We start from the raw sequence: 70,016 nt of genomic DNA on the forward strand, positions 1-70,016 counted from the left end.
GGGATAATGGGGAGAGGAAAAGACGAAGAGAGAAGGGGAAGAAAGGAAGGGAGAGGAGGTAAAAGAAGAGGAGGCAGAGGGGTTAGGGAAGTGGGAGGAGCAAGGAGGGGGAGGGGAGGAGAGGTCTACGGAAGGAATAAAGAGGGGGAGACACAAGTAAGGGGAGGGGGAGGAGGGAGAGGGAGTAGAGAAGGGTGAGGGAAAGGAGAAAGAGGGGTTGGGGAGGAGGAAATGCGGGGAGTAAGAGGGGGGAGTGGGAGACCGGGAAGGGGGCTGGGAGGAGCACAAAGCCCCTCCTCCAGCCCCCGCCACGGAGTTGCGCAACCCGCCCGGACTGGGATTGGTCGCAGGCCAGTCAAGACGCCCCGCCCCCGCGGCCAGGCAGCCAATGGCCAGAGGGGGGCGTGGCGGAGCCGCCTGGGTCCCGGCGCGCGCTCGGTGCGCACTCGGAGCCTCCGCCGCGCTCGCCGCTCGCCGCTCGCGCCCCGCGTCGCTGTCGCCGCCGCCGCTGCCGCCCGTCCTCCGCGCGTCCCCGCCGCGCTCCGATCCCTGCGGCCGGCCCGGGGGGCGCTTGGTCGCTCGGGGCAGAGTGTTCCCGCTGCGGCCCTGCGGCCATGGCCACCAAGATCGACAAGGAGGCTTGCCGGACGGCGTACAACCTGGTGCGCGACGACGGCTCGGCAGTCATCTGGTGAGGAACTTTCCATTGCTCTCCAAGCCCCGCTCCCCGAGCTCGCGAGGGGCCTGGTGCACTGAGCCGTCTTCCAGACGGGACGGATTAAGGGTCATCCCGAGCTGTCTCCCGCAGCCTTAACTCAGGACAGCGTGGAAGGCCAGCGCTGGCTTCCCCCTAGCCAGAGCATCTTTTACGTTGCCCTGCTGGAAGCTCGGCGCCGTGCAGCCACTACCGTCGCTCATGTGTGTGTGTGTTTTTCTTCTCCCAATCCAAAGGGTGACTTTTAAGTACGACGGCTCCACCATCGTCCCCGGCGAGCAGGGAGCGGAATATCAGGACTTCATCCAAGAGTGCACAGGTAGGGAAGCGCGCCTTCTGGGGGAATTCCTGATCTTTTGGGCAACTGTCAACGCGGGGGGGGGGGGGGGGGAGGAGCTGCAGAGGCCAAACTGGGAGGCGCCTGGCCACCCCGGGTGCCTCTGGCGCTGGAGGAACCAGATTTGAGGTTTTTAAAGCCTCATAAAGCGTACTCCCCTCTGGACATCCAGAGCCACAGAGGTGGCCGCCTGGCTCGTTGCTCCCCGCAGTACCCGGTCCAGAAGAGAGAGCTCCTTTGCCCATGCGGGTCACTGGTTTTTCAAGGGTCAACTCAGTGTGGTTCCAACCTCGCGTTTCGCTCTCCGCACCATCCCCTTTCATTGGTCAGTGAGCCAAAATAAAAACACAATCCTGGAGCTTATTGCCGGAGAAGGAAACTGTCAGCTATATCCTCCCTTCTCCCAGGCTCATTGTCAGTGTGCTGGTGACATGTGTGTGCTTTATTTGTAGAATATAGAGCAAGATATGACAGAGTACACTCCCTATGATGCCATTTACATGAAACTGTAGAAAAGGCAAAGCGAATCTGTGGTGTGAAGAGTCAGAATAGTGGTCACATTTTGGAGTAGATAGCCACTGACTGGCGTGGGAGGCACACAGAAGGCTCTGGGGTGTTGGAGATGTCTCATATTTCCATCTGGGAGGTGGGTACACAGGTGTGTACGTAGGTAAGAAATCATCAAGCAAAATATTGACGATTTGTAAACTTCTTGCCCTTCCCTGGGGTGTTTAAACCATTGAAAGAAAGGAACGCATGGTGTATGGAACCACAGACCCCTCAGTAGTGGCAAAAGGCTCAGCCTCCTTGGTAATAGGACCCTTCGGAGCGGAGAGTGGAGAATGAGCTCTTTCCGGGTCTCTGGTCCTTGGCTTTGAAACAGAGGCGCAGACAGAGGCAGTGCAGCTTGGAGGTTAGGCAGGAACCCTGAGCTAGCAAGTTGGGCTTGAATCTCTGTGTGGCCACTTCCTAGCTGTGTGGTTTTGGGTAAGTTATTTAACCCCTCAGGCCTTGGTTTCCTTACCTGTAATCTTGGAAGGCTGTTGTGAGGATCCGTGAGTGGAAAATGCTCAGGACAGTGCCTATACAAAACTACATGGTCATTTGTGAAATAAAGAACAAGTACGAAATTGTGCCATGGATCACGTGACGGGTCCTTTCCTTAACTGTTTCCTTAACCAAGTGATAGTTTGCATTTAGTCTAATTGAAAGAATATTTATGAAATGTCTGCTCTGGGCTGGGTGGTACGAAGGTTTTGTTTTGTTTTTTAATGTTCTTCCAATTCAAATGTCTTCCTGAGAGCTTCCTCTAAATCATCAGTCGTTGCTTTTGTAAAGGGTTGGTTTAAAATACCAGATGTGTAAAGTACTGTAACAACTCACGTTTAATAAGGCATCTAGGGCCTCTTGTGGAGAGTCAGTGGGTCAGGATTTGAACTCAGCCCCCTGACTCAGGAGCCCTGTCTCTCTACCACCTCTACACTTCCTCCCCGGTGGTGGTGGTGAATGCTTTTGCAAGTAGACTAAGTGCAAACTCTTGGCTTTCCCCCAATTGGGTGCACATCTAGGAGATTCAGCAGTATTTTTTGCCTTGTCGGATCTGAAGCTTTGTCTCCCAGGCCAGCTTCCCTCCTCGCTGACCTCAAGAACAGAAAACTAGCAGTTTCTTTCCTCCTGCTGACCATCCATCACCCCCCCCCCATCAGACTGGGTTTTGCTCCTGAAGCTATTGTTCTCCCCACCAAGTAGGAGAAGGTGACCCAGAGATGAAAGAGCATCCTGTCAATAGAATAGATTTTGAACAGATGCTCTGGGCCATTGGGCAAAGCTGGAAAGGCTTGGTGCAGTCAGAGAACACTTCCTTCCTCCCTTGGGCTTTGCAGGGGGTGGGGAGGGGGGTGTTACCCTGACCCTTCCCCCAACCAGCAGGGAGGCAGGGCTGGGAGTGCCTTGCCAGGGACTAAAAATGCTTCCCCTGCTGCTTGTTGATCTTGTGAATGGGCTGTGGGATCTGAAGGCTCCGTCTGCTTTGGCTGGAAATCTGCCTGTCTTCCCCGGCCATCTGTTGGACAAATATATAGGCGAGTTAGGGTGGCTGTGTCTGCTCCGGTTCGTCTTGGAAAAACGCGTTCCTTCCCCCAGCCGTGTCCTCATAACCCACGACAGAGGACTCAGAACGCAGACTAGTAACTTTATCCATGCAAGTCGCTGCACTCGACGTGCCTTGTCTCCATGACTGAGATTGTCCCCCTTCCACAGATGAGTACAGCAAGACCCATAGAAGTTAGGTGACTTGCCTGCAATCACAGTTAGGACTTGGCAGAGCTGGGACTCGAACCCCGGCAGACTGGCTCAAAGGCCCATAGTCTTGGCCTCATCTCTCTAAGGAAGTGGGTTTAGATTTTCTTTTTTTTTTTAAGTTTTAAGTATTGAGGTAATCTCTATACCCCATGTGGGGCTCAAACTCTTGACCCTGGGATCAAGCGTTGCTCGCACTTCTGACCGAGCCAGCCAGGCGCCCCGGAAGTGGTTTACGGTCTCACTTCCCTGCCGTGAGGCTTCTTCAGTATGGTAGGTTCTGGTCAGGCCCCTTGAAATTGTTTGTTTGCAGGTTACAGGAGACATGCTTGCCCACTTTTGTGAGGCAGAGAGGGCTCTCTGGGGCCCTAATTCCCAAGCAGGTGTCCCAACAAGCCCGAGGGGCCCATGCGATGAGGACAGGCTCCCCTTCTGGCCCAGCCTTCCTGTTTCCAAACCTCTAACAAGGTGCTCGGAGGACTTGGAAGCCAGAACCAGCACCTGGTCTCTCCCTCCGTCTGCACCTGGGGGTCGGGGGTGGGCAGGGAGTTTCCTTCTGGGCTTTCTCTCCTCCCTGACAGCCCCTCTTCCGGCATCCTCTCTGACGCACCCTTCTTTCCCACGCCTGTGCCCTGCCTGTTCCGCTTCTCATCTCTCCTCGTCCCCGGGCCTGGCCTCTCCTTGTCCACTGCAGCTGTTTTCTGGAAAGGTCGCTCGTCTTTGTGTTTCTGCTGGCAGGGTTTGGAGCTCCCTGTGCTCTGCTCAGGCTCCCCTGGCCCTGGATGCCCCTGGCCCCCTCCTTCGGCACTAGCCGTCCATCAGCGTCTGCGCTCTTGGCTTCTTGGCCCGCACCTCAGTCCCCTGAGAGCTTGCAGGTGCAGAGAGAGAAACCTCACACAGATGAGCTTAAGCCAAACGTCAGTCTGTAGCTTCCATTCTTAGGAAGCCCTGGGGAAGTGCTTGCTGCAGGTAAGGCTGCCCAGACTCAGAACCCCCTCCCTGCTCCATCCCCCAGCTCTGCGTTTCTCCTTTATTACTCTTCTTGGGGACAGGAGGGCCTGTTCTCCCGGGGTGGTGATATAGATGGCCACCAGCCGGCCGGGCTTCGAGGCCTTGGGCAGAGCCGTCCCTGTGAGGAGAGGGACACCCTCGGCCAATGACTTCAGTGGAAGCTTCCAGACTGACGCACACTCCTTGCCCTGGCTGGGTTCATGTGCCCATCCTGGGCCAGTCAGTGGGACTCTGGCTGGCTAGGCCTGAGTCAGTGCCCACCCCTGGAGTGGGGGAGGGGCAGCCCCACCCAAACCAGGAAACCAAGTCTCGGGGAGGGTGGCTTCTTAAGGGAAGAGTGGCAGTGTGTGTGTCGGGAGGCAGGCTGTTTCCAGAAGGGGGGCAAACCAAACACAGGTCCATTGCTCCTCACCTCCTGGCCCTTATTGCAACAATCTCTTAGCCCTGATCTTTCTTGTCTTATCCATTCTAGTCCCATTGCTGGAGTAATTCTTCCTAAAGCCCGTCTCTACCCAAGTGACTCGGCTGCTCCTTAACCTTCTCTGGCTCCCTTCTGCCCATGGAATTTGGCACAGGCTCTCTGCTTGAAGGTCCAGTCAGTTTGTCCCCACCCACCTCTCCTGCCCACACCTTTCTTTGTGCACCTGCAGCCCGATACCTTCGGACCTTTGATTTTGGAAGGTCCCTCCAGGCAGAATTCCTCTTCCCCATCTCTGCCCCCAACCAAGCCAGTGTGATGTCTTCTTTATTTCAACAGCCCAGAGTTAGAAAGGCTCTTGAGTTACATCCCAACTGTGTCCCTTGCTTGCTGTGTAACCTTGGGCAAGGACATCCCTTTCTCTGTGCCTCAGTGTTCTAGTCTGTAAAATGGGGATCCTGGCAGTGCTTACCTCTGACAGTGACTGGGAATGTGAGCTGAAATAACACATTTAAAACGGGAGCATAGGCCCCTGGTGCACGTGGCTGTGGTTACTGTTACTTTTTATTATTTTTGCTCTTGTAGCTCTTAGGATGACGCTGTGCTTTCTGTGCATGCCCCAGCTCAGTGCTCAGTAGGCACACAGCTCCTGATTAGCCCTAGTAGGCGCTCAACCCCAGGCTGGCAAGCAGTAGACATTCGGCCCCATGTGGGCGTGGGTTAGACCTTTGGCCTGGGTCTGCATGCAGTAGGTGCTCGGTACAAAGCACCTACTGTCCGGTGGTTAAAGGTTTAGGCTGCGTTGGATGGCCTGGGTTCCAAGTCTGGTCAGTCGTGTGACTTGGGGTAGGTGAGTGACCCACCTGCTCATCCTTTGCTATAACGTGGTCATTAGGAGGATTAAGGAAGCAGTTCCACAGTGGTGAGGATATAGTAAGTGCTCCTTAAGTGTTAGTTACAGTGATTGTCCTCTTGTTGGTGGAATTTAATTGATGTGGAAGTGGACTGTGTTGGTCTGAGAGCACCAGAAAGGTGGGAGGGTAAAGAGATGATGGGGAGGAAACGGGCATGGAGCTGCATCCGAGGGCCAGTGGTACCCCCGACAGAGCCTTCGGGAGCCAGGAGGAGCCAGGAGGAGCCATTTGCCAGGCTGCCTGGACCCGTGATCTCTCGGATTGCGGCCGAAAGGGCTCACAGATCATGTATATGTGACCAGCAGTGGCTTGCGCTGTCTCTGAAATCACTGTTTTGTTTTTGCACCTTACAAATAACACGTGTTCCTAGTAGAATATTGAAAAAGTATGACTAAGTGAAAAGAAGAGAAGAGAAACTAGGAAACTGGTTTCTGAAACTAGTTCAGATAACAGTTTTACCACTCAGAAATGGGTTCATTAATTCATTTGCTCAGTCTTTCATTCATCCTCCTTCCCTCCCTCCTTCCCTCTTTCCTCTCATGTATATGAGTGGCTCCTCTGCAGGGTACTTTTCTAAGCACTGAGGATAAATAGAGAAACAGAGAAAGTCCCTGTCCTCAGGGAGCTGATGTTTTATTGTCATTGCTGGGTCTTTCCAATGGCTACATAATGTTCTCTCATATGAATGTAACATTGTTTAGTCAATTCTTTGTTGATGGACCTCAAAGTTCTCTGTTGCAAGCAGTTTTATTTTGGAACGAATCCAAGCACCTGGGAATGGATCCAGTTTTCTGTTGGTATATATTGCAGAGTCGATCGGTTATGAGCATCCCTGGTCGAGCCAGGGTGTCTTGCCTTGACTTGGAGCCTTGACGCGCTGTGTGACCTTGGGCAAGTCTCCCAGATTTTGTTTCCTCCTCTGTAAGATGGGGATAATGATGGCGCGTCACGCACGGCGTTGTTGTGAGGATAAGTTGACACGATATGTATAAAGCTCGTGGGGCAGCTTCTGGTATAGAGTCAGTGCTCAAAACTATGGTTATTGTTAACAGAGTGCCTTCTTGAGGTGTTGCCCATCAGTGGGTAGGTTGAAATAAACTGGTTACCAAAAATCTGCGTTCATGGAGGGCAGTGTCAGCATGAAGCTTGATGGGGATAGATGCCCTGGTATGTTGGCTAGATGATGCTCTGGGTGCGGATGATATTCCCATGATGCTTTCTCGAGCCTGGGGTCTTCCACTCAAAATATCACTCACAGAGAAAAATGGGGTTTGATATTTTTGTCTGTCCAACATCCCATCCTTGGGGTGGAGGTGGGGGGCTTTTCCTATTTCATTATAATCCTGCACAGCCAATGTAGTTCCAAGGAAGTTGACTTGACTCTGCAGGGCCTACAGGGAAGGCATGTGACCCAGGCCTGGCCAATCAGAGTAAGCCATGCCTTCTGTTGACTGATTGGCTCGGGGTTGGGCCCTTGTGACTCAAGTCAAGCCAATCAGCTCCATCCCTGATACTTTGTTTTTTAAGATTTTATTTATTTATTTGACAGAGAGATAGAGAGCACAAGTAGGCAGAGTGGCAGGCAGAGGGAGAGGGAGAAGCAGGCTCTCTGCCAAGCAGGGACCCCGATGCGGGGCTCGATCCCAAGACTCTGGGATCATGACCTGAGCCGAAGGCAGATGCTTAACCGAATGAGCCACCCAGGCACCCCAATCCCTGACACTTTGGACAGAGTTGCCTGGAGAACCCTTTTTCTCTGGGATTAAGACCTGTGAGCATAAGGAAGGCCTGGAGCTTGCAGGACCCATGTACCATGTGGAGAGAGGACCTGTGTGAGGACTCAGGAACAGAGCCAGAGATGGGGAGTGGGGCCCGGATGGTATGGCTTAACCTCTCGGGTCCAGCCATGCCTAGAGCTCTCTCCTGAGGCCATTTGCTTTTAGGAGCCAGTTAAAATTTCTTTTTCTCAGGCCAGTTTGAGTAGGTTCTTTATCATTTCCATCTAAAATGGAAATGGCCTGCAGACCCCCAAGGTAGATGGCTGGGACAGGCTAAGGGAGGGGTATCCAGGTTGGGCAAGGAGTTCAAAAGCTCTCATAAGAGAATTGGCTCAGGAATCTGGACATATTTAACTTGGAGAGGTGCCTGAGGGGACATGACTGTTGTCTTCTGCGATTAAGAGGCTGCCATGTGAGAAGTGTGCATTTCTTCAGTGTTCCTGTGCCCCCCCAATCCCATGTGGTAGAATAAGACCAGACAGTAGAAGTTTCAGGGATAGATTTTGGGTCCACTTGAGAAAGAACTGTTTTCAAATTAGAATGAGCTCAGTGAAGGTAGTGAGACCCTCATCATGGGAAGTATGTCAGGAGAGGCTGCCCGACCATGTGGCATAGATGTTTAAGAAAGGGTTTGAAAGGGACCGTCCTTGACCATGCACTCTCCTCCTCTCTCACAGCTTCCTTCTCTGGTCTGTTCTACTCCCAGGAAGAGAAACAGAAGGTATTAGTGTAGGCGGGGGCAGGGCCCCTGTGGGATGAGGTCAGCCCTACCAGGGACTGAGAGTAGCAATAGGATGGTCCCTAAGGAAAATGGAGGTGTGTTTACTGTTAAAGAAAATACGATTTGGGGCACCTGGGTGGCTCATTTGGTTGAGTGGCCGACTCTTGATTTCAGCTCAGGTCATGATCTCAGGGTCCTGGGATTGAGACCTGTTTCGGGCTCCCTGCTCAGCAGGGACTCTGCTTGAGGATTTTCTCCCTCTCCCTCTGCCCCTCATACCCATCTTGTGCCCATGTGTGCTCTATCTCCTTCAAAAAATAAATACATCTTAAAAAAAAAAGGAAGAAAATATGATTTATTTTAACACTTGTTCAAGAATAGTAAGGCAGACTTTATTCAGGGGCACTGGGTGACAGGTGTAGGGACCAATACAGTGGAGGTTTGCAATAGGGGAGAGAGGTCAGTCTCAATTCTGAATACATACAAGAAAAAGTACAAATTTATTGTCAAGGAGCCAGGGAGCAAGGTGGAGGTTGGTGGATGGGGAGTTACCAAGAGGAAACTTCAGGGCTGAGGGGGGGATTCTGGCTGAACGGACCTAACAGGATTCTTGCTGCCGGTGGGTCTGGTGATCACACATCACCTGGTAGGTGATGGAGGATGAGGAACCTGATGAGATATAAGGGATGATCAGACATGGAGGATGGGGGATCTGGTTGAACTGACTTAGTGGGATTCTTGCTGAGATTGGGTAATGCACAGATGAACACAGAAGTCCAAAAGTTGAGACCTAGTTGAAAAAGAGCTCAGAAGACCAGATTCAAATTTGGTCAAGGGCAGACTCTTTGCCGTCACCAAAAGAACAGGGATGGGATGCAAATTGAGAAGTCCACTTGTCGGTGGCTCCTGCATGTGGGGCCATACGATACAATACAGTTGGAGGTCGGTTTCTTATGCTCTTCTGCCCGTGGGTTTTCTTCACCCTAGCGGCCCACACACATAGAAATTTCAGAAATTTGAGAGAGAAGGTGAGGAGAGATATTGTCTAGTAGAGTCGAAGGGAATATGAGGTCAAAAGGAAGCTTGAAATCTGTGACCGTGCTTTGAACTTTGTAAAGTCCTAAGCAGTCTATCAGTCTGTGCATTCAACACACATTGATAGAGCATCTCTTTTGTTCCAGGGACAGTGCTGGGTTATGATTTTTAAGTGGCACCCTAAGGCTACTGAGCCATTACCTTCATAGTTTTCTGCAATAGTCAGTGTCTCCTTGCCTTCTTTTCCCACACATCTGTTGCTGGGAGGTTTCGAGCCACATTGCATTGTTTCTGTGTCATAAGATGCGTGGGCTTTGTGATAGCTTGTTTGGATTTGCTCCTGGGTGATATTGGGGCTTGCTTTTGAATTTGGGGTCTTCTCCTTCCCTAGGGAAGGCTGTTACATGTCCATCTTCCTGATCAGTAGGGTGTCCCTTATTCAGAAAGCATGTTCACTTCATTGAATTCAATTGAGTTGTTTTTTTTTTAATTTATTCATGACAGTCAGAGAGAGAGAGAGAGAGAGGCAGAGGCAGAGGGAGAAGCAGGCTCCCCGCCCAGCAGGGAGCCTGATACGGGACTCGATCCCAGGACCCCGGGATCATGGCCTGAGCCGAAGGCAGATGCTTAACCATCTGAGCCACCCAGGCGCCCTCAATTGAGTTTTTGCTCCGTGCAAATCCTTGGGAGTTACTGCAAACTTTTTGGAAGTATTGCTTGGGGATCGAATCCAGGTGTTCCGTCCACCCCCTCATCTCCCCTCGCTTTTTCACCTTGTTACATTCTGGTGCCCCCCCAACACCTAGAGCATGGAAACCTGCCCACCCCCTCACCCCCCGCCTGCATAGGTCTTTGGTAATCCGGTTACCAAAATTAGTGGTCATTTCTTCGTCTTTATTCCACTTTATGTCCCCCCAGCATTTGTCGGTGAGCACAACTTACTGAAAACACACTTTCCCCTCCCTGTGGTTCCCCTGCAAACTCAACACTTCTCCTTTTACGCCCCTCATCTCTCTTGTTCTCACTTCCTACTGCTGCTTCTCCTTTCCCTTCCTGCCCTCTAAGTGTGGGTGTTTCCCATGGCTCCACCATTGATCATGGCTTTTCCTTCGGGAGATGTGGTGAGTACCTACTGTGTGCCGAGCCTGTAGCCCAGGCCAGAGGCAGCTTTCTAAACCTCACATCAGATGGCATCAACTGTTCTCCCTTTGGAACATTTGGTGGGTTTTGCCCATAAGGTCCAAATGCTTAGAGATGACACGGAGTGCCCCTTGTGAGCCCTCCAGTGCACGTCCCCAACACGCAGGGTTCTGACCTCATGGATGCCCAGATGCCCATGTAGGCACTTTGCATGTAATATTAGCACAGCTCACGTCTCTTATCTTTGACGGATGTGTATGAAAGGAGTAAGGAGGAGTTATCCCATTTTACTGATGAGGAATCTGACCGTTTCCTTGGAGAGTCAAAAGTTGCTTGCTCAAGATGGCATAATAAGTGGACAAACTGGGCTTTGACCCCAGATCTGTGTCCAAGCCCCCCAGCTTTCCCCCTGCCCTACCCTCCCCCTTCCCTGTGGCTTGTGGGCAGTCCTCCCTGCTCCTGCACTGTCCTCATCTGTTTTGCCTTCCTGGAGGACTTCTATACATCCTTCAAGGCCCAGTGTAAGTGTCCCCTCCGTTTAGATGCCCTCCTTGCCTTTGTGATGCTCACCACATTGTGCGGTGGTTCTGTGTGTCTGTTTCTTCAGTTCCATGGCGAGGCCCTGGAGAGAGGGACTCTGGCTCTGGTGGTGGCCTCCTTGGTGGTGAACCCCCCCCACCCATCGTGGTTAGCCAGCCCCAATCCCTTTTTCTCCAGGGGTGTGTCGCTCCCTTATGTGGGCCCATGAGGGGCTACCGTGCTTAGCACTTCCTCGAGTCACGTCTGTCGTCTGACTCTCCTGCTGGAGTCTGAGCTCCTTGGCCGCAGTCCTGGTCTGTCGGGTTCTGGGCCGTACCTTCAGCATCTGGAACAGCACCTGACATTCTCCCCAGATGCTGGGTGAATAGATGAATGGATGACCGTCCCCTGAGAGGTTTGAGAGCTGAGCTCACCCCTGGAAGGCATGCCATCCCCTGTCGACGGAGCAGCCCAGTGACCCATACAGACGTCTGCAGGTGCTAAGGCTTCCTGGCGGCTGCCTCTGCCCGAGCTGGCCTCTGGCCAGGGTTTCCTGCCCCAGGGCCCCTGCAGGGCTGCATTCCTCGCCCACCTAACTTTATGGGTTTGGCTTTTCAGATTCAGCTCCTTGGCCTCAGCAGGGGCAGGTCCCCAGAGGCCTGTGTCTGACCTGATGGACAGGCAGGGCTATTCCCTCAGCATTTTATCAGTGCATTTTGAAATCAACTTGCCTTCCATCCTGATTTGGTTCTGGACTTAGTTTATGGTCACCTATCTCATTTTTCCTGTGCCTTCTGTAACAGATTCCCACAAACTTAGTGGCTTGAGATGATGTAATTTTATCATCTCACAGTCCCGGAGGCCAGAAGTCCAAAATCTGTCTCATAGGGCTAAAGTCAAGGTGTCAGTGGGGCCGTGTTCTTTCTGGAGGCTCCGGGGGGAGAATCCATTTTCTGGCCTTCTCCAGCTTCTAGAGGCACCTGTGGCCCTTGGCTCATGGCCCCTCTTCCACCTTCAAGGCCACCGAGAGTGGGTCAAGTCCTTCTCATGATGCCATCTCTCTGGTTCTGATTCTCCTGTCCCCCTCTTCCTGATATGAGGATGCTTGTGATTACTGCAGGCCCACCTGGATCACCCAGGGTGATCTCCCCACATCCAGATGCTTAACAATCGCATCCGCAAAGGCCCTTTTGCCCTATCAGCTCACACCGTCACAGGTTCTAGAGATTAGGACGCGGACATCTTCGGGGGCCGCTGTTTTGCCAGCCACGTGATCTAATGATTTCATTTAATCTACACTGTGACCCAGTTTGATAGGCCCTGTTGTAATTTCCGCTCCATAGATGGGACAACGGAGGCTCAGAGATGTGCAGACACTGGCCCAGGGTTGCACAGAGGCCCAGCTCTGCTCCTGTCCTAGTGCCTGCCTCCCTGGCCACCACTCCCGATGCCCGGCTGCTTCCCTACACTTGCCACTGAAATTCTTTTAAGACAAGGAGGGAAGGGGTGCTTGGGTGGCTCAGTCGGTTCAGCATCCGACTTGATTTCAGCTCAGGTCATGATCTCAGGGTCCTGGGATGGAACCCGGCACTGGGTTCCCAGCTCAGCAGGGAGTCTGCTTCTCCCTCTCCCTCTGCCCCACCCCCCTCTAAAATAAATACATAAATCTTAAAAAAAAAAAAAAAACAAGGAGGGAAGACCACAGGCAAGCTCTTTTCTTTCCCCACCCCCAGCTTTATCGAGAAATAACTGACATACATCACTATCCGTGTGAGGCGTACAGCATGATGGTTTGATTTATATGTACCACGAAATGATTGCCACGGTAGGTTTCCCACGCATCCATCATCTGATGTAGATACAATAAAGAGAAAGAAAAGAAATTTCTCCTTGTGATGAGGACCCTTAGGATCCACGCTCATAAATAGCTTTCCACGAGCTCTTTTCTTGAATGCTAAGGGACAGGCCTGAGGCCCGTGTCTCTGGCTGGTGGCACATTTGTGGGAATACGCAGCTCGGAGGTAATTTTTCTGCCTTCCTTGAAGTGGCAAACCTGGGGTGGCCTCTGAGGAGCAGCTCGGTGATTCAAATGCCTCTATCCTTCCCAGGGTAAAATTCTGACTTGACGACTTTTGTCTGAAAGGATGTGCCTGGGAGGTCATCTGATCTGACCCAGAAGTAGTTTCATCCCTTTTTGGGCTATAGTTCTACCCTGACTATAGACTGGAGTGTATTATTCACGGTTGGCAAGTAAAGGAAGGTGCCGCCTCAGGCAGGCCAGGGTCCCCTCTGGGTCACGCTGGGCTTGTGGGGAGGAGGGAGCAGAGCCGGGCTCCGGGCAGCCCCCATGTGAGCCCCCTGCCCAAAAGAGGTGGGCCTGTGTTCACCCCCACGAGCCACGCAGCCCTGGAAGGGATGCCACTTGCCCTGTTTTCAATTTAGCGAAACCCACTGGCATGTGTCCAACTCTGAGAAAGTAGCTTACTCTCTTCTTCGACGACTTGTCATTACTCACCCACCCAACAAATATACGTCGAGGACCTGCTAAGTGTGGCCACTCTGGGTGCTGGGGAAATTGAGGGATCTAAATCACAGGGCTAGCATTTGTTTGGGGAGTGCAGGGGCAGATAATAGACAGGCTGGCAAATTGGACCACTCAGAATGGAACGAGTGCCATAAAGAAAATAAAACGAAGCCACAGCCTGGAGACAGACCACAGTGGGGCCTGAAGAGGAGGGGAGACTGAGGCAAGACCTGAATGAGAAGGAGGTGGACTCTCGGGTACCTGGGTGAGGAGTGGGCCCAGCAAAAGGGAAGGCCCTCAAATCATACATTATCTGATCATAGCCTCATGTCCAGAATATATAAAGAACTCTTATAACTCAACAAGAACAAGATAAACAACCCAATTAAAAAATGGGCAAGGGATCTGAACAGATATTTCCCCCAAGAAGACCTACAGATGGCTAATAAATGAAAAGACGCTCACCATCATTAGTTATTAGGGAGATGCACATCAAACCATTATGAGATATCACTACCCACGCACTAGGAGGCCGTGGTGAGGGTGCAGAGAATCGGAACCCTCATGCGCTGCTGGTGGGGAAGGAAAATGGTGGCAACACTGTGAAGGACAGTTTGGCAGTTCCTAAAAAGTTTAAGCCTAGCAAGTCCACTCCTTAGTATTTACCCAAGAGAAATGAAAAGACACGTCCCCACGAAAACCTGTATATGAACGTTCCCAGCGACATTATTGGAAACCCACCCAAACGACCATCATCTGATGAAGGACAGACAAAGTGTGTCTCTCCATATGGTGGACTATTATTCAGCCATAAAAGGGATGGAGTACCTTTTGAGATGTGAATTACCATGCTATTACCTGGACGAACCTTGGAGACGTTATGCCAAGACCCAAGAGGCTCATATTGTAAGAGTCCATGTGTTCGAAGTTTCCAGAACAAGTAAGCCTGTGGAGATAGAAAGCAGATGAGTGGTTGCCAGGGTGGGGACAGGGCAGGAAGAGTGACCACTAGTGGGCATGAAATCTCTTTTTGGGGATGATGAAATGTTTTGGGATTAGACCTTGTGATCATACTAAAAACCAGTGAACCATACACTTAAAAGGGCGTGTACCTTTTTATGGTATGTAAGTGATATCTCAGTCTTTACAATGTGTAGAAGAAAGGGGGTGAGCGGGAGGACAGAAATCCAGGAGGGCTGTGGCAGCGAGCCTGGAGGGAGGTGGGGGGCAGGGCGAGCAGAGTCCGGAGCGTGGCGGGCCTTGTGGGTTACGGTGACAACTCTGGGTTTTACTTGAGCATTTTATTCCTATGGCTTCAGTTCTACAACCTTCTAGCATTTAGCCTTGGTCCTTTTTGTGGCAAACTCCCTGGTCAGTATGTTTAGCTCTGTTTCAGACCTGTTCTGTTTTAGACCTGCCCGTCCCCTTGGCGACCCTCCACCCCAAGAGCCCCTCAGATGCACTCAGCGCTGTGGGCCCCTCCACCTGCCATGTGCATTTGACCTCCTGGGTTTCCAGTCTCCTTGCCACTTCCATTTGCTCCGTGATAGTTGACCTTCTGTCATCACTGTCTAGCATTTTTTACTGCCAGCTCTGTGCCGGGCCCCCTTCTGAGGGCTTTAGCTATCAATTCTGATGAGGATTGATATCCAGAGACACAGTGCCCACGGCTGGGTCCTCATCTCCCCTGATCCAGGACCCGGCACTAGGCTGGTGCCGACGATCTGTTTGTTTCATTGCCTGAAACCCTGGCGTCGGAAATGAGCGCTTAAAGAAAAGAGGAGGTTCTGTCTTGGATATTCAGAAGGGGTAATAAATAAGTGAGTGACTAAAAGTAAAACAAGTCAGCTAAGTGTCCTGGCAGACTTGAAGGCTGGTATGTTAACAGCCGTGGGGATAAAATCCGTTCGTGAGTTCTGTCCCCACCACCCAGGGGCTCTGAGGCAGCGATGGGAAATCCACGCCCCAGCCCAGAGAACTGGGGATCAGTGGGGGAGGCCACTGAGCCACGGTCAATCCACGGAAAGAGGCGGAGCCGGCATGCTAGCCTGGGTGTCCTTGTCCCCCCCCCGGGCTGGTGAGGTTTAGCGCTTGCTTTGCTCACCTGTGGCAGCATCCTTGGTGACATGAACATGAGAGGTAGAGAAGACCCCATGTTACGCGTCTCTCGATAATTCTAGTAACATCATGCTGGTCTGCTTTCCCCTCGTGCTTTTATTTAAAGGGCACATTTGTCCAGACCAGTCAGTCAGCTGCTATCCGTCTGTCCACATCGGATCATTTCTGCCTGTCTGTTCACTCCTGCTCCCTGGGGGCGGAAGCCCCGCTTCTAAAATCCAGGAAGGGGATTGGTTTTATATTTCTAAAATGGCATCTCCGCTGAACTGAATGCAGCCGACAACGGGGGACTGGAGAGCTTTCTAGCGGCCATAGAAGAGGGGCCAGGGGCTCTTCGCATACTCAGGGCATCTTTATTGAGCATGCACAGTGTGACTGGCACTGTCCTGGGCATTTGATAGAGTAGGGGACAAGACTCCTGCCCTCCTGCAGTGTAGGGATGAGCCAGCTATAGGAGCCCTCAAGAGAGCCATCCTGAGCCCTTAAATGCTGATTTTACATGCAGTAATAAGCCAGTTATATGCTCCTCTCGCCTGTGGCAAGTCAGAGATAGAAGAAGGGCTTGTAGAGGAAGGCGTCTGGACTTGCCCCCAGAAGCTGTTGCTCTTGCCTGTGGAGTTCTGTCAGAATCTCTCCCCTGAGTTGTTAACATGACCCCTTTTGTCCTTATCTTGTTAGCTGGATGAACTCTAGGTTGTCCTTCAAGACCCAGATCAAACATCACCTCCTCTGTGAAGCCTGCCTTGATTACCACTCCCCAGGCAGAATGAGTTTCCTTCTTTCTTTGATGTTCCCATTCGCCCTGTGACAACTTGTTGCTAGGGCACTGACTCCATCGTGTAATTACACTTTGTTTTTGTTTGCCAGGCTAGACTGGGTATCTTTTGAGGGTACGGACTGCGTCTTCTTCAGCAAAGTGCCCACATCACAGGTTGTTATTGTCTGTCAAGTGACAGACTGATGGCCGGGGAGGACCCTGCAGCAACGTGAATGCAGAGCCGAGCACAACAGAGGAGTTTTGCGCTGGGACAGACACTTCAGTGTCCCCAGGGTGTCCCACTGCAGGTGCCGGAGACATGGGCTCCGTCTGGGGGAACTGGTTATGGCCTCTGTTCTCTAAGCCAGAAGGTAGAGCCTGGTGTAACACGCTGACTTCCATTTAAGGAAGTAAAAGTAACCATCAAAAAAAAAAAAAAAAAAAAATCTGGTGCCTTGTCATTGGGGGAGAGCCTTCAGCTACCCAGATAATTTGGGTATCCAGATCAGTTCAGTCCCGGAGGGTCCTACCGAAGTAATCATCTTGCTTTTCCTCTGGCTATCTTGTACTCCATTTTCTCGTGTTCTCCGGCAAAGTAGGAAGCTGGGTCATTTCGCATTTAATGAAAATGCAGTGAGTAAGGAATCACTGGAGAAGTCTCCCGCTTCGAGGAACGGGGTCACCAACATCCACCTGCACACGCAGCGTGGCCAAGGATGCGGAGACCGTGTGCTCATCCACGTGCGCACACGCAGTATAGAGCTCGTAAACAAATCAAATCTCCACGCTCTCTGAGCAGCGAACACAGCGGGGTTGTATTCCTAGGATAATGGGCTTTATTTATTTTTTTTTTTTCTTGTGCTTCGTGTTTTCTAAACATTTTTTGAGGGGGACAGGAGGGTTTTTTTTTGTTGTTTCTTTTACCAATCAGGGCAAACAATAAAAATCACCTTGAAAAAGAAAGAGTGAGTAATTGGGGCTTTTCAGGAATGATAGGTCTCCTCCCTTCGAGGGAGGAACTGGGTCCTGTCACCCTCAGGCCTCAGTCCCCTCCCCGGGGCACCCAACAAACCCTCTGTCCTCAGAGTCCCAGGGAGAACGCTTTCGACTTCCCAGGCCCTGGTCTGTGACTGCCTGCCCGCCCCCCGCCGCCCACCCTGTGAGCAGCCCGCTGGGAGGGAGAGCTGATGCGGCTCTTGTCCACGGTCCGCTCATCCCCTCGCCCTGGGCAGCAGGATGTTAGAATTCTTTCCCATTTCCTCTCGTCCTCGCTCCAGGGAGCTCGCCTGGTGGAAGCTGACAGCTCAGCTTTTTGGTGTGTGGGTTGTTTTCTTCCTTACTGAACCTTGTTTGCATAACTTCTTAGGGAGTCTATATAAGGTAAGGTCAGCTTTAGAGCAAGCTCTGGGGCAATTTCCTCCCTGCTTCTCCTTCCCCTTTCTTTTGTCTTGCTCTGAAGTTCACTGTTGGGTGGAAATTATGAAACGAGGTACTCTCTCTGTCTCTCTGTTGGCCAGCATGTGTGTAGTGGGCCTACTATGTGCCTGGTGCTGGGGGATGTAACAGCGACTGGACAGATATGAAAGGAGCTAAATAGATCCACAGGACATACACCAGAGTGGTTACTGAGGTGGTTAGACTCTTTATTTTTGCTTATTTGTACAAACTTGCGGATTATTCTCCACTTTGTGTTCTGTGTGAAATGAAAAAAAAAATTGTTCAGGCATTTATAAACGATTCTCAGTCTCCTCTGGGTTTTGTCCCTTTCCAGCCAGGGCTGGATTCAAGGAGAGGCAGAGGGAAAGACTACAGTCCCTTTTGGGAGAAGGTGGGGGTCCTCGGTCAGTGCGGACCTTGCATCGGGGTCACCCTGGTGAGAATGCTGGGTGGCATGGTCAGAATCTGCCTCTCAGTGATGACCTGAGCTGAGGGGGATTTCAAGTTGGGGTGGGGGGGGGGGAGTCCTTGAGAGCTTGGTGGAGATTCTGTGCCATTCGCAGTTTTTGGGAAAATACGGGGCGGCTCATCCTGGTGGCCGCGGTGATCCCAGTGAAGTCTGACTCCTCCTTTCCTTCCTCTGTTCCCATGCCCTGTGTGGTCATCTCGGTCATCTCCCCTCTTCATGTCTCCTCCCACACCCGCCTTGTCCTAAGCACTTAGCATCACTCCCTGGTCCTCCTGCCATCCCCTCTCTCGCTTCTGAATCCCTCCTGCTGGTCCAGCCGCAGACAGAGCTGAGGAGGAGGTGGTGAGGGGTAAAGGTGGCCATCAGGAGAGAAGGGAGGGAAACGCAGGGTGGAGAAAGGGGTGAAAGGAGAGCCCGAGGCAGGGAGGGGCTGTGGAGGAGAGTGCACAGTGACCACAGTGACTGTCTGGGTGCTTGCTTGGTGCCAGGCCGCGCCCGCAAACTTGGCAGTGGCGGCCTCATGTTGCGTATTAACTTGCTTAGTAAATGAAGGCAAGGACCTTGCAGAGAGAAATAGGACGTGAAACCAAGCGGACCCTGTCCGGTGTCTCTCGGTCCTAAGCTGGCCGGGCCGTGGGGCTGTGGGAGCTCTTTCACACCGCGAGGCCTCACAGACCACCCAGAAGGTCAAGTTCTTTTGCGAGTGGGATTTATTCACGCCATGTGAGGGCCATCTTTCCATGACTGAGACTCTGGCTGGGTGGGAAGAGGCAGGTGTCCACAGCCCTCACTCAGGGACGAGGCCTGACACGCAGTCAGCCTGGTCTCTGAGCTCACAGTGCTGGCCAGAAGGCAATGGGGGCGGCGTTGACGGTCCTCAAGGATGGCGCTCCTGGCCTTGCTTTGTTGCGGGTTGGCGTCTCCTCCGAGACGGAGCTCTATGTGATCTCGTGATGCATTTGTGACTCCTCATCAGTGATAGCTCATGTCTAATGGGCAATCTGGAGGGGACAGGACCCCTGCTACCCCGTGCCGCGGCTCAGTAGCTCTGTTCCTAAAGATGGCTCTTCTCTTCCTTGGGCTGTGGGATTTGAGTGAGGGAGAGTCTTGGGGGGACCGTCCTGATGGTCTTCGGTGTTGAGGTACTCAGGAGTCCTGCCTAGATGCCTCTGAGTGTGTAAATTCTGATGTTGAGAAGCCAGGCCATACAGGAAGCTCCTTTTCATGATCACTTCCTCAAAATAAAAGAAGTGTGGGTGGGAAGGAAGGGGGTGGGCTGAACTTGGGGCACTTCAGCTTTTCTGCCCTTGAGACCTTCCGTGTCCCCCCTCTCCTGCCAGGGCTGGTGCAGGTTCTCTTCCCCTCCCCCACTTTCTCTAGGTCAGTGCTTCTCAAGCTTTGAAGGCACCCGAATCCCCCAGGGGCACGGCTTCCCAGAGCTCCCAAATCAGCAAATCTGGGGTGGACCCTGAGTAGCCACGTTCCCATGGTTTCCTGGGGGATGCTGATGCGGCTGGTCCGGGCCCCCCGCTCTGGGAACGGCTCTCAACCGGTGCTCCAGCAGGCAGGGAAAGTGGTGTCTGGCGGCTTATCACGTCAGCATTCTGAGCCTCAGTTTCTTCAGCTGTAAAATGGGCCTGGGAGCAGAGCCGACCGCACGGAGAGCTTGGGATGCAGAAACGTGCCAGCACGTGTATGCGCTTTGAACGGTGCCTGGCATGTCCTCGGTGCTCAGTAAACGGCTTCTGTTATCCTTAGCACCCTTGTTTGTCTAATCTGCCCGCCACTGTGCTCGGCACCTAGTAGGCCTGTGAGTAGTGCTCGCCAAGCGGTGGCCGATGCCTGTGTGCCTGGGAACGCCCCTGCTTTGACGCTCAGAGGAGCGAGTGTAAGTGTGGGGGGCGCAGAAAGCCAGCGGGGAGGGAAAGGCAGGAAGGCCACTGTTGGGTCTGGTGGGTCGGAGGCACTGAGGCCCCCGGGGCACTTTTAGCGGAGAGGTGGGGACCCAGGAGCCACGCCCGGTGCATATCCTGTTTCCTGTCATCCTCACAGCTATGCAGATGGGGGACACTGAGGTTTAGAGCTGTGGGTGCATCTGGTGCAGGTCACAGAGCTGGCATGAAGGTGGGGGAGCTTCTAATGGATTCCGGAACTTGCGCTGTTAACCTGGGTGCTGGGGAGCAGAAGGTGAACGGCTGAGGCGGCAGCCGGTGTAGACAGCTGTGTGGAAGTCTCTGTAGAAGACAGGGAGCTCAGGGGTCTGTCTGTAACCCCACCGGGGTTACCCGGAGCTGCACCCTCAGCTCCTGAGCCTCAAGCTGGAAAGATGTGCCATTGGCCCTCTGGGGACCGAGTGGCACTGTGAAGGTGACGGCCGTCTCAAGGACCCACGTCCTCCCGGCCAGATTCCATCACAGTGGGCACACCCGGGTGCGTGCACACACACATGCAGGAGCACGTGTTATCCACGTGTACGATGTGGCTTAGCTCTGCCTTTCCGTTGGTACACCCACGTTTTCCTGTGTGTGAGCCGGGTACCAGCAGGAGAAAAGGGAGGGGAGGGCTGTTCGGCACTCAGATGCCATGCTGGGGCCGGGCGCGCGCATGTGTTTTGTCAGCCCCGTTTGTCCAGAAGAGGGAAGGTGGCCCAAGTCATGACTAAGAACAAGAGCTTCCCCTGCGCCGGCCGGCTGGAGGTCAGAACGGGCTCAGAGCCTCCTTCAGGGTGAGTGGGATAGAGAGGCTTCAGGTCCGCGTGGGCGGCTGTGACAAGGTCGCTCGGACAGACCGACTTTCCCTTGCAGACTCAGCTGACCTTGCAGGTCGGGCCAAATCTGGGGCCGCAAACATTTGTAAGCATAACGTGACTCTTGGATTTTCAAAAACGTCAGCAATCTCGTCGGCCAAAGCATTGTCAGATAAGCCCCAGCAGCCACCCAGGAAAACCGTCCCTCCTGCCGTTAGAATGTAAATGACATTGGGCAAGGTCCACGGCTGCCAGGTTCCCCATGCCCGTGGGGGGTGGGGGGTGGGGGGCGGGGGGGCGTGACTCGCTTCTTGTGCATCTCACACTTGGTCCCTGGCTGGTACGTGGGGCACACGGTTTGCAACTTTCCCACCTGGAGGCCTTGGCCATTGATGGGGCGCTGGGAATCCAGCCGCAGTCATGGGCACCCAAGCCTCCAGGCTTCCAAGGTGGGGCTGGGAGACACAGAGTGGTTCCCATGGAAACGGGCTGCTGTGCTTTTGCTTGCGTTGCCTTGGCATGAGCACGTCGGGAGGTGCCCGACGTGCGGCCCTGCCTCCCCCTCAGATCGGGCAGCGATTTCATTAAACGCCTGCCACGGCATCTCGGTTTCCTCCACTACGGCTGCTCGGCTGCTCAGAGGAGCGTGATGGCTTCCCGAGGGCAGCTCCGGAACCGGGGGGCCTCCCCCCACGCCGTCTGCACCAGCCTTGCGTGGCTGCGTACATTCAGTTCCCCCGCCCCGCCACCCTGTTTCCTGTGCTCACTGCCCACCTGGCAGCTCACGGAGACGTTCCCACCGTGGCCGGGCCCGGCGGGTTGCACGCTGTTCCTATTTAATCCTTGTGGCCGACTGATGGGGAGGTGCACAATCACCCCGATTGGGAGACCTCCCAGACGTGCATCAGCAGGCGAATGGATGAGCAGAAGGTGGCATATCCATAAACTAGAGTATTCTTTGGCCCTAAAGGGAATGAGGGACTGATGATGCCACGATGTGGATGAACCTTGCCAACGTGCTGAGTCAAAGAAGGCCATAGATTGTGTGCTTCCATCTATGTGAAATGCCCAGAGTAGGCAGATCCAGAGGCAGAAAGCAGATTAGTGTTGCTTCAGGCTGGGCAGAGGGGCAGGGGAAGGACTATAATGGGTAGGGGTTGGGCGGCACAGAATTGTGAATGTACTCAATATCGCCGAATCGTACCCTGTAAAGTAGTTACAATGGTGAATCTTATGTTTTGTGACTTCTACCTTTTACTGTGACTTTTTCTTTTTTTAGAAAAAAAAAAAGGAAGGACCAAAAAATATCACCCCATTTTACAGATGAGGCAGTTGAGGCTCCGGGCTTGGAGATTAAGTCAGTCCTCGAGGATAAGAGATAGATCCCTCGCCCCCATGTGGGAGTTCCTGGACTCCTGCTTCCTTCCCTCCCACGGCCAGTCTGCCACCAAGCCCTTTTGATTTGGCCCGTGAAATGTCCCTGAGACTGTCCTTCTCTGTCCCCACTGACCCCCATGGTCCATTCCCACAATGGGTGTCTGCCAGACTCCTGTGGCCGGGTGGGGGCAGTTCCCCCAAAGGAAGGGGGCTGGGCAGACACACCCAGGCCACCCAGGCCTCGGCTTACCGTCACGTGTCACCTTGGGCACATCCCATGACCTCTGAGCCTCATCTGTCAGAGGGTGAAGTGCATGTTGATGAAGGCAACAGTGGTGTCCCCTCCTCCCCCATGGCCCACCTCACAGCATCATTTTAAAGACCACCTGAGATAGTAAAACATCAGTGTGTTTTATAAACTGTGACTGGGTGATGGTGACCTGTTTCCTTTAAGACATCGACGCCATGGAGCCACCTGGCCTGGACCGTAGGGTCCGAATCAGGAGTCTGTGGTCAGCTGAGAACCGTGTTCCTTGGCTTCCCTGGCCGCCCATGAGACAGCACCGCTTGTAGGCCAGGATGTGCTCAGGCTCTGATGTCCTAACCAGGCGGCGAACTTAACCAGCTCCAGATCTCCTTTATACTCAGAGGGCGTTGGCCTTGGGTCTTGGTGTAAACCTATACTCTGTGTGGGATTCAGCAGGGAGGCCCTGGGAAGCCTAAGGAGGAAGAGACCTTGATTGACAAAAAAATGAAAATACAGAAAAGCTCCCATGTGGTCCTTTTACCCATAGCATCAGCGTCACCTGGCAGCCACTTAGAAAATGCAGGCTCCGGGGCCCCATCCAGGACCTGTGGACTCTGAATGTGCATTTTAGCGAGATCCCCAAGTGATTCAGACACACACGAACACTTGAGAAGCACAGCTCTCCACTCGCTTTGGGGACCTGAGAAATCCTAAAGCCAGCAGCTGGGCGCCCTTTGAGAACGGAAGAGCTGAGCCGAGCAGCTAGCCGGAGGGGAACACCTGAAGCCGGTCCTGGGCCGCCGTCTCCAGCAAGGGACAGTGATGAGCTCTCCCCGATAATCGCAATTAAAATATGGACTGTTTAGGAACTAAGCTGACTAAGGATATATAATTTCCTCAAAGAAAAGCACAGAATGTTGGTGGAAGACACAAAGAGGGTCTTGATTCAGTGGGGACACAAACTGCCCAAAAGTTCATTCTCAGCTGGGGGCAAAAGGACGCGGGGCAATGTCTGGCGACGTTTTTGGTTGTTATAACTGGGGCGCGGGGGGTGGTGTGATATTGGCATCTAGTGGGTGGGGGGCCAGGGATGCCGCTCAGCACCCTGACTTGCCCAGGATAGTCCCCACCACTGAGAGCGATCCAGCCCCAAGAATCAGGAGTGCCGAGGTGGAGAAACCCTAGCTCATCCTAGTGGGAAACACACACACACACACACACACACACACACGGGTCACTCTAAAAACTCAGGACTGTCGCAGATATTTTGGGTAATGCATAGCAATGGTGGGCTATCTGAAGGGACAATAATGAAAAAAAGCATGGTAATGAAACAAAAGGTAGATAGATGTGGACCAGTGGAACAAACCCCCCCCCCCCCCGCCCCGAGGCCTTTTAATAACAACAGATCTGTAACATATAGCCAACAGGACGTGCCCATTGGGACAATACTCAGCCTTCTTTATTGCGCTAATCCTCCAGCCATGATCTAGACAGGCCCAGCGGTCCTAGGGCCATACCCCATGCCAAGATCGGGGCTACTCTGTCCCCCCACCCCCCACTTCCCATCTTAGTTCCCATTCTGAGCAGCACCTCAGGGAACAAGAGGACTTGAGGAAGGTTTCGCTAAGTCAGATCCAGAATCTGAGCCTTCCTTGACCATGTGAGGGATGCGGGGTGGGGGTGGGGGGTGTCTCAGGCTTAGTGGCCAGAGGGGCCTGTGTTCCCAGGCCAGTATGGCCTTGAACTGCCCCCACGGCCCTGGGAGTGTCACGTGCCCCTCCGTTCCTAGCTGTGAACTGGGTCTCAGAGCCTGTGGTGCCGTTGCTGGGTTATACGAGGGGATGTTGTGCAAGGTCAGCGTCGGGCTCCTGCCCTGTTGCTCTGGGAGCATTCTGGCTCGTGGCTCCTCCTCGGGAGCAAAGTCTTGGGACGTTTTCATTGAGCACTGTGCCCTGTTTTTGCTGTTGACGACAGATGACGTCCGGTTGTTTGCCTTCGTGCGCTTCACCACCGGGGATGCCATGAGCAAGAGGTCCAAGTTTGCCCTCATCACGTGGATTGGCGAGAATGTCAGCGGGCTGCAGCGAGCCAAAACCGGCACGGACAAGACCCTGGTGAAGGAGGTCGTGCAGGTAATTGGTCTTGGGTTCTTCCTGGGTCCGGGCGGGCCACATCCCACAAAGGATCACCATCCCCAGGGACGGGGTGGGCTGGGTTTGGCTCCTAGGACGTAAAACAAACTGCGCCACATCTCTGGACCCCCAGAGCCACTGAGGAAATGTTCCCAGAGTTGTTTGCGGGGTGCGGGGTGCGGGCAGGTAGCCAGGTTTGTGATTGTGACCACCACATAATGGAAACATGGCAGCTGAGGGCCTACCTTTGAGATGGGGCAGGTGGTTCATGAAGAAGGGGGCTGGAAGGATGATCGAAATGGTAGCCACTGTCTACTTGGATCATGGGTGATCATGGCTGACTTCCAGTGGTGGCCACGAGGACCCAATGGGAGACTTCATGCATGGCCTCTAAACAGTGCTGGGCATGCGGTAGGTGCTCAGTAATAACGCTTATTCCCCAGTCCTTGCTAGGTTAGTAGGAAGAGGGGTTTTGTCCCTGAGTTCCTGAAGTTTTAGAGGGCTCTCTATTTCCAGGTGTTTCTCTGGTCCGGATGTAACCGAAATTGGTACTGTCGGAAACTTCCAAGGTGGTTCAGGTGGGGCGAGGGCTTGGGGTCACGCTGAGAAGAGAAAATCTGATTTCCAGAAAGATAAACCAGGGGAAAAGGGAGCTGATGGAGAGTTCTCTCCTTACCAAAGGGTTCTCTCTTTTGCAAAAGGGTTTCTCAAAGCCCCCGATCAGGAGATGGTAGCTTACGGGTACGGGCTTGCTTTCTCAGCGGATGAAGATGTTCTTGAATTGACTATGGCAATGGTTGCACGTATCTGTGACTATGTGAAAAACCATTGAATTGTAAAAACCGAAAACAGAACAAACACAAAAATAGGCTGTATAGAACGTGGTCTCGTGGATTGGATCCTGGAACAGAAAAACCGGTGAAATCGGAACGAGTTCTGGAGTTTAGTTAACAGTAATGTTTCAGTGTCGGCTTCTCAACTGTGACCAGCTTAGTGTAGGAACATAAGATGTTAGCCCTCACACACACGGAGTGTGGGGTATGTGGGAACTCTCGTACTGTCTCTCCGGCAGCCTTTCTGTAGGTCTAAAATTATCCTGCAAATAAAACTTTGACTTAAGAAATAATGTTAGGAAAGAAAAAAGAATTCCCATCCTTGCATTATCGTGGCCTGTCTTTTCCATCCGCCCTGCCAGCTCTGGGGGCGAGCTCCCCCACCCCAGCGCATCTCAGCCTGCAAAGCGCACTCTAGGTGGGCATCCCCCCCGCCATGACCGCCAACCTAATTTCATAAATGATGCAGCTGCAGTCTCTGTAATGAGCGTTTTTCTGGTGGCTGAGTTTGGTGCTATTTGGTTTACAAGTGCACTGTTACGTACTAAATGTTCCCCTGTTGTTGGCCTATTGAGTTGCTTCGAGTTTTTATTTTTATAAATAATGTTCCAACCCACATTTTAATACATGCAGCTCCTTTGTCTCTCCCACGGAGTTATTTCTTTAGGATCCATTTTCAGGAGGTGGGGTTCCAGAGTTAACGGATGTGAAATCATTTTTAAAAGGTCTGAGTTGTCAGATGATCTTCTCTGAGCGCGTTAGTACCAGGTCTGGGACCCAGTAAGTGTTTATTTAATAAACGTCATTGAGTTCACATCCTGGTGAGCGTCACTAGCTAACACCGCTCTGCACCCTGCTCAGCACTGACACCCTTGCTCTGGAAAGCCCCCTACTCAACCCCGCGGGCTGTTTTTCTCCAGGTCCCTTTGGGATTTAGTGGTTGCCCAGTTTTCAGGGGTCTCCTTTGTGGCAGCAGAATGAAAAATGACAGAGTGCCTGTTCTGTGGCCAAAGGTCGCCTGCTGCATTCCACCTTCCATGCGTGTTCCTCTTCCGTTGGCCAGCCCGGACCTGTGTGGCCAGCAGGGGAGGGCATGTGGGGAGAGAACGCTTGCCAGTGGGGCGGTCTTTTGAATTTTGCAGGGCTCCTTTTTTCTTTCCATTTAAAAAATTGTGGTAAAATGCAGTAACATAAAATTGCTCATTTTCCCCATTTTAAAGCATATGACTCAGTGGTGTTAAAGCACATTCAGTGTTGGGCAACCACCATCCCTGTCTAGTTCCAGAACTTTTACGTCACCTCCAAAGGAAACCCCGTCCCCATGAGCAGGCTACAGAGTTCCTTTCAGGTCTAGAACTCGGCTCAGTTTGGTTGAGTGAGCCAGGGGCCGAGGGTGATTTTTCGGGAAATAGAATTTTTCGGTGTGGGCGCCTGGGTGGCTCAGTCGTTAAGCGTCTGCCTTCGGCTCGGGTCATGATCCCAGGGTCCTGGGATCGAGTCCCACATCAGGCTCCCTGCTCCGCGGGAAGCCTGCTTCTCCCTCTCCCACTCCCCCTGCTTGTGTTCCCTCTCTCACTGCGTCTCTCTCTGTCAAATAAATAAATAAAATCTTTAAAAAAAAAAAAAAAGAATTTTTCGGTGTGAAGTTTCACTTGGAACTGTTGGTCATAATACATTTGTTTGCGAGCTCAGAGACCTTGAAGGGGAAAGGGGGATTGCCTGGCTTTCTAAACTGGGCAGCGCAGGGTTTCCAGCCTTCAGGTGTGGCTGGATCCAGGGGTCCAGCAGTAGCTTCCTCTCATCTCTCTTTTCTCTGGGTTTGGCCTCAGGTGGCCTCTGTACAGGAGCAACGGGCCAGGCTAGGGTGCTTCTTCTGGGTCTTGATCCCAGGGGAAGAGGGAGCCCTCAGTGTCAATCATTCCCTTAAAAGGACCCTGATTGGCTCAACTTAGGTCACATGCACATCCCACGGGCAGGGAGGCGGGCTTCATGATTGGCAGCTCAGGCACGTTCCCAGGTGTTAAAGGGATGCTGGTAGATGGAAAGACCCCCTTGTCCCCTGTGGCCGGGGAGCTGGGATGCCGTCTCGAACTGCAGGTGCAGTGTAGTATTTTGACCATTACCTTTTGCCATTTTCACTAATGCATTTAAAAGGGTTTATTATCTGAAGCTATCACAATACCTCACATTTATGCTCCAGTTGCAAATACAGCCATTTAAGTTACAAAGGGTCAATTTTGCTGGCACAATGTGTCTTTCCACAGTCACTAAAATCCTGCTGATCCTGGCACACCAGCCAGTTTCCCCTCTGTTTAATAGGGACTCAGAACAGGTGTTCTCTAAGGGACCTTCCCGATGGGCCTTTCTGGATTCTGTGTCTTGTGGATTGTGGCACTTCTCCACATGCCTCTTGCCATGAATTCCATGTGAAAAATCAGTGGATTGCCTGTAAGATTGCTGATAAACCCTTGGGTTTTATTGTAATGAAAGTAATAGACCCACATCCTTGTACTTTGCCTGAAATGTAGACAATGTAAATGGACATAAGAGACACTAGAATCAAGAAAGGCCGATCTTTGTGCCCCCTGCCTGGCCGTGGCCAAGTCTCTTTCCTTCCCGGGCTGTAGTTTCCTTATTTAGAAAATGAAGAGTTGAGTGGGTTGACTTGCTAGGTCATATTCCGCTTTGAAACGTTTTCATTTAAAAAGGGTGGCACTTTGTTTAGGGCGTCATTCCTTTGAAGGAACCTCATTTTACTGTGTCGGGCAGAGGGGCACTGCAGTGCTGTGGTCTGAAGTGGAGCTCTTTGAGCCAGATGCTGTGGGTTCAGATTTCAGCTTCAGCCCTGGCTGTGCAGCCTCGGGTGCGTTGCTTACCTTCTCTGGGCCTCAGTCCTCTGAAGTCCAAAACAGGGGTAATACAGTATCTGCCTCTTAGCGTTGAGCAAATGGAGGGCAATGCTTGGAAGCATGTCTGGGAAAGACCTGGCTGTGGTAACTGCCCTTATTCCTAGCTTCCCCTTTTCGACAAGACCCGTGAGGCACAGCTCTCTATCTCCCTTGGGCATTATTTCCTTAGAAGATGGTAAGTCTGTGGTTGAGCCACATCGCCTCGTTGTCCTGCACATGGCTTGGACCAGAGTCCCCGCCATCAGCAACACCAGAGTCCCCGGCCTGGCCCACCCTTGCCAGTGCTGACATTGGCCAGTTCCTCCCTCCCCCGGGGCCTGCTGCACAGCTGCATTAGCAGATGGGGCAACTGGGCCCAGGGCAGTGCTAGGACTTGCCCGAAAGCCCTGGCTCCCAAGCAGCAGACCCAGGCTGGAGCAGCAGAGGAATTCAAAATCCGGAGGTTCGACCTGGGGTCTCTAGTCTGTTTCTCAGCCAGGCTGAGAAACTGAGAAAGGACTGTGCCCAGGGGAAAGGGAGACAAAACAAGACAGTCTCCCGGGCAAATCGGACTGGACGGTGGTGACGCCCAGACTGGGGTCGGGGGTTTTGGCCGGACGGACAGCATGCCTGGCTGCCCCGCCCCGGCTGTCGTCTGCCACACAGAAGGGCCCGGCTGGTGCCGGGGACAGAACACCCGGGCCATTGTTCTGGCGTCTGTACAGGATTACGGGGACAAGGCAGGCCCCACTGTTAGGGGCCTGCTGTCCAGGCTGGCCCAGGCTGGCTTGATTTAGAGCAGACTCGGTCGGTGGTGCATCGTGCTTGCCTTGCAGAATGGCTTTATTCGTGTGATCCTTTCATTTATTTATTTATTCATTTTAAAGATTTTATTGATTTATTTGACAGAGAGAGACACAGCGAAGAGGGAACAGAAGCAGGGGGAGCGGGAGGGGGAGAAGCAGGCTCCCCGCCGAGCAGGGAGCCCGATGCGGGGCTCGATCCCAGGACCCCGGGATCATGACCTGAGCCGAAGGCAGATGCTTAACCGACTTGAGCCACCCAGGCGCCCCCCTTTTATTTATTTTTTAACATCCTATGAATGTTCATGGCGTGGAGTGACCAAGGTCCATCTCCGCTTTCACCCTTGGGAAAGTAGGGCAGTCCTGTGCCCCCAAGGAGCAGTGAGGGCAACAAGGACGGACGTTTCAGTGACTGTGTGGAACTCTCAGCTTAATGTGTATTGTCATGGCTTCGAAACCCCAGGAGCGGGGTCATGCTGGACCCCCTCTCACCCCACAGGGCCAAGACCAGGTATACCCAAGGCTCCAGCAAGAGGGCCACATCTGTGTATCCCTGTGCTAATAACATGCCTAACGATGGTTTTATTGTGCTCCGCTGTGTGCTTGGCATTTTGAAGGACTTTCCCCATATTGAAATCATTACTTTTTTGCCACAGCCTGGTTCTATCCCTCTCCTCATTTTATAGATGAGGGGCTGGGGGCCCAGGGAAGCTGAGTCATTTGCTCAGGGTCCCAGGGCTTGGACATGGTGGAGCCCTGCCTGGTGCCCAGACCGCCTGGCCCCAGAGCCCCGATGCAGTCACCTGGCCCCGCTGCCCGTTTCCAAAGTCCTCAGCACCAAGAAAATGTTCTGAGGCCACATGCGGTTTGGAAACCCTACTTTTGTCGATTCGCATGGCCCATTAAAGGCTCTGAGTTGTGCGGGAAATAAACCTCTTAGATTTATTTTTAAACTTACTCAGTCTTCTTGATGGTAGAGCCTTTAAAATAAAAACTGGAAATGGAATATCATTGCTCAGCACTTGTTTGAAAAAAAAAAATAATGCTGCTATGTCAAATGGAAAAGAGCATGGGCTTAAGGGGATGTGAGACGCAAGTTGATATTCTAGCTCCGTGAACTCCTTGCTTTGGGACCTCAGGCAAGTAACTTTGTCTTTCGAATCTATGAAAAAGATGTTATAAAAAAGAGAATGTAAATTTCCGTGGGGCTGTTGGAAGGATTAAAGAAATGCAAAGGGGCAAGGGTTTCTCTATTTTGGTGACCCATGAACTCCTATTCATCCTTCAAAACCTTCCTTCTTTGTGCCATTCTCCTACCAGCCTCCATCAGAATTAATTGCTCCTTCATGTGTGTTTCTACTGTGATCCCATGAATTATAGATTCCATGAACTATAAATAAATGACCCTAGATGGTAATCCCGAGGGCAGGGACCATGGCAACGTTATTACAGAGCTAGGAAAACAGGTGTTAAAAAGTGAAGAAACAAATCTGTTCACACAGGCCTCAGACCGTGTCTTACTTTTTGCACATTCCTAGGACAGAGGAAGAACATTCCTAAATGTTCAGTAACTGGTCTCAGGATTGCATTAAATTGTGGAAGCCGGTTACACTCAGGGAGGGAATTGGGGGTGGCCTGGGATTTCCAAACACTCTGCTTTTGTTTCTGTAGCAAGCAGAAGTGTGAGCTGGCGGGGTTGGCCGGGAGAACCCGCACTCGTCCGTGTCATGAGATTTAAGGGGCTGATGCCGCCCGCACTCTGGGGACCCGGCTCTCTGGGGACCGACTGTGGCTGCTTCGAGGCTCTCCAGAGGGTGTCAGCTGTTTGTTTTCACCAGGAATGTTGATGCTTCTTCAAGCTCGTGGTTTATGGAAAGGCCCTTTATTCTCCGAACCAGAAAGGGCCTTCTGTGCTCATGCATTTCACCTGGGCCTGGGCTCAGGCAAGGGGGCTTTTTGTTGCTTGTGTCCTATGTTTAAGACACAAACGACCTGATCAGAAATACAAAGCCCCAAGCAGCCTGCGAAGGGCGGTGTGGGTGTCACGGATGGGGGCTAGGATTAGTCATCATGGACCAGGTGCTGTTACTACCCCCATTACTCAGATGTGGAGGCTGAGGCAGAAGCAGCTCACGGTGGGGAGCCATGGGACCCAGTCTGTGCTCCTGCTGCCAAGAAGTTACAGCTCTTAGGAGAGAGAGGAGGATGCCCCACATGCTGAGCCTGGCACATAACTGGCCGCTGCTTGCACGAGCCAAGAGCTCTGCCTGGCGGGCTGGGGCCTGGGTGCCCCTTGCTAAGCCCCAGATGGGTCCCAGCCCTTGGCCAGCCGGTGGTGGCATGGCCACTGGCATACGGTTTCCCTGCAGCGGGGACCTAGCTAGGACTCAGGGAGGTCTTCACCGAAGGAGCCCAGAGCACTGAGATCAGTCCCCTCCTCTTCACGGGTGACATGAATGTACCCCACGACCTTGTTGGGCTGGAGTTTCCTGTGCTCTTTGCAGCTTGTGTCCTTGGGGTTGTTCCTGTTTCTCGTCCCTTCCATGGACCACGCCTCACTTTTGTAAAGACCTTGTCACGGGCTCCATTGTGGGGTCCAGGCCCAGCCCACCACTCAGCCGGTGTCACCTTTTGCTGACTACTTACTTCGTTTCCCTGAACTTGAGCTTCCTCCTCTGAAAATTTGGGATGATAATATCTAACTCATGGGATTATAAAAATTAAATAAAATATGGCATAAAATTCCTGATGTATATGAAGTGTTCGATGCAGATACTCTTTACTTATTCAAGTTTTGTTGAAATGGGGAAACAATCTGGTGTTTACTGACAATGAACATCTGTGAGTATATATTATAATTACCAAAAAGAAAAAAGTCTGTTGAATTATTTCCTGGGAAAAATTCCCCAGGTGGGTGTGGCTGAGAAGAAAGGCTGGGCACAATTTTGACCAGGCGGAAATTGAAAACGTCAGCCTGGATTTAACTGTGCTTGTCAGTCGATCAATAGCAGGGGCTCTGGGTTAAGAAGGCTTCTGATGCTAAGTCTGGACTTGTGAGAAAAGTGCGCTGATTGATGATGATGTCTGCCGTGGATGCAGGAGGAGTGAAGCATGTTTCCCACATTCCTGCCATTCCCCATCTAGATGCAGCCGTAGTCGGATATCAGCAGAGGGGTGTCGGGGCTTCTGTAAATATCCACGGTCAGGAGAGCAGGGGTCAGACTCCAGGCGGTCACCCAAATGCTGAAGAGGTGGGTGGCCCTGCAGGGGTCAGGATTCCAGGCATATGAACAACTGCCCCTGTTTGGTGTTGGCCCAACCCTACGCCCAGCATGCTCCAAGATGTCGTGCCTCCTTGCCACCTGCCTTGGAAGATTGGACAATTCCCCGGTGCCCCCCTGAAATGTGACCGAATGCCCCTCCCTTGTCCTCTGTTTTCTCCCTAGCGAAGTGGGGTCATGTCACTCATGAGCTGCGTGGGTGACGCAGGGGCCTTTGTTCCCGAATCTGCCAAACACTAGACGGTGCCATTTTGCTGTCTGTTTTTTCTCTTTTCTATGATGACTCATGCCTGTTACAAGAACCTGTTCTTTTTGAGTAAATTACACCTTGCTGGAAGGATTTTGGAAAACCTGGGTCTCTGAAGCTCATTAGAATGGTTGGAGGAGGGCAAGTGTGGGGGGCCCAGGAGGGGTTGGCAGCTGAACACCCAGCGGGCTTGGCACTGTGCATTTTCATCTTGCACTTGTTTCTCGGAGGTGTCCTTTCTCCTAGCACGATGTAGGCTGTGGGACACTGACTGCTTTCCTTAGCATACTGAGGTCTTTGGCTTATAATTAACCTTCACCCACTTGGGGAAGAGATACATTATTGCGGCCAGCATGTGTCTTGTCCACTCCCTGCCCCAGCTCACACACAGGGGAGGAGAGATTCTATTGCCCGCACTTCTCTGCAGGGGTTGGGGATGGACCTGAAGCTAGCACACGTCTTCCCTTTGAAAGCCAGTCTCTGATCCCATAGTTGACTTTCCTGTGCCAGTTTTCCCCACTGCCCCTCAGATTCTGGCATCCGAGGTGGAATTGTGCCCCACATGCTCCAGGGGCTCAGGTGCAAAGCCACAGATGGCTGCTGGGAAAGTGCCAGGAGAACCTGTTGTCTCTCCCTCTTCTATCACAGAGATAGAGACCAGGGCCCAGAGCCATTGACTGCTTCCCTTGGGGCATTTTAGAGCCCCCCCTGGTTCTCTTCCTATGCTCTCAGACTCTTAAAAAGAGAGCCCGAAGCACCAGACTTCTGCCTTCCCAGGACCTAGGAGAATGTCTGGTATACAACAGGTGCTTAGTAAGCATGTGTTTGCTGGAAGAAATGCATGGCATTAGTTCTCCTTCTCTTTGGATGCAATGAAAGTCACCTCTCTTCCCTCGTCCCACTTTGTAGAAACGTGCATTGCTGACATCACAAACTTAACTGCCAAAGACTCCACACTCAGTTTCTCTTCCCAGACCTTTCTCTGTACCCACATTCTCTGCATAGGTTAGTGACCCACCCTAGTCCTAGTGTTCTGGGTAGGAGACCCGACGCTTCTACCCCAACAGGCTTCCTGCCTGTCCTCCTGTGGCTAACCCTGTGCCCAGCTTTTGGGTGTGCAGCTGGATTTGCTGTCTTCTCTCTGCAAGGGCCAGGAGATGCCGATGTTGCTCCTTTGGTTATGCTAAGGAATCGCCTGGACTTTCCTTCATTAAAATAAATGGCAGGGATAAAGAAACCATTGTGGGTGAGAGAAGAGGAACCAGCTGCTCCCTGTGCCTTCACTCTTGAGTGTTTCAGGAAACTTTCCATCTCAGATTCCCCTGACAATCTTGAGAACAAAGGTGAACCCAGGATCACTTAAAATATCACCTCCTCAGGGCGCCTGGGTGGTTCAGTTGGTTAAGCGACTGCCTTCGGCTCAGGTCATGATCCTGGAGTCCCAGGATCGAGTCCCGCATCGGGCTCCCTGCTCGGCAGGGAGTCTGCTTCTCCCTCTGACCCTCCCCCCTCTCATGCTCTCTCTCTCTCATTCTCTCTCTCAAATAAATAAATAAAATCTTTTAAAAAAAATACATATCACCTCCTCATTCTTGGGAACCCTCATCGAGTGTCCAAGCCTTATGCACACTCATCAGATCCTCCTGACAGCCCCAGGATGTAGGTCTTATGTCCTCATTTGCACACGAGGAGACTGAGTTGGGGGCGTGGAGTGTCGGGGTGGTGGAGTGTGTGTGGGGGAGGGGTGGTCAGTCCCAGGGTAGCGGGGGAGGGGAAGACCCTGGGGAGGGCCAACTGCCCGAGATGCAAATGGACAACTGTTCCTGTTTGTGTTTGGACCAAACCCACGCCCAGCACACTTCAGGACTGAAGCTGGGGTTTAAACCCAGGCAGTTGGGAGCTGTTTAAAAGTGAGATGGTTTAGGGGCGCCTGGGTGGCTCAGTCAGTGAAGTGCCCAACTCTTAATCTTAGCTCAGGTATTGATCTCAGGGTTGTGAGTTCAAGCCCCACATTGGACTCCACACTGGGTGTGGAGCCTGCTTAAAAAAAAAAAAAAAAGGTGGGGCACCTGGGTGGCTCAGGTGGTTAAATGTGTGCCTTGGGCTCAGGTCCTGGGATCGAGTCCTGCATGGGGTTCCCTGCTCAGCAGGGAGGCTGCTTCTCCCTCTCCCTCTGTCTGCCACTCCCCCTGCTTCCATGCTCTCTCTCTCTCTCTCTGTCAAATAAATAAATAAACAAAATCTTAAAAAAAAGAATTAAAAAAAGAGTGAGATGGTTTAAAACAAAAGACAGGCAAATATTTAAACACTTTTTAAACCAGTCTCGCAAATAGATTCTAGACTATGTACAGAGCCTGGTTCTAACCTGTCCTTCTCTAGAGTTGCCTTCCTAGGGACAGACCATTGGAAGCTTCTAATGGAAGCAATGTCTGTCTTACATCTTTGAAATATGAACATATATGCACTTGAGAAAAGTCACAGGGACAAATGCGTCCTGAACTTGGTATTGCATGTCTCAAGGCCATCCTGGAGTCAGGTTTAGATGCATGGGCCTCTTCCATGGAAAAGAGGGAGGAGTGACCCTTTCTGGAAGCTATCAGCCAGGGACAGAGTGTTCCCAAATATGACAGAGAAGATCTTTCTAGAACCACAGGTGACCATGCCTCCAGACCGGCACCTTTTGCTTTGAAGCTGTTGCCATGTGGCTTTGTGGCCTTGAGGGTATGACAGAGGCTGTGGTGGGAGGGATGGGTGGTCTGGAGCAGAGGAAGGGAGGGGACAGGACAGACCAGGGTCAGAACCTGCCCCACAGGGCCCCTGCCGTGAAGCTGCTGTGTGCCCTGGGAGGAATGCATCTCTTGCTGCTTTTCAGTCAGATGGGGGGTGAATGTCAGAGTTTTAAGGACTTTTTTTTTTTTAAGTTCTGGATCAAGATATGGCCCATTTCCAGGCCTCCGAAAGCTCCCCCTCCTCCACTCATATCAGTTGAGCTATTTTATGATTCATGATTCTCCTTGACTGAGCACATTATTCTTTCAGACTCTTTCCTGTTCTATCTGGATCCGCCCCGTCACCAGCCTCACGGGGCTGCTGAGCACTTGAGGTTTGGCCCGTCTGCACTGCTTTGTGCTGTACGTGTAAAATGTGCACTGGGTTTCAAAAACTTCCTACACAGAAACGAACCGTGGAAGGTCCCATTAATGATTTTGTACGTTGGTTACGTGTTAAAATGGCAGCATTTTGGATCTGTAAAGTTAGATAAAAATCCTATGAAAATTGCTATCACCAGGTTCTTTTTTACTTTTTTTCAACGTGGTTGCTAGAAAGTGAAAAATTCCCTATGTGTTAGCATTGCTCTGGGCCCTGTCTCCTTCTGACAACTGTGGCCTTTGGTATCACCTGCCTCTGCCCTGTAGGCATTTGGTGACAGCGGGAAGGTGCTAGGGACAGTGGCTAAGGGTAGAGGTGTGAGCAAAGGGGGTGGTGGTCGGGCCCTGCTCAGATGCGCTCTTTGTGGTTCTCAGCTGTGGGTTGGTCCTTATGCAGGCTCCTTGCCGTCCGGTGTGTTGCTTCCAGGTTGGGGGTCCGGCTGCCTACACAGCTGGTTTTGCTGTTTCTGCCTCTTTTTGAAATGTCACAATGAAGCCCACTCCCTGGGGGCGCTGGTGTTCACCCTGCCAAGTGCGAGGTCCCTTCTGAGGATTGCTGGAAGGAACCGAGATGGGGAAGGGAGGGGTCGATGTTGAGTTGGGTTTTGGCTGACTCAGACCTTTTGGGGACTTTTTGTAGCATCCACACCCTGAGGGGAAGTGTCAGTTCACCTTCGAAGCCTCTGGGGGTGCTGAGCATCCTGTGTGGGGGCAGCCCCTCCACATGTCTCCACGCCCTCCCACTCCTTTGGCCCCCTGGAGGGCGGATGCTGCTCCCATAGTGAGAGCAGGTGAGGTTGCCTCTCTGTGTACTTTTTTTGGTATAATCATTTTTTGCCTCACCTTTTTGTTTTTAAATCATGTCTCTGGAATCTAGCATAGAGTTTGGGGGGGGGCTGTTTTTTGATAGTCTAAGACATAGCTGTTTTGGGGGATAATTTTGCTCATTTACATTTATTGTTATGTTACGTTTTTACTAGATTCTGTTATTCTGGATTGCTCCTTATTTTGGCTGTGATTTGATTTCCCATATGCTGGTGGTTTTCATTTGGACTCTGCATAGCTCCGTGCACAGTTTCACTGTAGATTTCTTAGTGCCTTATCAAACTTCTTGTTAATCTAAATCTCCTAATGGCTAACAGACATGAACAGGAGTGTTCTTATTTCTTTTGTCACCATATATAGCTATCACACAGCAGGGGAACTTTGCACTTCCTGCTAGAGGCATCTCGAGCTGTTGGCTTCCTCCTCCTCTGCTCTCTGCCCCTCCCCCCACTGCCACTGGGGCTCAGGTTGAGAAACACGTTAATTCTCGGTTCCCCTTCCTGGCCCATACGTCCAACTTGTGTTCACTCACTATACTGAAGACAGACAGCGATGCTTAAAATTTTAAGCACAGGATGGTGGATGGGAATAGAAAGGGTCAGAAGGATGTTTAGTCATTCTGGGCTAGTTACACAATCTCTTCAAGCCCAACCCCGTGGGTCTTATCTTAAAAAAAAAAAAAAAAAGCTAACATGCTGAGGGAGGATTAAGTGAGATGTATGAGGCTGCACCTGGCACATATGAGTTGCTTGACAAATATTAACCTTCCCCTCTCCCCTCCCTGTTAGAATCTTAGTGGCTTGGTATGGCAAATGGTTTGTCTTTATACTGTGAAACTTGACCTTGAGTGTTCTCTTGGTTTACTCATTCTTCTTGGAGGCATGGTGACTTTTTTTCTGTAGTCTTTTTTTTTTAATTGAAGTGAAATTCACATAACATAAAATTAGCCATTTTAAATTATACAATTCATTGGCATTTGGTACATTCACAGTGTTGTGCAACCACCATCCCTATCTAGTTCCCAAACATTTTCATCCCCCCTCCCCAGGAGAAAACCCATCCCCATTAGAACTCACCCCCTATTCCCCATCCAGTCCCCGAAAACCACAAATCTACTTTGTGTCTCTGTGGATTTACCTTTTCCAGACATTTCATGTAAAGGGAATGATACAGTACGTGATCTTATGTCTGGCTTCTTTCAATTCAGCATGATGGTTTTGAGACTCATCCATGATACTGTGTATCAACAACTCATTCCTTTTTATGGCTGAGTAATATTCCATCATGTGGACAGACCATAATTTATTTACCTGCTCTTCTGCCCATGGACATCTGGGTGGTTTCCACTTTTGGGCTGTTATGAATAATGCCCCTGGGAATATTCGTGTGCAAGTGTTTGTGGGGATGTGTGCTTTCATTTCCCTTGTGTAGATCTCTAGGGGTAGAGTTGCTGGGTCATCTTAAAGGGTTTTAAGAATTAAGTTTGCCATGGGTGCCTGGGTGGCTCAGTTGGTTAAGCAACTGCTTTCAGCTCAGGTCATGATCCTGGAGTCCCTGGATCGAGTCCCGCATCAGGCTCCCTGCTTGGCAGGGAGTCTGCTTCTCCCTCTGACCCTAACCCCTCTCATGTGCTCTCTCTCATTCTCTCTCTTTCAAATAAATAAATAAAATCTTTAAAAATATATATATATAAAAAAAAGAATTAAGTTTGCCAAGTGTGACCATGTCTGGTACCCATAGGTGCTTAATAAATGGTGGTCATTGGGGCGCCTGGGTGGCTCAGATGGTTGAGCGTCTGCCTTCGGCTCAGGTCATGATCCCAGAGTCCTGGGATCAAGTCCCGCATCGGGCTCCCTGCTCCTTGGGAGCCTGCTTCTCCCTCTGCCTCTCTCTCTCTCTCTGTCTCTCATGAATAAATAAATAAAAATCTTTAAAAAAAAAAATAAATAAATGGTGGTCATTGTTTACACTATTTCCTTGTGGATTTTGTGTGTGTGTGTGTATGGAGGATTTTCTGACCTTCAGACATGTTACTCGTATTTTGGTAAATTTCTGTGTTTTCTTCTCTTTCACCATCCTTGTTTGGTGAAGTCTCGTGATCCACATATCAAAATAACTGTTGATTCTTCGTGGCTCGGAGTTCTCAGATAAGCCAGATCACCTGCCTCAGGCGTTCACGCCACAGGCATTTATTGAGTACCTCACAGGGGCCAGGCCCGGGGGAACTTATGGTGAAGTCTGTGCGCTCCGAGGGCAGACAGTGTCTGCACGGATTCAGCTCATCACTGTGGCTGAAACCCACCTTGGTGCAAATGTTCACACCATGGAAATGAGCACAAGCTTCTGTTCAGGACTTGCCCCCACCCCTCATTTTGGAACAGCCTGATGTTAAACACTTCCCAGCACACCCGCCTGTCTTTCCGGCCTCTTCTCCTATTATTCTGACAGGTTGGTCTTTCACAGACCAGGAAACTAAGGCACAGAGAGTTGAAGGAACTTGCCCAAGGTCACACAGCCAGAAAATGACAGCGCAGCATTCGAGCCCGGTCTGACCTTGGCCCATCGCCTTGGTCGGGACTACACTGTATCCTGACTTCACCCATTTCCTGATCTCCAGTCACGGTTTTTCCTCTTCTTGCCAAACCACGCTGCCACCAGATTTTCATTTTGATCATTTCTTAGTATTTTGGGTGCCAGGACTTTCTGGTGTGTTTTCTGAGCAACACTTTGATCCTGTCCCTTCTTCACGGGAACTCTGTGTTTTATTTTGTTCTTGCAGAATTTTGCTAAAGAGTTTGTGATCAGCGATCGGAAGGAGCTGGAGGAAGATTTCATCAAGAGCGAGCTCAAGAAGGCGGGGGGCGCCAATTACGACGCACAGACGGAGTAACCCCAGCCCTTCCCCTGCCCCTTGCAATGTCATCCGCCTGCTCCCCGGGGAAGGGGACCGCGGCTTCAGCCACCAGCCCGCCAGCCCACCAGGGACAGGAGACGCCGTGCGAGGCCACGCGCGCCACCCTGTCTGCGGCTCATCTCCCCTTCCCTGCTTCCCTCCCGAGCCCCCCTGCGCCCTATCTCCCGAAGCTCATGGAACATCTTTCTTTTATCTCCTTTTCCTTCTCCCCCTCTTGCTTGTTCTAAGGAAAAATCATTTTGATGCCAAGGCCACGCACATCACCAAGATCTGAGGCTCCTGTGGTGCCCCCTTTTTCTGGCATTCTCTTACACTGCATCCCGCCTGGCCTCTCCCGCCACCAGCTCGCGTCGCCTGGGGGTCTGGGCCGCCGTCTGGTGTCCGTGGCGCCCGCCTGCTTGGTGGAGGAGGCCGCTGTGCCCGTCGGGGGGCCGCCGTCTCCAGCACACACGTCGATCCCATGCATCAGGCTCAGACCACCCCCACCCCCGAGCGTGCTCTGGGGTCCTTCACCCCCCGACTCAGAGTTGCCTAAGCTGCGCATCCGTCCAACGGGGACGGTGCTCGGCAGTGAGACGCTCAGGCCTGACTCCGACCCAACGGAAGAGAGAAAATTTGCCTTAACAGTTGCCCAGCTGCGGCTTGGGCACACGGTCTGGAGTGGCTCATTCCTACCCTTGGGCTTGAGGTCTCATCGCAGCATGGAGTGGGGGCGCGGGGCCGAGTCCAGTGGGGACGAGGAATCTTTCAGGGTTCCCTTCAGGGGCTCCCCCGGTGAGGACGCCTGGGAGGGAGGCCAGGGTGCACAGCGGGAATTCAGGCAGAACTGGGGGCCGCTTCCTCGCTTTCGGGGAGGCCCTCTGCGCCGGGGGGGGGCCAGCTCTGCCACTAAGCGGGTCCCTGCCCTCGTGGCACGAGAAGGTCTGTGGTGTTCCTCCCGGGTGGGCACCACGCGTTCAAAAGGATTTTTTTTTCCCAGAGAAAGATGAGATTGGCTTGGTTCTTCATGAGCACAGTTTGTGTTGTTCTTTTTCTTCTTTTCCTTGCTCATTTCATTTGGGGGTAGGAAATCTGTGCTGTCTTGGGGTTGTGAAGAACATCTGCCCTCAAACAGTTTACAGAAATAAATTTTTTTTTGTTTTTCAAAAAACAGGTTTGTCTGGCGTGTGTGAAAATGCTGCTTTCTTGACTTACACACGAAGGCCGCCGTCATATTCAAATCTAACAGACATTCGTGGCGTCACTGGGGGCGAGGCACATTCATATTCTGTGGCTTATTTAATTTTTCACAACAACCTGAAGAAAAAGGCGCCGCTTGTGTCCTTGTTTTATGGAAACTGAGGCTCGGGGAGACAGAGTGAGTCCCCTGAGGCTGCCCAACTAGCAAGTGCAGAGCTGGGATTCGAACCCAGGTCTCCCCGTGCCCCTGGCGTTGTAGCTGGGACGGTGACGTGCTGCGGGACTGTGGGATCTCCCGAGTGGCCAGAATCCTCCGCTCCATCTTCAGGAAAAGCTGAGAGAAAGCAGCCTTTCTGGGGTTTTTCTAGAGCTCAGAAACTGGACTTGCCAGCACGCCAGCCCGGTGGAAACCCAGAATCAGGCTGGAGGAGCCTCAGACATACAGGCGACCAGGTGTGAGGAGCTGAGTGTGGGGTGGGGATGGGGCAGAACCCGAAATCAGAGTGGGAAGGAGCCCTGCTAGGTGTGGGCAAGGCCGCCCTCCAGCCCGCCCCCAGCCACGATTGGGTGCCAATTCCTCCCCCTCCCCGTGCTTGCAGCTCTGTGGCTTCAGGCAAGTTAGTTAACGTCTCTGGGCCTCGGGTTCCTCATCTGCAAAATCAGCAGCAATGGTACCTGCTGGGATGGGTCGCAAGGCAGAAGGGACGGCAAGGATCAGGAAGATGTCCCGTAGGGCCTCAGGTCTCCTTATGTCAGGCCCACCACTAGGTCTTGTTAGCTCTGCATGCCCCAGATTTTTCCTACACCCAGAACAGAGGGAGCCAAACTAGGTCGGCTTTGTAGCATGTGGGTTTTAGTTCTGGTCAGAGAACTCGGGACAATTACAGATAAGGATAAGCGCCTTCTGGAAGAAAAGCCAGGCTCTGGGAGGGAACATTGTAAAGACACTGGGCTTGGTCAGAGGCATCAAGGAGGGCTTCCCCAAGGAGGTGACACCACCTGGGACCTGAAGGAGAGGAGCAGTGAGGTGGGCAAAGGGGGTGGGGTGGGGGGACAAGGGGACTGTGGACAAAGGCTCCATGGGGATGTTTGCTCCAGGCAAGAGCAAAGAGGGTGAAGCTGGGTTTATGGGTCAAGGAACTGGGTTTGAATCTAAAGTAGCAGCTCGGGCCTTTGCTGGGATTTCAGAGGGCACCTGATGGGATTGTGAGGTCTTTGAGGGCAGAGAGAGGCCCTGCCTGTGCATGTCTTTATCCCTGTAACCAGCACCGAGTAGGTATCGGGTAACATTGCCTAGAACTACCTCCACCCGCTGCCCTCTGGGCCGGCCCTGAGCCCTGAGCCCTGACGGAGGGGTTGGGGATGGAGCTCTGGGGACTCAAGTCTCTGCTTAGATGCGTTCTGAATTACTTTACCTGGTCATTCAACACGTGCTCCAGATTACCCAAAATCAAATGATGTACAACCACCACCATCTTATTTTGCCCTTGATCTTGTGAGGCAGGAATTTAGGAAGCGCTCGGTGAGGTGGTTCTCACTGGCAGGGGTCTCGTTTGGTTGAGGTCAGATCCACTGGTTGGACGTCCTGGTTGCTGGCATCTGATGCAGGTGGTTGTCCAGCAGCTCAGCGGGGTGTGGATCTGAGCGCCCAGCATGGCCTCCCCCTCTGGCCCGGCAGGGTCAGGGTTGTAGACCTCTTCCCCCAGAGCAAGCGTCCCCGAGGACCAGGGGGAGGCTGTATGGCCTCTGAGCCTCAGAAGTCCCATGGCAGCATTTCCGCGAGACCCTACTGGGGAAGGGGTCATGAGCTCACCAAGTTCAAGGGGAGGGGACACTGACCTCACCTTTCAGTGGGGGGAGTGCCAAGGCATGTGTGACCTTGTTTGTGGCCAGGCATGCTGCCAGGGCTGGGGCACCCTCCTGCTCAGGGGCTGACCTAGGTGGGGGTGGGACAGAGGCGACCCCGATCGTTGCCCTCGTGTCTCTGTGCCCTCCCGGGAGGTCGCGGCTCCTAGCTGATTGATCCTTGGGGGAGGCTTCTGTTTCTCCGCTTTACCCGGGCTCCTGATGGATGTTGACTCTCCAGGGGGCTTTGCGAGGCTGGAAGGAGCTCAGCCCCGGGTGCCACCCTGCTGGGAGCAGGCCCCCTGCTGCCCCCGTCCCAGGACAGGTGGTCCTCATCACAGTCCCTCGCCGCTTCCTGGTCCCCATTTGTCAGTGAGCTGCAGAAGAGAGGCCAAAACAGGAACCGAAAGGTCCGCTGTGAAGAGGGCACCACCTGGGCCAGGAGGCAGCTCTACGCTCAGGCCGAGTCGGGCTGTAGGTGGCCGGTTCCTTCACCCTCTGAGCTCCAGTTTCCTCCTCTCAAAGCCGGGACTGTGACCACGGTACTTCTCTGTCTTAGCCGGACTGCTACGCACAATACCGCAGGCCGAATGCTTATAAACAGCAGAGGTTTACTTCTTCCAGTCTGGAGGCCACGAGTCCAAGGTCGGGGCACCAGTGTGGTCAGCTGAGGGCCCTCCCCTGGTTCTCGACCTGGAAGGAGTGAGGGAGCTCCATGGGGTCTCCTTTACAAGGACGAATCCCATTCCTGGGGGCTCTACATGCATGACCCTTTCACCACCACCCCGCCCCCCGCTGAGGTCCCACCTCCTAACACCATCACACCAGGCCTTAGGATTCCACCATGTGCATGGGGGGGACACACACATTCAGACCACGCTGTTCCCTCACACACTTCGAGGACAACAAATGAGATGGACCGTGCCAACTACGCAGCACGAGGATATTCTCTACGTATTATGATGGCCACTCTTTAAGTGGTTCCAGAAGACCATCCTTGCTCTGGGGAAGGGCTGGGCTGTGAGCCGCTTCCAGCCTGACACCAAGGCAGTGACAAAGCATCTAGATCCTTCTATCCCTGCTGGTTAGTGCCACTGTCCAGGGTCCCACCATTATAGCTCTGGGTCTGGCGTGGAAGAGAGCACAAATGCCTTCTGTGGTGTGTTTTACCAGAGCAGGCTGACACCTGGATGGGGATTGAGAGGGGCTCCCGGCCGCCCCCGGTGGGGGGAAGGGCTGGGCTGGCGCTGGGAGCCAGCACGAGGCGAAGTGGAAGGGTTCCAGTCGCAGCTCCACCACTTAGAGGCAGGATCTTAGGCAGGACACTTCACCTCCCTATGGAGTAGCCAGGGCAAGGCATATGGCTAGGCTGAAGTTCAGTGGGGCAGGGATATATCACCAAATATTTGTGAACAGAAACACAGTCTGCCACACACCCCTAGTAAGTGAGGCAGGATTTGAACCCAGGGAGTCCGTTTTTAAAAAAGATTTATTGGGCGCCTGGGTGGCTCAGATGGTTAAGCGTCTGCCTTCGGCTCAGGTCATGATCCCAGGGTCCTAGGATCGAGTCCCGCATCGGGCTCCCTGCTCCTTGGAAGCCTGCTTCTCCCTCTGCCTCTCTCTCTCTCTCTCTGTCTGTCTCTCATGAATAAATAAATAAAATCTTTAAAAAATAAAAAAATAAAAAAGATTTATTTATTGAGAGAGAGAGAGCACGAGAGCAAGCGGGGCAGAGGGAGAGGGAGAGAGAATCCCAAGCAGGCTCCGAGTCCAGCTTCGGGCCCGATGCGATGCAGGTCTTGATCTCACGACCCTGAGATCACAACCCTGAGATCATGACCCTGAGATCATTGGACGCTTAACCGACTGAGCCACCCAGGTGCCGCAGGTCGTCCTAAGCAGCTTCTCATTAGCCCCCGCTGCGGGTCTGCCACTCAGGAATGAATGAGTGAGCACCAACCTTCTGCCCAATGAAAGTGACTGATTGGCCTCACCTGGCTCCGCAGGACCTCACGGGACAGAGGCCACAGGACACCACGAAGAGTCAGGGGAGGAATCCCGCCACACCTGTGCTCGCTCAAGCCTTGGAGGAATCTCGTGTGTGAGCCTGCCTGGCACCTGCCGTTGCCCTCAGCACCCCCGTGCCTCCCGGCCCAGAGCAGCCCGGGCGCCTCCAAGACTCGCTTTATGCTTGAGTGTAAGTTCTTAAGTCATAAAACTAAAAGGCATTTTTAGAACTTATTTCTTTCCAACATTATGCTTTAATTTCAGGCCTTTCCTTGCCCATCAGAAAAGCTCATCCTAAACTTAGAAGAGAATTTTGCTCCCCAGACTGCAGCTCCCTATCAGCCCTTTGCTAACACCACCCCCGCCCCAGGAGTGCTTCCTGGCCCTGGGGTCAAGTCTAAGCTTCCGGGGAACAAGGGGCCAGGTAGGCCTTGTTGGTTTCTCAGACCAGGACTCTGTGCACTTCCCTCCCTGGACCCCTGATCCAGTCGTCCTTCCTTCACTCTGTCCCTCTAGACAGCGACTGGTCTCTGCTCTGATCTGCTTCTTCTAGAAGGTACCCCCACACTCTGTCATGGGCTGAATGGCAGTCCCCAAAGACACATCCGTGTTTGGCCATAAGGCCTTTGAGATGAAATTAAGTTAAAGGATCTTCAGATGAGATCATCCTGGATTTTGGATGGGCCCTGAATGCAATGGCAGGTGGTCCTTGTAAGAGAGAGCAGAGGGAGACTTGTGACAGAGGCACAGAGGAGGAGGCCGGGTGAAGACGGAGGCAGGGATCGGAGGAGGGACACCTGAAGCCCCAGCAGCTGGGGGGCGAGCCAGCAGTGTCCTCCCCGGAGCCGCCCGCGTCTGGAGCTTGGGCCACACCTTGATTTCAGACCTCTGGCCTCCAGAGCTGTAAGAAAAGACGTTTCTCTTGTTTTCAGCCTCCCTGTCTTCGGTGGTCAGAGTTATAGGAGCCCAGGATACTTCCTTATATTATTTGCTTCTCCCCACCCCCCACTAACTGTGACCCTCTCCAGGGCGGGGACGGTCTCCCCAGTGCCTCTCACATAGTAGGTGCTCAGTCAACAATCGGTGTTCGGTAAACTGGAACAGGCGGGCCTCACCTGCTTTCCAAGCCAAACATAGAACCCACACCTGCTCCCACTGGGTCAGATCTGTTCTGCGCCCAACTGGGCAAAGGGGCGGAGGGGGGGGGGGTCCCGGCTTCCTCATCTGGGAACTGGCTCCCTCCCGCCTCTGGCTCTGTCCCTGGTCGGCCCTTGGAGGACAAGGACATATCTTATGTATCTGTCTACCTATCTGGTGCACCCGTCCAGCTCCTCGGCCTCCAGGGGCTTCCAACCATCCCCTATGCTCCTCCCTTTTAATTGTCTCTGGAGGGGCCTTAAGATACCACTAGAGAGACTGGAGTGCACCCCAGGGCTGGGGCAGGTGGGGGACCTTGGCTCCCTCTGGGTGGGGCAGAAGGGGCAGGGGCAGAACATATGCCCTGAGGCCAAGGGCCCTACCAGTCATTCTGCGGAGACTTGCAGACTAGGAGCCTTGGGAGGAGGCTGGCTGGGACCTGGAGCAGGGAGCTCCATCCCCGGTCTGGGGGCGGGGGGAGAGGTGCTGCCCTGCAGCTGGGGGATATGGGAGAAAAGAGGCCCCTTTGAACGGAGAGCTAACTCGGCCATGGGTTATTTTGTCAATTCAAGAGAGCTAGGGCAGATCTCGACATGTTCGTGGGTTGGCTTATCCCAGCAGTTCCCGAGTGTGAGGTCACTGCTGAGGATCTGCCAAGCCGTGGTGGCATGCACAGGCAAGACATAATGGGATTATGCCCATAAATCCCAAAGCATCAAGGTGGGTGTAAAAGGCAATTTGCGAAATGATAAGGCTGTGGAATGATTACACCGGAGCTAAATTTTCAATGAGACGATATATCGGTTGTGAATATATACATACAAGCAAAGTACCTTGAGTGCTTGGGAGAAGGGGTGCTGAGTCCCAGGGAGGGAGGCGGCGTCGGAGTGAGACTCTAGCTGCATGTCTTTGCTTTCATTTATTTTTAAAAGAGTTGAAGAAAATACGATAAAAGTAGGCATCTGTGTTATGGGCGGGTGGGGATTTGTTAGATTAGTTTTTTCTATTTTCCTGTCTGTTTGGAATACAGATGTTGAGACAGATTTTGAAACAATTCACAGAGCGCACCCAGCAAGGCAGGGAGGACACATCAGACTTCTCACCTGGAACAGGTGACTTTAGCTGAAATAGAACTGACGGCAGAGTCCCAGGAAGCGAAGGGACAAAGTGAGAAGCCCGTTTACGGAGGTCTAACCAGGAGCCAAGCAGGCGGATTGCTGCCCAGTGGCATGAGTTTTGAGTTTGAAGATCCAAACACCAACTGAAAGGAGGCTGGTTGCTGTTGAGACCCACGCTGTTGGTCTGAAAGATCGAGAGGAAGAATGTCTCCAGAGGCTCCCAGCACCCTCTGCCAGGCTGCCTCACCCAACTCTGGGGGTGCTTGCTGCTTCTGGCTCTGCCCCGTGTCACTTCCAGAAGGCAGAGGCTTGTTTCTGCAGCTGTCCGGGTCTGCCGGCTCCTGGCATGGTGCCTGGCGTACAGTCGGAGCCCAGTGACTACTCAGCAAATGGGTGCCACCTAAAAGGGCTTGTACCTCAAAGGGTGTCCCCAGACAGGCCATGGCAAAACCATCCGGCATATTTGCTAAAATGCAGATAAAATTCCCGCACCCCACTCACCCACCCAGTGGGCCATGATTTGGGGGATTATCCTAGAACCTGTATTTTTTTTAAAAAGATTTTATTTGTTTATTTGAGAGAGAGCGAGCACAAGCAGGTGGAGTGGGAGAGGGAGAAGCAGACTCCCCATTGAGCAGGGAGCCCGATGCGGGACTCGATCCCGGGACCCTGGGATCATGACCTGAGCTGAAGGCAGACGCTTAACAGACTGAGCCACACAGGCGTCCCTAGAATCTGTATTTTTAGCAAGTTTGCCAAGTGATTCTTAGCTACTCTAATGAGAAAGTCTTCGCTGAGGTAGAACCTAATGATGGCTTTTCCTGGTGGTTCATAATGTGTAGGGTCCGGGACTGCATTAGCGTCACCTGGAAGTGTGGTGAAGGCAAATTCCACGAGCCTGGTCCCTGGGCGGTGGAGTCACGGACGGGGGGTGGGCAGGAAGTCTGCATCCAAACACTCAGGGCAATGTGGATGCACGTTTGGGTTTGGGGACCACTATTTTTGACCATAAAAAGAAACTTTGATTGCATTTCAGAAGAATTTTTGAAATAAAACATTTTCCATTTTGTTAAGTATTACTTGCCATCATCAAGACATTTAGAGAACAGAGATTAAGAAGACAAAGATCAGGGCCGCCTGGGTGGCTCAGATGGTTGAGCATCTGCCTTCAGCTTGTGTTGTGATCTTAGAGTCCTGGGATGGAGCCCCGTAACGGGGGGTCCCTGCTCAGTGGGGAGCCTGCTTCTCCTTTTCCCTCTGCTATTCCCCCTGCTTGTGCTCTCTTGCTCTCTCTGTCAAATAAATAAATAAAATCTTAAAAAAAAAAAAAGACAAAGATCAAAATGATCTGATCTTCCACCTCCCAGAGGTGGTTGTTGTAACTGTTGTCACATTTAGGGGTATAGTCTTTCACTTTAACTGAGAATATACATTTTATTTTCAAAAACTGAGATTATACTCTGTTGATGTTTTTGTAACCCACTCTTTCCACCTGCTAATATATGGTGAGGGCTTTTTCACATCCGTGAAAACTGCTAGAGTCGTGGTGTTTATCTTCTCCTGGATGGTAGTACAATCATTAGTTTAGTCAAACATCTATGGCTGGATATTTCGAGTTGGGATTGGCAAGCTGGTGACCCACCAGCCAGATCTGGCCCCTCTGTCACAGTTGGACTGCACAGTTTGCCAATGCACAACTGCAGAGAGCGCTGTTCCCTTGAATTTACACAAGACGGGTGACCCCAGAGCAGTGCACGACCTGCACAACGGTACTCAGAAGCCCCACCCCAAATTTTGAATTGGCCATCAATGTCTAAAAATGGAAAGATTTCACCTAAAAACCCAGCTCTTGACTGTTCTTGACAAATCCAAAGAAGATCTGTAACACTGGGATCACATTCTTGCTGGGCTGGGAGGGGCTGGGACTGAGATGAGTGCCCATACGGATTGGGGGGCGGTGCACTTTCCAGGGCCCTACAGCCCCCAGTGTTTGGTTAATCCCCTGCTACCCTTTTACAAAAACTCCTCGATGTTAACAGTCTGATTCCTGTAAGCATCCGAGTTTGCCACCCCAGGATGCCACTTTTAAATATTTGTTGAATGAATGAAGGAATCCCTCTTCAAAGCCACACCAGGCTGGAAGCAGAAGATGCTTCCTATATTTCATTGAAATAGCCCAGATGGGGAGTTGCTATGGCAACCCTGGGACCATATTGCAGGTTGCCTCAAGAGCGCTCGCAGAGTATCCTCCAAGAAGCAGCACCCCCCCACCTCCCCGACCCCGTGGGTAGTCACTTTCAGCGAAGGTTCCAGCTGCTGTGTAATAGGGGAAGCAGGCTTGCTTTCAGAACAGAATGTTAGCTCTGAAAGGGAGCCCCAGGGATCATTTAGTTCTGTAGATTCTGGCTCCTCCCTGACAAAGGATTCCTTTTATTGTTTATGGCCCCATGCATCCCATATTTTGGAACAATTGTCTGCCAAACTGCATTTAGGAAGCACAGATTTGTTTTCTCCTTTAAAAAGAAAATTGAAGATGAATTGTGGTAGCTCAATGTCACATCGTTAATTAAATGTCATATGGTTAAATAAATGGGTTCTCATCTTGTCTCTGCCATTCACTTGCTGTGTGACCTCAGGCAAGTTACAAGACTCCTCTGGGCCTCTGTTTCATCACCTTTTAAATAATAGCACAGTCCCCGTCCTTTAAGTTTGCTGTAAAATATCTGATACACGGTGATGCATGAAACGCTCAGCACAGAGCTTGGCTAATAATGGCAGCCCCTGGATACAGAATGGCCAATACAACTTGGATGATCAACAATAATCAGAGTGTGAGCTTCGCAGGAGTTAATCTTTGTAGCCACACCAAGGCTAAAGCAGAGAAACCTGACCCCCACCACTATACTTAAGGACCCCTGGGGTCATCTAAGAAACCTAAACTGGGGGCCGTGGTGAAGTTCTTGCCCCTGGGGCTGGGAACCCGACTCCCAGGCCCCTGGCTGGATCCTTGACCTCCTGCGGCATGTTGTCCCCCCTCCTGGGTAAGGATCCCTGGAGTCAGCATAGGTTCTAACTTTGTTGAAAAGTTAAAAATGAATTCCCCAAACTCTCTTGCCATAGGGTTCTGGTGTGCCAGTTAGATGTGCTCACGTGAGATTTGGAAGGTGGGGGGACATGGAGCTGTGTCTCTTTGGCCTGTTTCCTCTTGGCCCCAAGGTCATCGGGATGCTGGTGTTGGGTTCCCAGCTCTATGGGTACCTGTCTCAAGGGAGGTGCAGGGCAGCCGTGGGGGCTCTCAGCCCCGGGCTGCAGCTTTAAGGGTGTGTCCTTGACTCGATGGTCTCTTCCACAGCTTTCTGATGCTCAGTCCTCCGAAGTGTGGCAGTTCCCGTGGCAGCTCCCCGGGCAGGTCAGCCCTGCGGCCTCTGGGGGTCCTGACTATGGCCATTGCTCCTGTAAGCACCTGATACCTTGTACCAACTTTCTGCCAGAAATACTTAGAATCTTTTCTACTTTCTGCCCTGAGCCTGACTCATGCCACCTCCCGGGGTCCCCCATCCCTGCCAGCCACCTGGTGTGCATACACCTGCCCTGACCTTCCAGGAGTAGCTTGGTCTTGCCTCCCAGCCTGACTCCGATCTCTGGCTGCTGCTCACCTCCAGTGTAGACAACCCGCTTCAGCCCGCCGCCCACCTGTGCAGAGGCATTTGGTCCCTGCTCCTGGAGAAGAGCACTGTGCCGGGGGAATGGTTCCAGGTTCTCACCACACTGATTTCTGGAATCTCTCACTTAGCAATGAATAAGTTCAAGAGTCACTAAGGAGTATTTCAAAGCTAAAAAGAAAGAGCCTGGCTTGAAAAGGATGCCCAGGGTCATCACATCAAAGGGCCTGTGGGGGTGGACCAGTTTTCCTTTACATGCCTTAAAAATGTGGAAATTAAACTAGTGACTACTTCATGAGCTTTTTCTTATTAATGCTTTAATCTTTTTTAACTACAAAAGTAACAGATATCCCATGGAATGAATTCTAGTAGTTCAGAAGTATATAAATTAAGAAAAAAGTCTGGAAGGATATAGACCAGACTATGAATGGTCTGCAGCTCAACACCTGTATTCTTCCAGACTTTGTGCGCACATGCACGCGCAAACACAAACACACGGGCATGCCTAGATATAATTTTCTTGATAAAATGAAATTATGTGTAAGTGAAATGGTACACATCTGTGAAATTTTATTTTTATATATATATGTCTAGTTCTGCAATGTGCTCTTTTCCCTTGATGCCTCACGGGAAATGTTTGTCAACAGCTTGCATAGATGATCTCCTTTTATTTAAATTCTTTGTGTTCGAGATCGTGGAGGTATCCTAGTTGACTGAAGAAGTCCCCCATCGATGGACACGGTGGCAGGCAGAATTCTCTGACGACCCCCAGTGACCCACTGGGGTATCCCTTGCCCTTGAGTGGGGAGGAATGACCAATAGGAAGGGGTCTCACTCGCGGGCTTGGGGCCTGTTTCACATAATGATTTTAAGAAAGGGACCTTATCCTCGATGGGCCTGACCTGAAAGGGATGGGGCCTCCCTGGCGGGGACATTCAAAGTGTGAGAGGGTTTGGTGTGAGGGAGATGTTCCATTGCTGGGGGGCGGGTGGCTGAGAGAGGCTCCTGGCCTATGGGCAGCAAGAAGATGAGGATCTCAGTTATAAAGCCACGAGGAAGCGCACCCTGGGGAAGCCCTGTGCTTGTCTGCACGCCCCCCTTTTCCCACACCCCCCCAGCCCTGGAGAGGATGCCTTTTTTCTTTTATTGAGGTAAAATACACATAACATAAAATCTACCATTTTAACCATTTTAAAGTGAACAATTCAGTGGCATTACATACATTCACAACAGTATGCAACGACCAGCACTGTCTAGTTCCAGAAATTTCCATCACCCCAAAAGAACACCTCCTACCCATTAAGCAGCCTCTCTCTACCCCCAGTGCCTCCCCACCCCCCAGTGCAAGGCAGCCAACTCTGCTTTCTCACTCTTATGAATCTTTTTGCTTTTTGCAGGTCGGATATGCAAACGGGTATTTATTTCAACTGCTCTGAGGCAGGATATGCACGTGGACAGAATCACAGGCTGTCTGCTCCTCAAGCTCCGACTTGTGTGAGGGGCTCAACAAACAGCAGATGAGCGCATCCCTGACCCTCCGAGCCCTCCCTGCCTTCCTCGTTCCGCGGTCTGTGGCTCCTAACTGGGAGAGCCGCCTGCATCTCATCTGGCCCTCCTGTGCCCTCTCTGGGCAGGGGCAGGGGGCAGGGAAGGAGGCTGAGTGCCAAGGGGACAGCACGGAGAGGTGGGGACGGTGGCCAGGGAAGAGGTCGTGCCCTGCTTCAGAGGGCAGCTCTCGCCCCACATGGTGGTGGTCCTGTGTTCTCAGACCTTTTGATTTTCAAAAGAGGCCCCAGATTTGGATATTTAAGGAAGAGGCACCAGCATCTTTTCCAGAAAGCACATTCTAGTTGTTCTGGACAGCGTGGAGCGGCGGGGGGCGGCGGGGGGCAGGGAGCCCTTTGCCCCACAGGCTGGCTCCTTTGCCAAGGGAGCAAGAGGTGCGGGAATGCCCCGGACAGACACCCCCAGCTCGGTCTCCAGGCCCAGCTCGCTCCTGCCAGGCTCTTTAGAGATTCTAGAACATTCTCTCCGGCTGCCTGTGTCACTGGCTGTTACCATAGCGCTACAGAGCATCTAAGGAAAAGCAAGCCTGTGTGTGTTGCTTTCCCCGAGGAGCATCTCGAGGCCTCCTTTGGGCCCAGCACCCCCACCCCGCATGACATGGAGATGCCCCCCTCCCCCCCAGGATTCGCTGGATTTATGCTCACCAGGAGCAGATGCTGTGGGAGGGCTCTGACCTCCCCAGCCTGGTGCATTGTGCTGAGTTGGCCTTGGGGGCTGGGGCTGTTCCTGGGCTGAAAGAGGGAGAGAAAACCCCCACCCACCCGACCAGGCCTTTGGGAGCAGGTTGGGGGCACGCACGACAGCTGTCAGGGAGCAGGGAGGGGTCCACCCGCCCCAAGGGAGTGCTGGAGAGTTCTGGGGGGGGCGCTGTGTGGGCTGCCCTCCCTGGGGCTGCCTGGCTGTGGGGGAAAATGCTGGCTTTAACAAGCCCACAGGGGCCTTAAAACCTGGCTCGGGCTTGAAAGTTTTTCTAAAAGGCTCTTCTTGACAATGGCCATTAGGCCCGAAAGTCTGCAGTCACATTAACTTAGGCTCTCAGGCTTCATTTCTGTGTGGGAAAGCGCTAGCTCGGGGCCTCCCATGCAGCCTGGGGGGCCGCCAAACCTCCATGCTGACATGGGAAACTTGGGGGGGGGGTTGGGGAAGGGGAGCGAGAACGCTTCCCATGCAAGAGTGGCTACCATTTTAACCGAGGGCCTGCGATGTTTGTGACAAGCATACACCGTGCTCATCTGTGAGGGCGGCGGGATTGGAAAATATGGAGGCTCAGAAGCTATTTGCCTGGGATCCCAAAGCCGAGTGGTGAAACCTGGACTTCAGGAGGAAGAAGGTACAGATGCTACTTGGGATAAGTGTTGCCCCCTCGGGACCCTTAGAGGTGAGGACCCGACCTTGGGCACCCCTGGTGGTGAGGACCTGATCTTGGGGACCCCTGGCAGTGATGATCCACATCTCCACATCCGCAAATGCTCTGGGAACCCCGGGGAACCCATTGTAAAGACAGGACAAGATAGCTATTTAATTATTTATGATGCGCCCTTTCCGTTGAAAAAGGAACGGCTCACTCCAGAGGCCACTTTCACGGTGCCCTGGGGTTCCCCTCTGAAACGCTGCTTCTGGGCTCCTGTTTCAGGGTTTCTGATTTCCACCCTGGGATGACCTGACGGTCCCTTCCCCTGGGGCCCCGGCTGGCCCAGGGAGGAGGCCCCACGACTCCATCTGCCGACTGAGGGCCGCACGAAGGGGACGGCCAGCCCATCTGCCCAGCTCACGCTGTGTGGCCCTGAGGTTGTCCCTTCGCTTCTCTGGCACTCAGTGTCCCCTTGGGATGAGGTCAGTCTTCCTGAACGTGATAGATATGAGACTGGCGACTTGGGGCAGTGATGTCAGGGCACAAGGAGGAACAATTGTTATGTTAATTGCTACATAGTCACTGGAATGTATTAAAACACACACAGACCGAGGCTCACACTTCGCTCAGCACGTCTGACACCTGAGCATGTGCAGAACCACCTGCAGGGCGTGTTACAATGCAGATGGCTGGGCCCACCCCCAGCATTTCTGACCCAGGGGGCCCCGAGGATCTACATTGCTAACAAGGCCTCAGGTGGTCTGGGACCGCACTTGACACCCCGGACTAACGAACACTCCCCGGGGGCCTCTGCACTTAGTGGTGTGCTGGAGCCGGCTAGAACCGGTTTACACGATCCAGCGGTGCTCACCCCCTCCCAACTCCACGTTTGGTGACCTCACATTGTAGCTTGCAACCAGCCGTGATGGAGGTATTTGCACCAGGGACACTGGGCATCAGCAAACATCAGGGCTTCCCTCACAGGCAGCTGGAAACACCTTGGCCAGCCCACCTCTGCGTGCCCAGAGCTATTCTAAGCTCTTTACAGGGATTAACTCGTTTAATCCTTCCAACCGCCCTGGGCAGTAGCTGCTGTGATGGTTCGGTCCCATTCTACAGATGTGGACACGGAGATCCGGGAAGTGTAAGTAACTCGCCCCAAATCGCGCAGGTGTATCGGACCCAGGCTGTCACCCTAGACATTCTGAATGCACTGTCTGCCTTGTTCATCGCTCAACTACACGGCTTGTCAAAACCCAAATGTCATGCATTTTTCCCAAAGCTAAGAAGAGACAAGCTGCTGGAGGTTGATTTTTAAAAATATGAACTAAGAAACAGTACTTATTGCTGTGTTGCAGACAACAGAGTCAGCTCAGATGGGCTTCCCTGGGTTTACTTACACGGGAAGGGTATGCCCTCCTTTGGAGAAAAGATTCCAAAGCACTTCGCAGTGTAGAGGTTCATACCGGTAGGGGGGCTGGGGCTGGTGGCCACAAGCAGGGGACTCGGGGAGATCAGCGTATTTATTTTTAGATGTCCGAGTTGCACATTCTGGCTTTGACTTTTAAACAATGATGCCAGCTCAAATTCATCCTCAAATTTGGATCTATGCACATGCCTTCAAGATCTTATTGATAGGTAAATAGAAAACAAGGAGATTGAGAAATCCACTCTAGGTCGTGCCTGGAAATGAGAAAATCTGTCAGGGTGGCCTTGGATGAGGAGGTCTGTGAGATGCATGGGCTCACTGGGCCATTCAGCTCTGCTGGTTTACAAAGCTCCCGCTGCAGGGTTGGGGGGCGAAGTGAAGGCAGGCCCAGAACCAGGGTTGATTGCACCCCTCAGATGTGCTGGGCTAAATTGCTGACATCACATCACATCGTAGGGCCAGCCTGCTGACTGCGGCTCGGGGAAACTGACAAGAGAGAAATTACAGGGAAATCCTCCAACTCCACACCCTGACCTCAAATTTCTGAAAAGCCCCCCGTGGAGGATGAAGGTTAGGCTGAAATCGCAAGGCTGAGGATCCGTCCTCCGGGAAAGACGGGGGCATTTGGGGGAGAACTGTGGTCAGCTGAATAATGGCCCCTGAGACGTCCAGGCCTGATCCCTGACACTGTGAATGTTATTTGCTCTGCCCAAAGGGACTCTGTGGGTGTGAGTGAGACTCTTGACATCCCCATGTCCGGGTGGGACCTAGTGTAACCCATTCTCCTAGTCCCCCATTCTCCACGTGGGACCTAGTGTACCCACAAGGGTCCTTGTAACAGGGAGGCAAAGGGATATGCGGCTTTGGAGGGGGGAGCTGTAGGGATGGAGGGATGTGGCCGTGAGCGGAGGAATGCCGAGGAATGTTGGTACCTCTAGGAGTCAGAAAGGTGGGGGTGGCTTCTCCCCTGGAGCCTCTGAAGGAACCAGCCCTGCCGACACCTTAATTTTAGCCCCATAAGATTCTTTTCAAACTTCAGACTCCAGGGTAAATGTTAATCCACTGTGTGTGTGGTTATTTGTGAGAACAGTGCAAAGGATTATCCTTGACCAAATTGGCTTTTGTCCTGGGAGGTGACCTTAACACCCTCAGAATGTCCTGCTTGATAAGAGAGTCTTTCTCGGGAGCCTGGGGCCACTGTGTATAATTTATGCAAAAATGTGATTTATGGTGGGGGGGTGCACAGTCTCCACTGGAGACCTCTGCAGGGGCTGGAGACTCAGGTTAGCCGGGCAGGTGGTCAGCCATGCCCCCCCATCACCGAGCCCCAGTAAAGCTGGGCATCAAGGCTCCGGTGAGCATCTCTGTCTGGCAATAGTCCCGGCATGTTGTTGCCTATCAGTGCTGGGAGAAATAAGTGCTCTCCACACAGTTCCTTTGAGAGGGGACGAGGGGATGCTCTGCCCTATGCACCTCTTCCCTCTGCTGATTTTCGTCTGTATCTTTTCATTGTAGGCAATGGTAATGGTATGAGTATAATGGCTTTTCTGAGTCCTTCTAGCAAATTATCAAATCTGAGGGTGATCTTGGGGGCCCCCAAACACTTGCAGTTGGTATCAGAAGTGAGGAGGCCTAGGGACTCCCAAACTTTGTAAGGAGAAATAGGAAACCACTAGGTTATGCAAAGGCCCTGTGGTACAAAGGCAGGCTCTGCACTGGGAGCTTTCACTGGGCCAGTGTAGCCAGGATAGAGAGTGATGGAGGCTGGGGTGGGTGCTAGCCACCGAGACACACACAGTGCCTCCACCACTCTGATGTCTAGTTTCCCCGCAGCAGCTAACCCTCGCTGGAGAGGGAGAACTCAGGCCTCCAGCGCTGAGCTATTGAACACAGATTGCCTGCCTCTGCCTGGCTCTTTCCCCGAGATCCAGGAACTATTCCAGGATGTTCTATCAGAACTCTGCTTCTGCAGTGGTTGGTGGAAAATATTCACACGGAGTCAATTTCAGACAGCTTGTCTGCCAGGCCTTTCTCACCTGGAAGGAGGACCGGCTCTGTCTGGTGGGTACGTCCTCTTGTGCACTGGACAGAACAGGCCTGAGCCCCCAGGCATCTGCCCCTCGTGGTGCTGACAGTCTCAATGTGAGACTGGGTGGGGGGGTCCTCAGGTCTGGGTAGAGGAGATGCCAGTAACATCAGCGGAAACGCCCCCCTCGGCCTCCCAACCACGCTGTGGGGCCAGTGAGGGGTATTCCCATTTCACAGATGAGGGACCTGAGGCTCAGAGGGGCAGTAACGGACCCTGGCAAGTGACACAGACGTGCTGGAGTCCAGGTCTGACTCTGGGCCCACGGGTGCCCCTCTCAGCCATCAGGAAGACTTCACATACGTCGGGAAACCCGCTGCTTCACGGATTTGCTCAAAAAGGCTTTTCTGAGTGCCGCTCCGTGTGCTGGCGATTGCGCAGTGGGCTTAATTTGGGTTTTCGAACCAAGATACATTTATCTTTTTTTTTTTTAAACCAGAAAAAAAAAGATTTTTTTTCTTTTTAAAGGAGGCTATTAAACGCTGTCTTTAGAAGGAGGGATAAATGTATATTGGAGGGATAAATGATAAATGTGGTCCAAGATACATGAGCAGGAGAGTCGAGGTGAGTCAGGAGGGAAGGAGCTGTGATGGGAGGGTTGTGATCACCATAAGCAGTAGGCACTCAGTCCCACGGGGGACCCTGGAGGCCACCCCGTGTGTCTTTTTCCCCTAAGGTCAAGGCAGCCGCTGCCGGCCCTCTGCTCCCTCAGACCGGCTCACAGCTGCTCTCAGGAGCACCGGGCCTCCGCACTTCCTTCCCTTACAGGTGGGCAGAGTGGTCTTGGCTACCAGGCAAGAACAAAGCGGGTGTCCGGGGTGGAGAGCAGGTGGGGGCATCACATGCAACAGGGTCAGGGGCTAGAGTGGCAAAAGAACGGGGGGCAGTGTATGACCAATGTATTATTAACATATCATTAACATATCATTAACAGGGGGCCCCCCAAACTCCAATTCCAGGGCCAGACAGGGAGCACAAATGAGCATATGGTCTGGGTGGGGACAAGGGTCACCAACCGCCCAGGTTTGGCCTTCGGGCTATCTGGTTTTAAAACTGAAAGACGCACGTCCCAGGCAGTTCAGAATGCGTGGTCCCTCCTGTGTAGACTGCAGTGTCATGCAGAGCAGGTGCTCCCTCCCAAGTGACAGCCACCACCTAGCTCAGCGAACTTCACCATGTTAGGGGTGAGCCTCCGTTTTGCCAGATCATCCAATATTTCAAGAAGAGTCAGAAACCTGGATCCTATGTGAAATTTTCCAATTTTAATTGGAATGAATCCACATTTAAAAAGCTCTAGGTGGGTCCAAGGCTTTGCGTCCAGGGGATGATGGAGACAGCTTCCCTGGTAAATGGTCAGAAGTAACGGCTTTAGTAAGAGGCACCAAGGAGGACTGGGACAGAGCTCTTAGTCCTTTGCTCTTTTGCTTTCTTGGCTGCATTGCATGTGAGGGGGTCCAGGGCCATCTGTGGGTGCCCAGGAGGGAGCCCTCGGGCAAGGATGGCCCTCTCTGGGTCTACAAAGCCCCCACAGAAGGGAGCTGAGCATACCGGAGTCCAGCTCATTTCACCAAAAAGGCCCAGAGACGGGAGAATCTTGTCCAAGGCCACACAGCAAACTAGGAACTCCCATGGTTCACCCCTCCCTGCTTCTCTCTGACCCCGGCCCTCATATCCCAACCCAAATACAAGTGGCCTCTTCGGTCTAGCCACTCCTTCCAGATTTTCTATCTATTACAGCATCTGTTTCTCTCTTTTTTTTTTGCATGTTTCTTTTTTGATGGCAAGCGCCTCAGAGAGAAAAGTAACAAGATCTTTTGACATATGGGAAGGGCTGAGGAACATGTTGCTCTCATGATTTTGTTAGGGAGATCTGCCCAATTAAAGAGAGTGCCTGGTTGATTTTTTTTTCTTTTTAAAGGAGGCTATTAAACGCTGTCTTTAGAAGGAGGGATAAATATGCCCCTTCCTGGTCTATTTTTCAAGATTCCTGTTACGCATAGAAGTCAGATCTCCTCTGATGTTGCTTTAACACACAATCACTTTGAATTACACAAGTGTGGGGTTTCCTGCAGCCTAGACCATTAGTTCTGGACCCTTTCAAATGCAAGCCACCTACTTCATGCCAACCTGGGAAGTGTGGTGCAGTTGTTAACGTTGTTAGGGCCCACCTTGCCTGCTGAAGGGGAAAGGGGAGACCATGGAAAGATGCATGGGGGATTCCTACTGACCAAGGGCAGCAGGGTCTCAGGAAGGAGTGAGAGCCAGATGGAAGGCCCTCAGAGACCCTTCTCCGTCTTCCTTCACTGCCAATCTGCTCACTCCCCATCCAGGAGGCAGATGGCTGCCCTCAGCACCTAAATTGATGAGCCCCAAATCCAGGACACAGCCTGGAGGAGGCACGTGCTAAGAGGAAGCGTCTGATTGGCCCAGGTTGAGTCAGGTGACCACCCTTGGTCCAATCAGCTGCAGCCAGAGCAGCTGACTTGCAAGGTGCATGTCCAGTGGCCGAGGTCTGCTCCTCTGGGACCTGGAGGCACGGTCACCGGGAGGTAGGCTGGGTGGGCTCGAGGACTGAGCCCCCGCCCATGCTGTCTATCATCTGGTGATTCAGAAAATGCCCAAGGACAAAAGGTTGCTGCAGAGTTAAGACAGCAATGGGAGAGGAGCAGGTTTTATTCCTTATAACTGCATTTATGTGAATTTGTGAAGTAGCAACTATACATTGGACCCATGTTTAAATTCTGTTCGCTGATGGGTTGGCAGACCCCTCGCCAGGACCCCACCTACAGCCTGAAGTTAGGGGGAGGGCGCCTCAGGCGGCTCGCTCCATCCCTTAGCCACCAGGCTCCCGGCCCATGTCCTCAGGGATCCCCTCCTGCTCTGACCCAGGAGAGGATGGAGCTTGCCTGGCCAGCCAGCTCTTCACATGGCTCCTCTGAGCTGGAATGGTCCCCGCAAAGCCAGGAGGCAGGGAGGACCCCCTTGTTTTTTCTGGTTGGGGGGAGGGGCAGGGAGGAACCAGGAAGCAAGGCCTCCCCTGTGGCCACAGGAGGCTCAGCGTTTGGATCTGTCAGCAGATCCTTTACCTCCTCGTTCACTCCCACCACCTGCTCTCCCAGTCTTTGCTCGGTCCACCTGTGTATTTTTTTTTAAATTCAATTAATTAACATATAATGTATTATTGGTTTCAGAGGTATAGGTCTGTGACTCATCAGTCTTGTATAACACCCAGTGCTCGTTCCATCACATGTTAATGCCCATCTTCCCGTTACCCCATCCCCCACTCCCTCCCCTCCAGCAACCCTCAGTTTGTTTCCTATGCTTAAGAGTCTCTAATGGTTTGTCTCCCTCTCTGATTTCATCTTGTTTTATTTTTCCCTCCCTCCCCCTATGCTCCTCTCTTTTGTTTCTTAAATTCCACATATGAGTGAGATCATATGATCATTGTTTTTCTCGGATTGACTTGTTTGGCTTTGCTTGATACCCTCTAGCTCCATCCACGTTGTTGCAAATGGCAAGATTTCATTCTTTTTGATGGCTGAGTAGTATTCCATTATCGATTCCTTCTGGCAGGTTCCGACTGAGCCCACACTCAGTACCGGGTGCTGGGTGGAGGAGAAAACCCTGCTCCTGCCCTTGATGTGCTCACGAGGGATACAGGGGCTACCAGAGCCCATGGAGGGGCAGGCAGAGGCTCCAGAGGGGAGGCGCCCTTTGAGCTGGACTTCAAAGATGCATGTGTTCAGTCACCAGTGCAGGCCTTATCAGTGCTGGGGACCCACCGGGGAGGTAAGCAGCAAGGTCCTGCCCTCCTAGAGCTCGGGGCTGGGGAACCGAGTTCCCCAGGGAGGGAGGGCGAAGCAGCTTGCCAGTGTCTGGGCCAACGACACTCAGCTGTGAGACTGGCTGAGAACGACCAGGCCGGGGCCAGCCCCATGGGCAACGGTGAGACCCCCTCCCCCCTGGCATTTATTGAGCACCTTCTGCATGGCAGGCACTATGCTTAGTGCTTTATCTGATTTTCTTCTCCCATCTCCATGACCATCCTCCTCTGCAGGCACTCCTGTCACCCACACTGTGCAGATAAGGAAACTGAGGCTTGGCCAGAGGAAGCGACTTGAACCCTCTTCGCATCTGGGTAGCTTGCTCTCTCTTCTGCGTGCCCAGGACATTTATGCGCCACTCCATCCTGGTTCATTGTCCATCTCCGGAGGGCAAGGACTGCACCCGAGCACAGAAAGTGCGTAACACGCGTTCGTGGAGGGGACTAGAGCCTTCCCTGCTCCCCACTGTCCTGTTCTTCCCCGACCCCGACCTTCAGATCTCAGGTGTCTAGCCGTCTATGAGGGCTCTTCCTTCCACCTTGGAAAACCTGCCGTCAGCAAGGTTTCCACAGCGAGGTGCCAAGGACCGGTAGTAGCAAAGCAGGGCCCTTCGGGGGAAGAGCAAAGGCCGCAGGGATGGAAACTTCCGTGGTGGGATTGCAGGCATCAGCTTTGCTCCCAGAAGTCACCCCCAGGAAACTGGTTGCAGTAAGAGGGCCCAGGTTGTGGAGGGAGCTGAACCCCAGATTTTCCATTTCTGTGTTGCTGTGATTCACTGGCCTGCATGAATGTCCCCAGGTCTCCTGGATCTTGGGAAGGGTACCCAGGGCTTCTGCTCTCGGCTGCCGTCACCTTTCTGCTTAGAACTCACCCTGGGGGCCAGTACTCCTTTCCCAGTGGGTCCCAGTTGCTTTAAAAAGGAGAGAAAAATTGAGAGCAGTACGACTTGAAACAATGCCCTGTCCCTGGCCGTGTACGGAATTAGCCCCCAGAGGGGAAGGGCCAGCTGGTCCCCGTCGCTGTGGTCGTAGGAAGACTTCAGCGTCAGCTTGAAGGTGACATTTCCTCCCTCCAGCCCAAATGACATTAACCTGCATGGGAAGATGGCCTGAGGGCCCTGAAATTGGGTTTCAGCCACTGCTCTGTCCCCCACGTGGCTGTGTGGGGCCTCAGGCAAACCGCATCCTCTCTCAGAGCCCCAGTGCCAGGGAGGTGGTGCTTGGGCTAAGTGAGCTCTGGGGGCCCGGGGCACAGCCAGCCTCCCCTTACCACTGAGAACAAACGAGCGTTCGGGTTTCTAGAACATCGGATTTTTTGAAAGAAACCACAACTTTGGATTTTTTTTTAAATGTTAAGATTTTTTTTATCATACTGGCTTTGTCATTTTGAGGTTTTTAAAGTACAACATTCATGCCCAAAAAAGGTGTTCAAGTGCACCTTATCCCCACCCCCTGCCATCACTGTCGCCCCCACCCCCCCCCCCCCCCCCCCCAGGTCCTGACCTCTAGCACCCACGGTGGCTTTGACACTTAGGCTGACACCTTGCACGCAGGGTGTACTCTGGCGTCTGGTTTCTTGCCCCCACCCCCGCATTCTAGCTGAAACTCATACAGGTTGTGGGCGTAGTTGTAAATCATTCACGGTCAGCTTCTGTACTGTAGTTCATGGTGTGAATACACCGCGTATGTTCAGTCTTTCTACCTCGATGGGTGTTGGGTGGTCCCTTGGGGTGGGGGCTGGAATGGGTAGGGCTGCCCTGAGGATTCTAGCCCACACCTTTTGGGGGGCACGTATGCACATTGCTACCGAATCTACCCCAGCGGTGGGACTCCTGGGTCAGAGCAAGGCAAGCATTCCGAGAAACATGGATTTTATCTGAAATCTCCTTATTTTCCAGTGACAGAAAGCAATGAATATCTGTTTGGTTTTGTTTTTAAAGATTTTATTTATTTATTTGAGAGAGAATGAGAGAGAGCACGAGAGGGAAGAGGGTCAGAGGGAGAAGCAGACCCCCCGCTGAGCAGGGAGCCCAATGCGGGACTCGATCCCGGGACTCCAGGATCATGACCTGAGCCGAAGGCAGTCGCTTAACCAACTGAGCCACCCAGGCGCCCTGAATATCTGTTTAAACAAGGATTCAGTTGGGGTGCCTGGCTGGCTTAGTAGAGCATGTGACTCTTGATCTTAGGGCTGTGCGTTCGAGCCCCATGTTGGGTATAGAAATTACTTAAAAGTAAGATCTTAAGGGGCACCTGGGTGGCTCAGTCGGTTTTTAAACGTCTGACTCTTGTTTTTGGTTCAGGTCATGATCTGGGGGTCCTGGGATCGAGCCCTGTATAGGGCTCTGCGCTCGGTGGGGAGCCTGCTTGAGATTCTCTCCCTCCACCCCTCCCCCGACTTGTGCACGTGTGCATTCGCTCTCTCTCGCAAATGAGTAAATCTTTAAAAAAATAATAAAAGCTTAATGAATTAATAAATACACCAGGATTCAGCCAAGTGGTGAATCCTGTCTGGACTGGGTTGGACTTGACCTCCCTTATCCCTCATAGCTTCCAATCAGCCTCATTTGTGCTTTATCATCTTAAATGTGTGTAACTTTTTTCATTATACAAGAATTGTAACTATTGTAGAACATTCAGAAAACAGAGCACAGAAAAACACATCTTGGGGAGTTCGGTGCCTGAGAGTGAGCACCTCGGTAGCCTTGTAGATCGTGTTAGCGCTGCCCTCCGTGTGTGTACGCGTTTCTTATAGATTTGCGGTACCGTTGTACGTAAATTAGCCTGCCTTTTTGACTGAATCCTGAGCGTTTGCATGTTATTACATGGTCTTCCTATCCAGCTACAAGTGGTTTTAGCTGCATTTGATTTTTCGGGGAGAGGGAGCTTTTTGTCCTGTAATAATGAGGCATAGAGGAAAGTGGTGTTCTCTCTCTTTTTTTTTAAGATTTTATTTATTTGAGAGCGAGAGCACAAGCAGGGGGAGGGGCAGAAGGAGAAGCAGACTCCCCGCTGAGCAGGGAGCCCGATTCCGGGCTCAGTCCAGGACCCTGGGATCATGACCTGAGCCGAAGGCAGACGCTTCACCGACTGAGCCACCCAGGCGCCCCAGAAAGTGGTTTTAAGGGCATGAAGTCTGTGGCCACGCCGCTTGGATTCAGAATCCAGCTGTGCTGATTGCCCACGGCGTGACCTCTCCAGGCCTCACTTAGCTTCATCTGGGAAATGGGGATAATACATCGCACCTGCCTCAGAGGTTGTGCAAGGCTTTGTGCTTCTATAATATGCATGTGTGTATCCCCAGAACTCAAGGTCATGCGTGACAAGGGGGTGGTTTTGTAAACCATTTCTCGGCGACCCCCCCAGTTTCTCTGTGTCATTTTTGGGGCATAGTTCTCCGTGGTGCTCTCAGGTGTCTGGATGTCTGGCAAGCAGAAGCACCGACTCTCTTTTTAAGGATGTTTGTGTAGCAAAGGGCCTTGTTAGATGTAGCGTCTTCCTCCTATAGCCAAAGGCAGTGTGGTTTTCTGCCCACCACGACACAGAGTCTCACTCCAGGACAGAGGTCAGGCAGGCTTCCTGCAGCAGAAGAGGCTTGGGTTTCCTGAGCTCAGGGTTCCTCTGTGGGGAGGAGCATGCTCGGCCACTTCTCATCGCCCCCCAGGGGCCTGGGGCAAAGGGGACAGATGCAGACCTGAAGCTCGGGTTGCTGTGGGGCTGTGAGTCATGAACCCTTCCTCTGACCCAGAGGGCTCGTGTCTTCTGTCTGCGGCCTTGGACCTGGTAGGCTAGCTCATTGTGCTAGGTAGTCTAGGTACCTGGCATGTGCAGGGTAGTCTCTGCTTGTCCACGGTCCCTGGGCCACTCTGAGGTCCTCCCCAGCTTTACTCCAGTGACCGCACAACATTCCCTCATTTTGCTTTTCTGTCCCTCTTTGGACCAATCTTCCATTGTCAGAAACACAGATTATTTCTGATGTTTTCACTATTTATCCAATGCTGCAACGAGCACTCTTGGAGCTAAACTTTGCTCTCATGTGACTCTTTCCATGCCATAAGTCAGAAAGAAGTAGAGCAACAGGACCCCTGGTTTTGGCTCATCATGGCTCTTGATCCCATCACAGATTGAGGCCTAACGGATCAGAGCTGCTGGGGTACTCCCCACCGCGTTCCCCACTGGCCCCTAGAACCGTGCCGGCCTTCCCATCTTCCCGAGTCCCCCTGGGGAGCACCTAACACACTCAACTCTACAGGAAGAGTCATCCCTCTGACTGTCACCAGACCCTGAGCTCTTTGAGGACAGAGATGTCCTTATCCTTGTGTCCGCAGCACCTGGCACATAGTAGGTGCTCATCTAATGTTGGCTGAACCTCTGCGGGGGGCCATGAATCAAACCAAGAGGATGCCCAGATACTGTACTTCATGGTATTGAGCCCACTGGCTCTCTCTCACCATTATTGTACCCTAAGAGGTGTTGTGAGTGTTGTGAAATCGCATCTAGTGTGAGGAGCCAAACAGGAGACAAAGGAAAGCTAGGACTTGGGGGGCTGCCCTGAGTCAGCTCCTTGACCCCCTAAGTCATCCCCTCTGGGAAAGGCTGCTACATTTTACTTTTACTTTCTGTTGATAGAATATACACAGAGCAGCGCGGATCACGTTGTTGGCATTGAGCGCCACGTTACCAGCCCCACCTCGTGCCTCCCTGAGGCCCCCTGCAACGGTAAGCATTATCCTGACTTCTCAAAGTGTGGATTCATTGTCCTGTTTTGTGTGCCAAGCACACACATGCACGCGCACACACACGCACACCGCGTGCTCTTTTGTGTCCGGTTCCCCTGACGCGGCGTGACATTCGTGGGACCCAGCCCTGTTGCCCTGTGCACTTGTAAGCCCTCCTTTGTGCTGGGTGGTTTTCTGTCCTATGGATAGACCGCATTTTTTTTTCTCACCATTCTATCGTTGATGGGCATTGGGGTCATTTCCAGGGTGAGTCGTGCTGCTGAGAACATTCCAGTACAAGTTCTTACACGTGTACCCGTCCTGCTGTGTGTGTACCGAGGAGTGGAATGGCTCGTGTGCATCTGAGTCCAGCTGTACTAGATATTGCCACAGGGTCAGGAGCTGTTTATCCAATGAATGACTTTCTGGAATCAAAGAATCGGGGGGGGGGGGTGGACAGATAAAGCGAAAGCACGGCCACAGTCAGGGCTGGTGTCACGGTAGGTGTTTGGCCCCCTGCTGGGGTTTCATTCCCGGTGGGATTTAATGCTCTGTGGCAGCTATCTTGAAAGTCTTGATGATTTTATCTTTGCGTTTGTGTTTCGTAAGTGAAATGCGATGGGGACAGCAGAGCACGGGTGGGGGGCTTGGTGGCCCTGCCTGCCGGCACCTCCCTGCCTCCCGGCCCGCGCTGCAGCCACCGGCTCGCTGGCCCTCCCCGGTGATCACTGTTGCTCTCCACCGACTTGTCCGAGAGCATCCTGTGCCCCAGGGAGCGCATCATTAAATAATAAATTAAAAACACCGCGACAGGTGGGGGGTGGGGGGTGGGGGGCTGCAGAAGAAAGGCGAAAGGTTTTTCCTGCCTTTGAACGAGTAGGCACAGAGTTTCCCTTTGCCTTGGCGGCTGCTGGCCAGAGTTCATCCCACACTTGCTGTGGCCCAGGCCCTCTGCCAAGCACTCCGCACACGTGACCGCATTTAGCCTCTCGGCCCCCCTGGGAGCTCAGCCTTATTGTCATCATCCCCTTCTGCAGACAAGGAGACAGAGGCGGGTTGCTGGGAAGTCACCCTCCCGAGGGGTAGCCAGGAAATGGGCACTGGGTGGGTTTGAAAGCCTGTGCTCATTATCCCCTCAGGGTACCTGGCCTTCCTGCAGGGCAGGGTCCCCTTGCCCAGGGCGATCATCCAGGGGAAGCAGAAGAATGTCATGAAGAAGGCTCTCCCCACCCCCCGGCCTGGATGACAGCCAGGGTGGCCTCAGCAGGAGGCCTGGCTGCGTTTATGGCTGGGGGGTTGGCAGTCCCCCTGGGGCCGGAGAGGGGGCCGTGGGGAGGACGGCAGTCTGGAGGGACCCAGGGGTGTCCTGCAGCCCACAGCCCGAGGATGGCAGTGGCCACTGCAGAGCCTGGAAAGCTTTGTGAAATGATCATGAGGTTACAACTCATAATGCAGAAGAGGTCGGGTGGAGGCGCCTCGCTGGACACTGGGCCTTTGTTCCGGCAAGGACTGCTGGAGCACTTTGCTCATATCCTCTCCGGGAGGAAGGAAGCGAAGAAGATTTATCTCCCAGAGGCTAATCTACTTCCTTTGGAGAGGCCCCTATCTGTCCCACACAGAACTCTGAATGCCCCCCAAAGAATGCTTTGCAATGAGTTACTAAGGATCAGACATTGAAGGGCCAAGGATCTAGAGCTTGCTTAGAGAGTCTTAGGAAACGCACATTCGTGTGGGGGGGGGGGGGGCACGCTCGTGCGTACTCGAGCAAGTGCATGTGAGGCTTCTTTCCAAATAGCATTTTCACAAACACCTGTATAGTTCATCCTCCCAGCCTGCTGTGAGGTTTTGTTTGTTCATTTTGGTTGGTTGGTTTTTAAACAAGAGGAGAAGGAAAATGACAAGAGGCCGTAAGATTTTCCCTAAATCAGTAGCTCCGCTGGAAAGGGACCCAAGGTCGAGTTGAGGACCTCCCTCCAGGAAGGGAGGCTCTCAGCGGGGAGGGATGGGCAGGAAATGGTTAAGCAGTGTGCCCCTGGCTGCCCCTGCAGCCAGGGGGCCATGGAATGTGTCTGGCTGCAAGTTTCAAGGCAGGCTTGTTCTTTGCCAACTGCTGACTCTGGTTTCTGCTTCCGCACGGAAGCTGGGTTGGTGCTGCGGGACCCTGACCCCTCAGCCAGACCTGGTTGTATCAGGACTGGATGCCTGACCCAAGCCGGGCCAGTCAGTGTCTGTCCCCGGAAATTGTCGGCGGGACAGATCCTGGAACAGAGGAGATGAAATCTTGGGTGAGGCCAGCAACCTTGTGTCTCCCTTGAGGAGGCGGGTAGGGGCCTCCTGGGCTCCTTGGAGTTCTACAAATGTTCGAACGAGAGGATGCACTCGCATCCCTGAACCCCACGCATTATGTAGCTGGTCCTGTGTAAAGCCATTCAGGAAATTCCAATTACCAAAGGAGATTTAATGGAAGGACCAGGGGGTATGTCAGAGAACCCAAAGACAAGACTGTGGCTGGGCCTCACACGGCTGGAAGCAGGGCTTGAAAAACCAAGAGGAGTGACAGCAGAGCCCCGGGGCCCCATGTGACTGTCCAGGTTATGCACTCCTCGTGGAGACGGGGCTTTTGTTACCTGCAACTAAAGGAACCTGAGGGAGACAGACCTGGTTGGAAAGGTGGTCTTCCCATTCAAAAGCAGTGGGTTTCAGAATCCCCCTAGAATTTCAGGGGCCAGGGGAACCACGGAGGACAGGAAAAGTCCAGGGTGATTACAAGAAGGAAGAGGCATCCCCGGGGCAGATGTTTGGCAGAGAGCACCCCGCCCCCAGGCTGGGGGGTGGGTTGGTGGGAACTGGGAGCAAACTCCCATACATGCCATGTTACTAGGACGTGTGCAGACAGAGCCCAGGGTCCAGGGAGGAGTGCTCGAGGGCAGAGCACTGCAGCCCACGAACCTCAAAGGGGACGACTATAGGTGCCTGACAGGGAAGAGTTGGGTCTGGACCCGATCAGAGCAAAGAGAACCTTCTCTTCACCCAGGGCAGCCAAGGGGCCCCATCAGCTGCACACACAGAAGAGCCACGAAGCACCCTTGGTACCTCTCAGTAAGGTCTCTGCACGGCTGCCTTTTGGTGCTGATCGTTGTGTTCGGGAACCAACTGAATCCTGTTCTTTCTCCATCATGAGTTCATATATTCCCGTCCCTCCTGAACCCCCAAAGACCCCCATCTCCAAGCACGGGGGCGGGAGCAGGTCTTCAACAGATGCACTTTGAGCGGACACAAACATTCGGTTGGAAACACTCTTATCTGTGGGTTTTGCCTTTGGATCTGGCTGTGTGTCCTGGCCGCGTCGCTGCACATCCATCTGAGCCATGAATACAACCCCATGCTGAAGACAGGTGTCCTTTTAGTGAATCTCTGAGGGTGGCATGGTCCTGGGCACCCTCAACACAAGGTGTGTGGGTGATTTCTTGCTTTTTTTAAAAAATATTTTTATTTTATTTTATTATTTTTTAAAGATTTTATTTATTTATTTGAGAGAGAGAGAATGAGAGACCAAGAGCATGAGAGGGAGGAGGGTCAGAGGGAGAAGCAGACTCCCCGCCGAGCAGGGAGCCCGATGCGGGACTCGATCCAGGGACTCCAGGATCATGACCTGAGCCGAAGGCAGTCGCCCAACCAACTGAGCCACCCAGGCGCCCTTTATTTATTTATTTGAGAGAGAGAGAATGAGACAGAGCACATGAGAGGGAGGAGGGTCAGAGGGAGAAGCAGACTCCCTGCTGAGCAGGGAGCCCGATGTGGGACTCGATCCCGGGACTCCAGGATCATGACCTGAGCCGAAGGCAGTCGCCCAACCAACTGAGCCACCCAGGCGCCCTGATTTCTTGCTTTTTGTTTCTGGAAGGTGGTCATACCGCTTTTACAAGGAACAAATAAATATGCATGAAAATGGTCGAATGAACGTGCATCCGGGATGCCGCATCAGCAACGAGATCCGGTTCTCGGTGCAGCATCTGCCCGACATTTTTAGCAGCCGCTCTGCTGTGGGGCTTCCTGCTCGCTCCTGGCCCTTGGCTCCATATATCCTTCCCTGTGATGAGGGTGGCGGGACCCTGCCCGCCTCTCTCCAGCAGCCAGGAGACGGCCGGGGTGTCCCTGGGAGGGGACCGAACTTGTGCCCAACAAGAAACCGGGACTCCCAAATCCGGAGATGAGATTTCGAGCAGTGGAGGCAGGTGCTTCCAGAGACGCTAGCCACCAAGGTCCTCAAGGCGTGTCTGGGGAATTCCTTTCAGGAACGCGGAGGCAACTGGCCTTTCTGTTCCGGAAGGGTCACCGTTTGCGTCACATTCCCTGTCCCAGGGACTGCCCTGATTACACTCGTGAGTGACGGAGTCAGAAGGAAGTGATTTAAGCAAGCAGAGTGGGCAGAAAGGACACTGGGCTAAAAATGCCAACC

The 70,016-nt window shown here is 52.7% G+C and overlaps 2 protein-coding genes across 2 annotated transcripts in view; both read left to right on the forward strand.

Moving 5' to 3' along the window:
* Nucleotides 1-464: 464 nt before the first annotated feature.
* On the forward strand, nt 465-40,786 carry COTL1 (coactosin like F-actin binding protein 1). Its single transcript, XM_035024678.1, has 4 exons — nt 465-691; nt 952-1,034; nt 24,539-24,696; nt 39,502-40,786. The coding sequence occupies exons 1-4, from the start codon at nt 615-617 to the stop codon at nt 39,610-39,612; spliced, it is 429 nt and encodes a 142-aa protein (XP_034880569.1). The 5' UTR covers nt 465-614; the 3' UTR covers nt 39,613-40,786.
* Nucleotides 40,787-53,312: 12,526 nt separating this feature from the next.
* MEAK7 (MTOR associated protein, eak-7 homolog) overlaps nt 53,313-70,016 on the forward strand; it is a 55,957-nt gene continuing 39,253 nt past the window's right edge. Inside the window, exons 1-4 of the mRNA XM_035024676.1 lie at nt 53,313-53,983; nt 60,590-60,805; nt 61,074-61,256; nt 65,469-65,558. Of these exons, the coding sequence (XP_034880567.1) occupies nt 61,191-61,256; nt 65,469-65,558 (156 nt within the window). The 5' untranslated portion in view covers nt 53,313-53,983; nt 60,590-60,805; nt 61,074-61,190. The remainder of the gene's footprint in view (nt 53,984-60,589; nt 60,806-61,073; nt 61,257-65,468; nt 65,559-70,016) is intronic.

This window comes from Mirounga leonina, unplaced genomic scaffold (assembly GCF_011800145.1).
Source record: "Mirounga leonina isolate KUSES-001 unplaced genomic scaffold, KU_Mleo_1.0 Mir_180, whole genome shotgun sequence".
In the NCBI taxonomy this organism is placed as follows: Eukaryota; Metazoa; Chordata; class Mammalia; order Carnivora; family Phocidae; genus Mirounga; species Mirounga leonina.

Coding starts and splice junctions, on each gene's coding strand:
- COTL1 (XM_035024678.1), top strand. CDS start 615: ATGGCCACCAAGATCGACAAGGAGGCTTGCCGGACGGCGTACAACCTG. Junction 692..951: donor GACGGCTCGGCAGTCATCTG/GTGAGGAACTTT, acceptor CCCAATCCAAAG/GGTGACTTTTAAGTACGACG. Junction 24,697..39,501: donor TGGTGAAGGAGGTCGTGCAG/GTAATTGGTCTT, acceptor TTGTTCTTGCAG/AATTTTGCTAAAGAGTTTGT.